This window comes from Erithacus rubecula (assembly GCF_903797595.1).
Source record: "Erithacus rubecula genome assembly, chromosome: 26".
NCBI lineage: Eukaryota > Metazoa > Chordata > Aves > Passeriformes > Muscicapidae > Erithacus > Erithacus rubecula.
The window spans coordinates 443,958-512,699 of record NC_136678.1 but is presented as its reverse complement, the minus strand read 5'-3'; the positions used below and the strand labels follow the sequence as shown (position 1 = coordinate 512,699).

General features: G+C 50.1%; 2 protein-coding genes across 13 annotated transcripts; one reads left to right on the top strand and one right to left on the bottom strand.

Annotated features, from left to right (window-relative positions):
- The first annotated feature begins 33,106 nt into the window (after positions 1 to 33,106).
- On the top strand, positions 33,107 to 40,267 carry TMEM9 (transmembrane protein 9). 3 transcript variants are annotated; one of them, XM_079327207.1, is made up of 6 exons: positions 33,107 to 33,129; positions 35,893 to 35,994; positions 36,092 to 36,183; positions 36,602 to 36,710; positions 37,805 to 37,933; positions 39,191 to 40,267. In XM_079327207.1, exons 2-6 carry the CDS (start codon positions 35,902 to 35,904, stop codon positions 39,338 to 39,340), a joined length of 573 nt encoding a protein of 190 aa, XP_079183333.1. In that variant the 5' UTR covers positions 33,107 to 33,129; positions 35,893 to 35,901; the 3' UTR covers positions 39,341 to 40,267. The 3 variants fall into 3 exon arrangements, with proteins under 3 accessions (XP_079183333.1, XP_079183334.1, XP_079183332.1); XM_079327208.1 differs by lacking the exon at positions 33,107 to 33,129 and adding an exon at positions 33,596 to 33,625; XM_079327206.1 differs by lacking the exon at positions 33,107 to 33,129 and adding an exon at positions 33,680 to 33,931.
- Positions 40,268 to 41,015: 748 nt separating this feature from the next.
- Positions 41,016 to 65,733, bottom strand: TMEM183A (transmembrane protein 183A). Of its 10 annotated transcripts, none has more exons than XM_079327151.1 (8): positions 65,565 to 65,733; positions 64,737 to 64,826; positions 61,698 to 61,853; positions 59,408 to 59,567; positions 57,849 to 58,029; positions 54,610 to 54,690; positions 53,814 to 53,969; positions 52,589 to 52,878 (listed from the first exon to the last, which is right to left on the bottom strand). In XM_079327151.1, the coding sequence occupies exons 1-8, from the start codon at positions 65,659 to 65,661 to the stop codon at positions 52,693 to 52,695; spliced, it is 1,107 nt and encodes a 368-aa protein (XP_079183277.1). In that variant the 5' UTR covers positions 65,662 to 65,733; the 3' UTR covers positions 52,589 to 52,692. The 10 variants fall into 10 exon arrangements, with proteins under 10 accessions (XP_079183274.1, XP_079183275.1, XP_079183276.1 ...); XM_079327143.1 differs by having other exon boundaries at positions 59,408 to 59,564; XM_079327144.1 differs by lacking the exons at positions 52,589 to 52,878; positions 53,814 to 53,969; positions 54,610 to 54,690; positions 57,849 to 58,029 and adding exons at positions 41,023 to 42,694; positions 44,384 to 44,525; positions 44,823 to 44,949 and having other exon boundaries at positions 59,408 to 59,564.
- Between the last annotated feature and the right edge of the window lie 3,009 nt (positions 65,734 to 68,742).

Below are 68,742 nucleotides of genomic sequence, written 5' to 3'. Positions count from 1 at the left end.
CAGATTGAAAAAAAAACCCTCTGTTTTAACTGGAAATAAGACTCTTCCACCATTCTGTTTTCCCTGTAATTGCCTTCTTGGAATATTGGTGTCAAGTCTTCCTGTTTCAAGCAGTGACAACTGGCACAGCTTCCTACAGACTTTGGCACCCACATGGCTCAGAAAGGGCAAGAACTCAAGAAAGCAAGATCTGGTAGGTCCAAAACCCTGTCTGGATTTTCAGTCCATAAAGAAATGACCAAGATCAAGAACCAGGCCAAGACACCCCATTTCCCTGCAGCTTGGTGGACAGTCCAGGCTGCACTAAGGGTGGAGGTGGTGGTAGGGAGGCTTCTTTGGGGCAGAAATATTCACATATGGAATGGGTAGGATGTGCAAAGCTCAGTGGTCGTGTTCCAAGTCCATCTTGACATAACAGCAATAAGAATCCCATGAACACTATACAAGAAAATGGGTGTGGAATATGATATAAAGACCAAAATTCAGTGAAGATTAGAAGCACCTGCAGCCCTCCAACCACCCAACACACTACACCAAACCAGGTGAGTCTGGTCATGCTGGCCATGTGTGAGTACATGGACATTGTCTGTTCAGAGCAGGCCAGGGGCCAGCTGGGTGACAGAAGAGCATTTTGGTTTTCCCAGGAGAATGCCCTGCATCAGGGTGAATGTCCCAGTGAGTCCTCCACACTCACAACATTTGAATTCAAGTAAATGTGACATTCCAATTACTGAGTACTTGCTGCTCTTCTCAGTGAGAGATGCCCATTCCCATTCCAGTCACTCAACACCAGTTCATCCACGTTGTAGAGTCCAGAAGAAACTGAAGGGACTTGTTTCAGGCTCCAACCTGTGCTTATTTTCCCTCCCCACCTGAGTGCCAGCGTGTCCCTCTGTCACTTGCAAGCTGAGGGCTGCTGTCACTGTGCACACAGAGCCAGGGCCAGACCCACTGCAGTTCATTGGACTTTCACACAACACAAAGAGATCAGAACCAAGGGAATGAATGCAACAGGCACCAGTGCTTTGGTTTCATAGTGCAAATCAGCTTCCTCATTCCCACACTACAGAGAATTCCTTCTGTTCTCTTGCTCAGTTCTCACTGGTTTAGTATTTGCATCCACGACTGACTGAAGGAGTTTGCTAGCACAATCTAGGATTTAGTTGAAGCCTGGCTGCCTATTAACCAAACATTCCCCCTTTTTCTGGTAATAGCTGCTCCCATGACTATCTTCCTTGCATGTTCCAATCCTGGTGCTGGGATTTACTTACCATTTTCCATCCACAAAACAAAATAGTGGGCAACAGACATTTCATAAAGACTCACAAAAGATGTGATTAAACATCAACTTATTACCAGACCACTTATTATCCCTCCACCAGGACTTTCCACCCCCTTGAGACACTGAAGGGAACAAGGGTTTAAGCCGCTCTGGGCTTTAAAGAATGCAGGGAACAAGGGGTGCTTGTACCACTTCCATTTGACCCTGCATGGCCATCGGGCTTTGCTAAATGTCCCTCCCAGCTAAAATTAATTGTGTGTTGGGAGCACTTCACAGACACCACCTCTCAGGCATGCAGAGGGTTAATAAAGTTCACTGCATGCAGCATATTAGACAATAAAATGCAACTAAGGATTGAAGGCTTTATCTCAATCCCCCCTCTCTGCCTCAAGCCAGAGGCACAGTAAACCCCCCAGTTCTGATTTCTTTATATTAGTACAGGATTTATTGTGCCTCAACCTGCAAGTGGCAACAGATGAAACAAGCCCCATCCTGGCCTGACCAGCTGTTTTAATGTTTCATTCCCTGATGTGCTGGGAAGTCTGACACGGAAATAAATGATAAGAAATTCTCTCTGGAACCTCAAGAGGCCACAGCATGTGTCACCTTTCTTCTGTGTGTGGTACACCAGAATTAATCTCAACACTGTCCTTGTAGTGCCGGACCTGAGCTGGCACCAGTGAATGTCTGGCACCAACAGAGGTGACAGAGGATTCCCATTTCTGGAAATGCTGCCCCATTCCTTCTGAAATTTGTTCACTGTCACACCCTCTCTTTATCCAGCACTACAATATCAGAATAAATTAGGTGTCATCTTGAGACAGAAAATTATGCCAGCATCCAATGGAGAAATAATCAAAACCATAGAATTATAAAATCATAGAATGTTTGGGTTGGAAGGGACCTTAAAATTCAGCTTGTTCCACTCCCCACCAAGGCAGGGAACATCAGGTTGCTTAGATCCCCCTCCAGAAAACAGAAATATAGAAAAAAACAGAAATACAGAAAAACATGGAAATAGAGAAGAACAGAGAAAGAGAGTCTCTCTCTCTACTTTCACCCCCACTTGTTCTGTGAATCCTGTGGTTTCACAGAAGGGTCACTGAGCTCCCCTTTCTGCAGGAATGAAGCTCCATGGTGAGGATCTATCCTGCTACAGGATCTGTCCCTTTCCAGGGTCTGTCCCTCTATGGCGTCTGTTCTTTTACAGGGTATGTCCCTTTACGGGATCTGTACCTCTATGGGGTCTGTCCCTCCGCAGGGTCTGTCCCTCCGCAGGGTCTGTCCCTCCATGGGGTCTGTCCCTCCATGGGGTCTGTCCCTCCGCAGGGTCTGTCCCTCCATGGGGTCTGTCTCTCTATGGGGTCTGTCCCTCCATGGGGTCTGTCCCTCCGCAGGGTCTGTCCCTCCATGGGGTCTGTCCCTCTATGGGGTCTGTCCCTCCATGGGGTCTGTCCCTCCGCAGGGTCTGTCCCTCTATGGGGTCTGTCCCTCCATGGGGTCTGTCCCTCCATGGTGTCTGTCCCTCCGCAGGGTCTGTCCCTCTATGGGGTCTGTCCCTCCATGGGGTCTGTCCCTACGCAGGGTCTGTCCCTCCATGGGGTCTGTCCCTCTATGGGGTCTGTCCCTCCATGGGGTCTGTCCCTCCATGGGGTCTGTCCCTCCGCGGGGTGTCCCCCCAGCTCTCCTGCCTGGTGCGGGTGATCACACGGAGCTCACACTCAGCGGAGCTCGCAGGGTCGCGGCTGCAGGTGCGCAGCAGGTACGCAGCACTCACCTGCGCTCTCCCCCGCTGTCTCTCAGGCCGAGTGCCGCAGCCGCAGCCGGGCTGGGCTGGGGTCAGTGCCGGTCCCTCCGCCCCGGGCCGGGCTGGAGCCGCCCCGGGCTCTCCCTCCGCCCCGCCGCTGTCCGGAGAGTGTCACCCGCGGGCGGGGCCGCCTGTCACAGGGCTGTTAGCCTGCGAGACATCCAGAGGATTGGGATTTTTATGGGCGCCCGGGCACCTGCCTCCTATTCGTTATTATTTCAGTCCATTCCAGTAATGGTGCTGAGCAAATTTGAGATGAACATAATTCTTCAACATTTCACAAGTCAGTGGGATGGTGCTTTGTCTGTGGATTGGGTTTCCTCTTCGCAGCAACTTGTTACAAACTTTGACGTAACTGAAGGGCTCTCCATGTTTTAAAGGAAACTGGAGTTCAAGTGGTCTGAATTCCATCCAGGAATAACTATGGTCCCTAAAAGAATAGATAAACTGAACTTCAGATAAAAGTGTTTGCCTAAGCATGCTTAAAGATGAGTCTTCTTCACATACTCCTTTTATAAAATAACTCCTTGAAAATGAGTTATGTAAGGGATGGACAGAGCCCTACAGAGCAGCAGTGCACAGTGTTCATGTGAATTTATCTCAGAGTGTTAATGTGAGTGTGTAGTGTACACTGAGCAGTCTGAGCCAGCACTCCTGTTGCACAGCCAAGAGCAGCTGCTGTTACCTACAGTCCTTTGTACATCTTTGGAAAAAACAGTTTTAACAGGGAATTAGGAACAAAAAGGTCAGGGTGGAAAAGATAAGACACTTCAGCAGAGTTGTATTATGTAAGGGCTTCCTCTGCTGTGAGAATTTATCTAGAGTCACCTGGAGTGATGGAGATAAGTCTTGAGAAAAACAAGACAGAGGCTCAAAGTAAAAGACCCCAGGCAGGGAATAAAGAGGTTATAGACACATTTCATCAGCTTGCAGAGGGCAGTGGGCACCCAAGGGTCACCCAAAGGGCTGCAGGTTGCAGACATTTCAGGTGTTTCCTTGCCCCCACTGCCCATCTCAGGGACAGTCATATGTTGGGGGAATGCCAGTCACAGACATTTCAGAGGCTGATACTTCCAGGTAGAGTAGACATGAACACATCAGTGGTTCTAAAAAGCAGATCAGGATAAAGTTCAGCTTTCTCTGTCTTGTCCTCTTCAAGGAAGCCAATGTGCCTGTGGGAGAGGCTGTACCTGGAGCTCTTCCAGCCTGGAAGATGGGCAAGCCCCCTGTCCCAGCATGAGCCCTGCCTGGAACCACAGCAGCCTCAGCCCAAATGAGAGGCAAGGACTAAAGCAAACACGATTTCCAAAGGTTTTGCTTCTATTCAGTGAAAGCAATCCCCCCACACTAGGCAGTGGACCTGTTGTGCCCTGAATAAAACTGTCTCAGGTGTACCACACCTTCAAAAGCATTCATTGCACAAAGGCAGGAAGGTGAACCTGCAGGAGGACAGTGGGTTTGCCTGTCTGGATAAATTCTCACAGGTACTTTTGAAATGGGAAGGAATATAATTCCCTAATTTTTACTTTAGATTACCCAGATTTTTGAGTTCAGCTTCTCAGTCCCTTGATACCACAGAAGCCAGCTGAAATCTGCCCAGGGTTTCCTGCCTTGCCCCTCCAAAGCTAATATCCTTCCTGTGGAGAAGAGAACTGGGGCACAAATTGCTGAGCTTGTACTGTAAAGATTTAAGCCAGAAAAATGCAGGTGACACATCCCAAAGGATCATATTTACACACCTTTATACACCTTTACAGTCAGCAAAACACAGAAGGTCCCATTTAATGCTGTAGAAGAGAAAAAAAGTCTGCTTCAAAAAACACAGAAGTACTGGCAACTCGGGAGATGCTGAAATCATTTTGATAGACTTGAAAATATGTCTCAGTTATGAGACCTTAGCACCCCAAAGGGCAGCCTTATGTAATGTGCTTTACTTAGCAAGCCTCTGACATGGCCCTTCCCAATAAAACAGTGCAAGGATTTGTAAGCCTGGGCATTCCCTTGCCTCTGACAGCCTCATAAAGATTATTTCCTATCAGACATGTGAGAGACTCCACTGGAAAGCCACCAAACACTGCATCTGAGCTGACATGAGCATTCCAATTCTAATTTCATCCCAAATCAGCAGATGGTTATTGGTTGTCTCCAAATGGCATTTGTCAGTAATGAAAATTGTTTGCCAAAATCATTCAGCATTATTTACAACATAGATTCTATTACTGTCCCATGGGGAATTATACTCAAACACTGTTGACGCAGCCTTTCCCCTTTTATGTTTGAATGCAGCCATTAAATTGTCTTTTAGAAGCTGTACTGAGGGCACAAAACCCCCTCACTTCTCCACCAAATGAGGACAAAACACAGAAATGACCCACTAGTGCATGAAGTCTGAGAACTCTGAGTGTTTGCTGTGAGACTAAACACAAATCCCTTCTGTGCTCTTCTCAAGCTTTGTGCTCAATATGGAATCCCAAAGAAGTGGCCGTGGACACCAGAGGCAGTTGTACACGTTTTCAAAATTGTCACATCCCAGACAGCTGCTGAAGCCCAGCAAACTCTGGTGACAGGAGTGTCCTACCCTCAGACACCACAGCATTGTTTGAGATCCAAGCACAAGCTCCACACCAGCCCAAGACACAGCTGGTGGCAGAGCACCTCTCTGAGGGAACAAAGATCTATTTTTGATGACATTTGCTGTGGGAATACAGCTAGAGAGAAGGACTGAGAGCACTGCTCAGCTTGTCACAACACATGGATGTGTTAGCCAGAGCAGGCTGCAGGCCTTGGCGAGAGTAAACGAGGTTTTGAAGAAGGAATGTAAGAGATAAGAAAGTACTTGGTACGGAGAGCTTACCCTGCAGTTTCATGGGGATTTATGTGAAATACTATGTGTACCTGGTTAGCTTAAAGGAGGCATCGATGGAGCAATGTTACTTAGTTGCAAGGAAGCAATATAGCTTGGTAATGTGAACATGATTGGTGCGCTATTTTTAGCAATAGGTGAAAAAGTCTATAACCTTTGCTTTGTGTATCAATAAATGGCTTCATGGCTGCATGGCTTAATGCAAGCATATGGTGAAGAGCCCGTGTCTCCATTAGCACTGCTGTCAAATGCCCCGGGTGAGGGCTGCAGCTGCTGGATGGTGCAGTCCCCGTGGGACGAGACTCCGCTGGCAGGAGCAGGAGGGAGGATCCGCTCGGAGAAGCAGGAGATGCTGGCCAGGGACGAGCTTTCCACCCCTCTGGAGAGAGGTGAGACACAGGGGCTCGCTCCCCTGAATTCTAATTTACTACGGGGAAACATGGGACAGCCAATGTCCAGAGAGGAGAGAGACGTTTTTGAACTTATGCAAAAGCTGTTGTAACAGCACGGCAAAACTTTGCCTTCAAATCAGTTAAAAATCTTGTTGAAATGGACATCACTAAAACTGCCGGGGGTTTCCCAAACCATAATCTTTACAACACATTTGTGGGATGAAGTGGGAGTGAAACTCTGGAATGCTGTAACTAAGGGAGACAAGACACCTGCAAATATGTTTCCCTTTTGGAGGGTTGTCTTTGAAACTTTAAAAGCCCAAGAAAAATCACAGGCGAAGGATAAGGGGGATGCTCCCTGCCCCCTCGCCACAGAGGCTCCCAGCTCTTCACAATCTGCAGAGACAGGTGAGACTGTTCCATCTCTCTCTGCGCAACCCACGGCATCCCCTCCACCAAATATTAGAGTGAGAGGCTTTTCAAAATCCATAGGGGCTTTCACTGCTGGCTACTGTCCAGAGGACAGCGAAGGAGAGGAGGATCCCTTTGATCCTAGGATTGTTGATCCTAATGATGAGCCAAATTTATTTCCTCCTGACCCTCATGACAACTGGGTCATTTAAAGCAACAAGCGTTAATAGAGGGAGATCTGGACATTGCTGAAAATATTGTTGCTCCAGTAATTTATTCGGGATCCCAAAAACGAACAGCCCAATGGGAGCTGCTCACTTTCCAAGAAATTAAGGAGCTCCAACAGGCAATTACTGACCATGGCATTGTCTCTCTGTTCTTTACAACCATTCTGGAGTCAGTGTTTGCTGCCCACACAATGACCCCACTTGATTTAAGAATGCTTGCTCAGTTACTGCTAACACCTGCTCAACTCCCTTTGTGGGAAAAAGAGTGGGAAAAAGGTGTGCAAAATTTGATGGTTACTTATGTGGGTCATGCTAATGCAGCTCTGGCAAACCTCACAATTAGACAACTCATGGGGATGGGGCTACATACAGATCCTGCTGCCCAAGCATGAGACTGCCCAAGAGAAGCCTTAGACAGAATCCAGGAGGCAGGTCAGCAGGTGTTTCTTAAGGTGCCTGATACTCAAAAACCCCAGAAAGATTTTACATCCATCACTCAGGAGTCACAAGAGCACTACATGTATTTTGTTCACTGCCTTAAGCAAGCGCTCAAATGCCAAGTTTATAATTCAGATGCTCGTGAAATGTTACTCTTGAAACTTGCTGTTGAAAATGCTAACACAGGCTGCAAAAAACTTCTTAAATCTTTGCCAAATCAAAATCCAACTTTAACAGAAATGATTGAAGCATGTAATCATATTGGGACATTAGAACATCAATATGAAACTATGGCCAAAGCTCTTGCTGCCCTAAAGGGTCCCTCTGAGTCTGCAGAAGTCTGTTATGGGTGTGGCAAACCTGGCCACTTTAAGAAAGACTGCCTTGCTCTGAAAGGAGACAAGTCAAAAGCACCTACTTTGTGCCCACGGTGCCACCAGGGATGGCACTTTGCTAACAAAGTGCCACCAGTGATGGCACTTTGTTCTAGTATGACTCCGAAGGTCGCCTGATCCAGGGAAGGCGGTTCCAGAGCGCGGGACAGCGGGACAGCTCCGGGCGCCTCCGCAGGTGCCACTACAAGTGCCACCACTGCAGGTGTCCCAGCTGCATCTCCTCAAGTCCTCACCCAGCAACTACAGGCAGTGCCAGAATGGACTTGGCAAGCTCATCACAGTAAAGTTACTTGATTCTTCTATTCATTCACTCCCTACAGGAATCTTCAGATCACCGGGACTGCAAAAAGGCGCTTTGCTAATAGGGACATCCTCAAATAACCTTGTAGGACCTTTTGTTCTCCCTGCAGTAATAGACTCTGACTTTTTTGGGGAATAAAAATCATGGTGTGGACACCCCTTCCTCTCTGTACTGTCCCTAAGGGAACCTGTATTGCACAGTTAATTCCTTTCCCACAAGATTCAGTGTCTGTTACAACAAGTGTCTGGGAGCAACATGAAAGGGTGGGAGAATTTGATCCTACAGGAACCCCATAAATATTATGGGTACAGACAATTTCTTATAAGCGTCCCACTTGCAAATGCACCCTGTCACTACAGGGACAAGAAGTAACACTCACTGGTATCATAGATATTGGGCCTGATGTGACTGTCATTTCTCAAGATAAATGGCCCCCTAATTGGGCCCTCACTGAGGTACCCTAAGCTCTCACTGGAATTGGGGGGAGCAGTCAAAGCTATCAAAGCCAAAATCTCATTCATATCACAGGACCAGAAGGCCTCATAGCTTCTGTTAAGCCAATTGTTTTGTCTCTACCTATGGTATTATGTGGACGAGATGTACTTTCTCAATAGGGTTTCAAAATTCAATCTGATTTTTAGAGGGGGCCATTGAGGTGCACAACACCCTGAAACTAATCTGGAAAACCACAACACCTGTCTGGGTGGATCAACAGCCCCTGCCACTGGTTAAATTGTGCGCACTCACTGATCTTGTCCAAGAACAACTTCAAAAGGGTCACATAGTCCCCTCCACCAGTCCCTGGAATTCTCCTGTGTTTTTGTAATTAAAAAACAATCCAGTAAGTGGTGTTTGCTCCAAGACCTCTGCAAAATTAATTCTATAATGGAGGACATGGGGGCTTTACAGCTTGGCCTCCCATCTCCTGCCATGATCCCTTGAAATTGGCATTTAACAGTCATTGATTTAAAAGATTGCTTTTTTGACATTACTTTGCATCCTGATGATGCTCCTAAATTTGCCTTTTCTGTACCTAGTACTAACATGCAAGATCCCTTGCAGCAATACCACTGGGTTGTGCTTCCGCAAGGAATGAAAAACAGCCCCACTATTTGACAGTGGTTTGTTGCAAAGGTCCTCAGTCCCATTTGTCAAAAAATGCCTGCTGCTTTGCTGTGTCATAGTATGGATGACATCCTAATTGCAGCACACCATCAGGAAGTGATGGAGGAAACCTTAGCCCTTGTCATTGCTGTTGTTATTCAGGCAGGACTCAGCCTTGCCTCAGAAAAAATACAACAACTGCCTCCTTGGAAATAACTCAGTTGGTGCATTAGGACCCAGTCCATTTCTCCTCAGCCTTTGCAAATTCACACAAGCATTTGGACTGTGCATGATGCTCAAAAACTTTTGGGGACAGTTAATTAAATTCATTCCTTATTAGGAATTTCAAATGCAGACCTAAGCCCCTTGTTTAATCTGTAGAAAGGGGATCCAAATCTCCTGTCCCCTCATCAGCTCACACCAGATGCTTGCCAAGCACTGCAAAAAGTAGCTGATGCTATTTCAAACAGGCAAGCTGCCTTATGGGCCCCTGAGCTACCTTTCTCTTTAATTATCCTAAATCCAGCTAAGCAACATCATGCTTTGATTTTTCAATGGGATCCTAAAGCGCCAGACCCACTGTTGATCGAGTGAATTTTTCTGTCACACCAAATGTCTAAAACTATTAGTACTCAACATGAAATGACGGCATTGCTTATTATCAAAGCTTGAGACAGGCTCACCACACTTGCAGGTGTGGATTTCAGTCTGATCTGTCTACCTGTTACTACTGTCTATTTGCAGTGGCTACTGCAACAGTCTGATGTGTTTCAAATGGCTAATTTTTCTGGACAGCTTTCTTCACATCCTCCAAAGCACAGGTTCGTAGCAACAGCTTTAATCTCCTAATGCAGCCCAAAAGGAGCAAAGTCCCGCTGCAAGGCTTAGCTGTCTTCACAGATGGATCTGGCTGCACCCACATATCAGCGTTACTCTGGTGGGATGCAGACCTCAACCCATGGAATTCAGATGTTACTACTGTTTCAGGCTCTCCCCAGATCGCTGAATTGGCAGCTGTGGGGCGGGCCTTTCAATGCTTTGCTACTCCTTTTAACTTAGTAACTGACTCTGCTTATGTTACAGGAATCGCAGGAGCTGAAGCTGCAGTACTCAAGAAAATACCTAATGCAGAATTCTTTCAATGGTTACAACAGCTTGTTTTTCTTTTAGATACCAGATGACATCCCTATTTTGTAATGCATGTTTGTTCTCACACAACATTACCTGCTTTTATTACAGAAGGGAATCGTCAAGCAGATTTACTTACTTTACTAGTTCAAACAACTCAGCCTGTGCTACCAGACCACTTTGCTCAAGCAAAACTCAGTAATTCTTTTTTTTTTTTCTGCTGCAAACAGAGATATTGTCACCAGAGCTTCTTTATCAACTATTGCCCCTGTCCCCCACCCCTCAGCCATTTACTCCCACCAGATCAATAATCACATCTTCTGAATAGCAGCAGAGCACATGGGAATGCTCCAAGAATTCAGTCACTTTAAGATGAGTCAATACCTAAACAGCAAGGATAATCAAACTAGGAGAACCAAACTGGGTTTCTGATTCCCTTCTTCCAGGGTCCTCCAGGTGGAATTAGTTTGTGCCAAAGATGTCCTAAGCTCAGCTGAGCCAGACCCAGAGCCAGAGAGGAGCCTACCCTATCTTGGGAGCCCTGACTGCTCCTGTAGTAACCTGAGCTCCCACCCCAGCACAAACTAGCCCAGATGACACCCAGCCGTGCTGGGGTGGGACAGGGAAAGTCTGGCATCACCCTGTCACTCTGGTTTGGCTGGCACTTGCAGAGTCCCTGCTGGTCTTGGGAGGGCTTTGGCACGTCATGAAGGCAGCTGAGCATTGTGTCCCCACACATCCCGTGGCAGCCAGGTGTGACATGTTGTGCCATATGACAGGGACCCAATGTGAGCACTTACTGCTCACTGTCAGCACAGGGTCAGGAGCCCCAGCAGGGAAGAGCCTGTAAGAGCTGGGTGTTGGGGAGCTGTTCTGCTGGAAGGGGCAGCCCCAGCAGAGGCAGGACAGGAACCTTACTGGCCAGGTAAACTCAACCCCCAGCACCTTAAGTGGGTGACCAGAAAGGCGGTGGTGGCAGGCTCCATCAACTGTCCCCACCAACAGTCCTGTGATCATCAAAGGCCAGGGAAGAAGTCAGGTCCAAGGCCAACCTGGGAAGGCCAAACAACAATTCAGGAAAACCTGAAAACTAGTGCAACTGCAGCAAAGCACGGGAAGGGGGTGAAGGGGTGAAGGGGTGAAGTTTAAGCAGAGCCACTTGGCCACAGGCAGAGGTGTAGGAAGGAATCACAAGTGGGGTTGCTCAGAGCAATTAGGCTCTAATTAGTGTCCTCACAGCCCTACTCCTGGATTCCAGGAGAACAAATCAGCTCATCCAAGTCTTGAAGAACTGGGACTCTCAGCACCACACTTCAAACTCAGCTCCTTCCCCTCCACTCTCTATAAACTCAGCTGCCCCTGTGGTGGTTCTGCTCTCCTGCTGGTTTCCAGGCCTGGATGGTCTCTCTATCCCCTCTGCCAGTCTGTGCCCTCAGGAACACTGGTGTGCCCATGTCCTGTCCATGGCTGAAGGGAAGGGCAGGAGCAGGCAGGGAAAGCACCCAGCAATGGACAGTCAAGCAAACAGGGATTTACTTCCCTCTTCTCTCACTCCCCAGCATGTGACAGGTAAACTGCACCATTCCATCAATGTGCCACTCCCTATCAACAACTGAGAGAGAAACGGGGACTACTGACTGGTGAATCCCAATTTTCTGTCAGCTACATATGCTCATACACCATTTTTAGGAAGGCTAGTAATTTTTTACTACATTCATGGGGTTATCCATCACACTGACAAACTTTACATTTCTACTTAGTTCTGTCTTGTTTCCTGTCACCAGTCTTGATCCAATCTTCTTGTAATCTTCAGAGCTCTCTTTGCTCTTGCCAAGGTATCTTGGTTATCAAACTGCATATGCTAATTAAATCCACAGCACTCTCTGTCTCAGCTCCTACAGCTCCCTACTTTGGAAGTGAAGAGGAAAGTCCTTTTTTGGGGGAGTTTCTGTTGTTCTGATATGTCCAAACTGAGATGCTGTTCCCTTTCATCCTCTCTCAGTTTCTAGAAAGACTGCGTGAGATACGTTTTAACTTTTAAAACCATTGCAAGACTTTTCCCAAGGAATTTAATTTGATTCCTGTGCATATGCAGTGAATTGATCAATGATCTTCAGCACAAAAGTCCTCATTCAGGACTGCAGATGCAGCTGCTGCCCTGCTTTCACACTGACTTTCTAAAATATCACAGGGAGCAATCCTTCTGTTTTAGGATGAAAATTCCAGCAAGGAAGATCTCAGAAGTCTCTGCCAAAGTAGCTCCTTGCTAGAGCTGTTCTGTGAAGCTGAACCAGCTCTGAAGCCAACCACAGAGTATCCTTTTGCCAGTTATTTCTCTGCCCCAGAGATGAGCCAAGCCCAGAACTGGAGATGCCCAGGAAGATCATGGTCAGATGGCCATTTGGGCTGGCCCAGGCAGTGGGAGAAAATTAAGCCACTTCAAGGCTCCTGAAGATGCAAAACTTCATTTTCCAAGGCATCTCAGTTTGAAGCATCCAGACCTAAGAGATGCTGAGTACCTGGAGCCTTTCCTGACATCTCTGGGATCATCTGGGTGCACATCTCTTGGTGTCTGCATGCTGGGAAAACCACTGGGATACATCCTGGTGCTAAGGGGTACCCATATTTGATCCTGAGTGAATGAAAACATTCTGTATTAAAATAAATCATCTTCCCCTCCTTTAACATTTCACACTGACCTTTGTCACCTCTTTGTAATGTTATTCCCTTCAACACAGCTGAGTTTGCAACTGCCTGGGAAAAGCAGAGCCTCTGAATAGGAACGGGCTGATGATCTGGTGTCTGCAGCCCAATTTACAAACTGTCTCTGGCAGTTTCCAGGAGCTGGTTTTCCTGGATTTATTTGGTGACCCACAGTCATACACAGTCCATGTTTTCCACCCTCAGGCACGTCCTGCTGTTCCCAGCCAGCCAGACAGGCAGGCTCTGGGCTGGGGAGGGACACAGTGAGCAGGTCACTTTTCAGGGAGATGGATGGTTGAGGATGGATGGATGGATGGATGGATGGATGGATGGATGGATGGATGGATGGATGGATGGAAGGAATGAGAAGGATAATGTCATGGGTGCTGATCCATTCTGGGAGAAGGGAGGAAAAGAGGGGTAGGTGTCAGAGAGGGATCCTCTGTCAGAACTGTGAAGGATGAGGGAGATCTGTATTCTGGGAAGTGTGGCTGGGGCAGACAATCCCAGTGCCAGGAGCTGAGCAGGAGGAAACCAGACCCAGGCAAAGGCCCTGATTAACCCTGAATTGAGATAGACCTGGGTTGCAGCTCTGGGGCAAACTGAAGGGCAAGCAAATTACTCATAGTTTGGGCATTTCCAAATCCAGCATGCCCTTGTCAATCTCTTGGACTGACAGACTGAGTGTTCCAGGTGGTTCAGGGCTGTGTGTGACCATGACAGAGAATGGGTCATGCTCTCATTCATGTGCTCTTCAGCTTAATTCAGCTTATTTTTCAGGCAGCTCTCATTTTACACCCATCACTCCCTCCTCTCTTTGCACCCAGCGAGTTCCAGTTTGAAGGTCTATCTAACCAGAGCAAAGTTTCTTTATCCACAGTGACTACAGATGGGCTGAGCTGTCTGTGCAGCCCCCAGTGGAGAGGAGAAGGGGAGAAGCCTCACGTTTACCACTCAAATCAGCTGACCTGTCCTCCTCCATTCCACCAGTCACTTTGGCTCCTCAGGCCAGCTGGGTCACAATGACAGTTGCCCAATCCTTGCTGGAAGCAGGGGTGCACTGGTGAAATGCTCTCCTGGCCATCCTTCCCACCCCTTTCATGGCAATACTGAGGGACTTGGATCCCACTCCAAACAGGCAGCAGAGCAGAGTGTCAGCTGCTGATGCAGGACGGTCAAACCAACACAGAGAACAAGATTCTCAGCAGCCCAGAGAAAAACTCTAAGGAGTTCTAAAAAGCAGGGAGTAATTCAATAAACCATTAACTGCTGCTGCTCACCTTCTGCAAGAAGAAATATGAAGACAAAAGTTCTGGACTTTGTGCATGTTTGTTTTTCAAAGAACAATTTTAGCTCTCTGCCCCATACATCTACACTAAAAATCCTGAAGCTTTCTCTTCCTAGCGTAGTATTTTCCTGTCTATCCATCATCTTCTAAGTGGCTATCTGATATTCCAGGTGCCTTTCTTGTCTCTATTCTCCCTCTTTATTTATTCTGCTGGACAATTTGTGTCTCCTTTGTAGCTTATGAACATACACCTCATTGATAAGGGCATTGAGACCTGCAGTTTGTCTTCTCTGGAATGGTTCTGGCCCCCTTCCTGACTCTCTAGGTATGCCTGCAAAAATAGCACAAGTGCATCGCTCACTGCTGACCACAGCCTTGAGAAATAAACTTCCTTAAACAACAAGCCACAGCCGTCTGTGGCAGAAGCCAAGACTCCCTGGCCTTGCCACATGCCACAAAGGTCACCAGCCCCAAACTGCCTGGCAGACAGGATAGAATGCCAGAAGCAAAGGACATATAAATCTAATGACTGTCAGCTTAACTATGTCAGCTGATTGCTGAGCTCAACCAGAAGGGGAAAGGAGAAGATGGGCTCCAGTTTAACTTTAAAAGTCTCAGGGAATTGGGACCCCTTTCAATCCAAGTGCTTTTAGCAATTCCTAAACGTTTCTCCCAGGAAAAAAGGTTCTTTAACCCTCAGCTCTGTGGTGTATCAGACAAACCATCCATGGGTCCCAGAGCTGGTCAGAAGGTGACAGGAAAACTGGGAGTCTCCACAGAGCAGCTGAGGCCTGTAGGATGTATTTATCTGCTGTAATTCTTGAAAAGGGTTTATTATTTGCCACTTTACATTGCCCTAAGCATTGTTTTTAGAGATGCAAGGACAGAGCATTTCTACAAGGCTCAGGGTCAAGAAAAGTCACACAGTCACAGAATCATGGAGTCATTTAGGTTTGAAAAGTTCACAAAGATCATTGAGTCCAACATTCCCCAGCACTGCCATTCTCACCACTAGACCCTACCCCCAAGTGTCTACATGTTATTTTGGACACTTCCAGAGATGGTGACTCCATCACTACCCTGGCAGCCTGTTCAGGCCTAGTAAACCTGAAAGACACCTGGCCTGGCAGGTGACAGGGAAGTGCAGATGGGTCACAGGTGGTCACTGAACCATGGAGGAGGCAGTGAACAGGGGCTCTGGAGGTTCATCCTTCCACTCAGGGCAGCACTACCTGGAACACCAGACTGGAGCAGCCAAGGCTTTTCCACTGAGCCTCAGCAAATACCCCAAACTCTCACAAGGATATAGATTTCCCCTCTCTCATGACCTGTCCCAGTCTGCACCAGCTTCCTGAGAGGCCTTCTCCTAGTGCCCAACCTGAACCTCCTGAGACGCAACTTGTGGCCATTGACTGTTGTAATTTAGAAATACGAAGAAGAGTCTCTCCCTCTGTCCCCTCTGTCACCAAACTTGCTCTGCTGGCCACATGTCTATGGATTTAGCACAGGGTGCAGAGCTTTATGATGGACACACAGAGCTGTTTCATCTCCATGTAGGCACCCACTCAAGAACACCTCCTGTCCAGGTGGAATGGTTGTGCTAACTTTGAGCAGTGAACATGAGATGATAGTGAAGTTTCTGTGTACAAGTACCAGAACAAAACTGCAGAAACTTGCTTTGTTAAATGTGTGGAAATGGATAAAGAGCTAAAAGGAGGCAACAAAAATTAATACAAGAGAGCTCAAGGTGAAGGTTGGAGTGACAGTGCCTGTCAGCAAAGGCATGGCATGAAGAAAGGCAAGCACTGCAGAAAGAACTTCTGAGCTGAAAAGCATCCTGACAAATCATCTCCCATAAGGCACTTTGGAGGTGGAAGCTTCCAAACCTCAGAATGCCAAAGTCAGGGATTTAGAATTCCTGGCAACATTTCTCTTCTAATGATTTTGCTTACCAGAAAGTCTATCATAAAGGTGAGGAATTGCTGTCATGCTGTAGTCTGATATCAGCTATTATTAATAACTGGGTAGTCCTGGCTCATGAAAGGAATACATTTGGGTGTGCTCAGAGAAGACCCATGTTGTATCATCTGCGTTCAGTGGGGAGGAAATCATAAGTGATCAGGTTACTTTAACCTTGTACAGGTGCTCTGAAGATGCCATTCCTGCCAGGGAATTGAGTCTATTGCTATACTCAGGGGCCTGACTCTGACCCTCAAGATTTTTGTCACAGTGAGAAGTCAATTTTAAGACCACAGTTCAGCTGTTTCATCCCTGCACTGGGACAGCTTTTCATCTCTCTGGTCCATTTCCATCCCTCTGGTGAAATCTGCTGATTTCCTTCATTTCTGTGTTTCATAGCTTCCTGAGGCTTCAGTTGGAGACTGACTTAAGTGGAGACATTCACAAATGAGAGACCCAAGCATAGGGTCCTCCAGTCCAAGCAGATGGAAAAATAATAGGTTATTTTTATTTCTACTATGGCTTTGATTCTCCAAGGTACTCCCCTCACATCTTCCTCATACCTACAGATTCTGTCACATTTCTTGTTCTTATGAGTCTGAGAAGGGATGTTTTGCCAGCTTTTATGCCTCTTCCAACCTGGTCTGTTTGCAAAGCCTGGTTAGTGATTAAGTAAGAATTGACAAATATCAACCTAGGTAGGACAGTACAAATTCCTTAAGACAAGCAGTGAAAAAATTTGCACCAAAAAAAGAAGATTAAATGGGCTGACTCTGCAGCATAGAGAGGGTGAGAATACGTGAAGCCTAAGTTTTAAATCATAATGATGGCAAAAATGGTTTTGACAAAGATCTGGAGAACAGAGGACACAGGAACAGAAATCACCATGAGAGCGTGGATGGAAAACCCCATGTGCAATTCCATCAGGAGCTGGTAAGTACAGCTGGTAGGGAAATACCTGTGCCAGCTTTTGATCCGAATTTTTGAGACCTCCACCACAATCCAGAAAACACGGCTGTTTGTCCATGTTGAAAACCAAGTTTCTCAAGCAGGACAATGAGTGGAGGTGGCACCATTGGATGCTCAGGTAGTGGAGGGCAAGTTGTATTAAATAGAGTGGGTAAGGTTACTCTGTTCAGCCCAACAAAAGAGAGATGGGTGATAAAAAATATTAAATATCTTACAAAGGTAAATACCAAAAGGGGAGACAAGGTGAGAGAAGGACAAAGAAAATAACTGTCCATGAAGAGGAATATCAGGAGACTTTTAACCACCAGACATGGTTAGACCAGCCTCCTGTTTGGAATAACAAGGTGGAGTTTCTGACAGAGTTATCATAGATTTATTTTATAATGGGAACTCAGTGTCACAGCTTTCTGCAACTCAAGTTCAAAGGCCTTTTCTAAGGTCAGGAGATCTGGGAGGACAAATGGCCAGGAGACACTGAGCTCAGAAACTCTTGGCTACAGTAAATGCCACTTGAGGGTGACTTGCTATACAACTATTTTGGCAGTTTGTTGTCCTGACCCTTGGACATTCTCTTTCAATTGCCAGCCTACAGTGACCTGTGCACAGCACAGTGGCCCCCATGTCCCAGCCCAGCAGCAGGGCCATGGGGAGAGCTCTGGTTACCCCAGGACACTCATTTGGGTGAATAAGGCAGTGACACAGCAGGTTTACATGCTGCCAACACCCTGCCAGAAAAGCCCTTGGAAGGTCCCAATTCTTACCCACTGTAAGACCTCCACATCCTTTAGACAGAAATCCCAGATGGGTATTTCATTCAAACAGAAATGTTTCATATGTATTCTCTGTTGTGATGGTTCTTCCATTGTTGGTGTGTGGGTATCTCTGACAGCATTTCATGGGACTTGCTGGGGCCTCTGGGGCCTCAGAATCACCACGGTTTCCTGGGATTCATGACTCTGCTGACTTGTGATGGAGAGTGTGGGAAGCTGTGACCAAGGAATGTCCCCTCCTCCCTGCTGTGCACTCAGCTGACAGCAGAGCCAACAGCAGAGCTTCTGCCCCAGCACTCTGCACCCAGGGGCTGTCCCCCTGCTGCAGACCATAAATTACCCACAGCCAGCTTTAACACCTTCACAGAGTTATGGCCCAAAGCTTTTGGTCCCAGCAGCTCTGGAAGGGGTCAGTGCCTCTGCCTGTCCAAGCAGGTGTTGATAATATGGAAATGCCCCCCCGTGGTGAGAGGAATTTTAGAAGCTGTGAGGAGAAATGGAAGGCTCAGGGAGGGCTGTGAAAGTGGCTGCACCCACTAATTGCCCTGGGCACTTGGCCTCAAGGACAGAACTCTCCCTGCAAACAGATCCCTAGCAGAACCTGTGCCAAACACAACTGCTGCAACAGCCTTTGTGCCATGCCTTATGGTTAGGAATAGTCTGCTGCAGCAGAAATCCCCTGACTTTCCTGAGGAGGTGGGAAATGCAGAGCTCTTGCATCATTTCACTTGAGGAATGAGCATTCCTGAGGCAAAGGCTAGAAAAATCTTTCTCCAGATTTCAGAACAAAACACACAAGACACAATCATTCTACACTCCAGAGTCCCTTTTGGATGTGCAGAGAGCATGCAGAAGCTCTCAGTTGTTTCCCCATGTTTGGTGAGATGCACTGAATAATTTGGTTGTGAATCAAAGAACTCTCAGTGCCACCATTCAGAAAGGAAATTCAGCATGGAAACAGCAGAAAGCAAGCCAAATAAAAGTCTTTTCATACTCATAAAAGATGTTTTCTCACACTATCATTCCCCAGAGGTGAGGAATTTCCTTGCTTTGATTACTCTGGATGAAGTGAGTGAAGGGGACCCAGGATGAGGTGCTAAGACCAGGGCCATGCTAACACAGCTCTGGCAGAGTCCCATCACCACTTGGTTGGTTGTGCTGACTCCCTGTGAGTACTTGGGGTAACCCCAGAGTTCCCAGCACACACATTCCAAATGAAATGATCCAGCAGAGCCTCTATTCCCACCAGTGCCAGAATGCACCTTCCTTTCCTGCCCCATTCCCTTCAGAGGACTGCAGGAAGGGAGCTGGCCAGGGCCTGCTTAAATTGAATATTAGGAAAAATTTCTTCATTGAGAGGGTGATCAAGCCCTGACACAGCTGCTCAAGGCAATGGTAGAGCCACCATCCCTGCAAGTATCCAGAAAGTAAATGGATATGGAGTGTAGGGATGTGGATTAGTGGTGTCTTGTGCAGAGCTGAGTTAATGGTTGGACTGGATGATCTTGGAGATCTTTTTGAATGATTCTGTGATCCTGTGGCTCATGGTCAGGGCTGCTGGGAGCACAGGACCTTCAGCCTGAGTACTGCTGATCTGAGAAGATGCCACTCCTGCTCCTGGCTTTTTATTTGCAATGACGTGGCCACACTGTGCTCTCCAAGTCTCTTATTTCCAATGGTGCAAGATAATTAACTCCATATTAAAGCTAAGAATTGACCCTGTAGAGGAAACCCTGGAGCTGGGAAGGTGTGTTCCCATCCCATCCCAGTCTCCCAGAACAGGCCATGGAAGCAGGTCTCTGTTCCTCTGACCTACAGGCTGTGTGAGGAGGGCCTCCCCTGAACCATCAATTACAGCACACAATTCATTCCACTGAGCCAGAGTCTCCAAGCACAGTCCTGGCAAACTGCCCTTCCTCCCACTTCTCCCTCATTAGGCTGCTCCTCCCTTGCTTGGTCTTTAATTAGCTTGTCATCAGCAACTTGGCCTAGACTGAGTACCCTGCATTGTCCCAAATGAAACTGTATAAGACAGATGGGACACCAAAGCAGCAAGAGAGGAGGGCAAGAAGGCTTGCAAAGCCATCAATACACGTCTGACTGCAGAGACAGGCTTGCCAGGGGCAGCAGTAAGATTTTATCTGGCTTGGGCAAACTGGGGGTGTTCAGACTGTAGATGGGCTGAGACCCAGCAATCTCATTTCAGCAAAGCCTAGCAAAACAAGTTGCCTTGAGGAGAGAAGCTGTTTATTGTGGAATGGAAGTTGTCAGGAAAATTAATCCACAAACACCAGAAGTTCATGTTCAAAAAGGAGACAGAGGAGTCCTGTAACCTTATTTGAATAAAGGGAGAAGCCATGGGGCATTTTCTCTGAGGTCTCTCAAATGTTTAGAGGACACAGTCTCCTAATTTCCCAGCCGTATTTCCCTCTCTCTTTCCCCATTGGCTGAGGTACTTGAGAGGCACAGACTTCCTGAATGGCCTCATACAGACCCTGTTCTAAAGTATACCCCCTAGCCCTGCCATTTTTTTTTTCTATGGAATTTATGGTTCCCCCATTGCTTCTTTCATCTCTCGGTATCTAGCTTTACCCACAGTTTTTTTTGTAAAGACAGATCCCTCTCATTCCTTTCAAAGTGAACTGCTCCGCCTACCAGCTTGGCTTGGAGCAGCTTCACAAGAAGTGTCACCCCCTTGACTTCCTTTTTCCCTAGTTCAGAAGGCAGCCCCAGATCCCCTTTTCCCTGTGCTCTGCAGGGGTTTATGCTGTGTGCACACACGGAGCTCCCAGACTCTGTACCCGGGACAGGACAGGGCAGCAGTGCTGGAGGGGAGGCCAGCCCAGCAAACTGGCACCTGTTGCCAGCCAGAAGCCAAGGCTTGTGTCAGCCTGCTGGAAATGTTTCCCCTTCGACCTTGGTGACCTTTCCCATCACACTTTATGAGGCAGTATGCTCCCATTAAGTGCCACTTGATCCTCTGCTAATGCAGCAGTTATGAAAGGCCCATAGCACTTGTCACTAGGATAAACACCTTCTGAGTGGGAGAAGCTGCAGAGAAGGGGCACAGACACCCCCCCCTGCTCCCTCATGCCCCCTCCCTGTCTGTCCATCATCACTGTCACAGCCTCTGCTTTGGAGCAGGAAAGCTGAGCCTGGCTACAGCACTGCCCTGACTCTGCTGCCAGGGTCTGAATGATTACAGAGAGGGGCTGCTTGGGTTAGTCAAACATTGCCCTGCTAGAGAGGGATGCAGGACAACACTGTGTGTGTACTGTCCCTTCAATCCTGCAGATCACACAAGCTCAACCAGCTGCAATGGGGACAGGTCCTGCTGCAGTCACCCCAGTCCAGCCAGGGCTCAGAGCCCTCTGCAGCTTCAATGTGTTCAGGAAAAAAGGTTCAGGGTGTGTCAGGAAAGGCTGGACATTAGGAGGAATTTCTCCACAGAAAGGGTTATTAAACATAGCAAGGGGCTACTGAGGGAGTTTGGAGTCCCCAGCCCTAGAGGTACCTAAGGAACAACTGGATGTGACACTCCATGCTCTGGGCTGGGTGACAAAGTGGGGTCAGGCATAGCTTGGACTGGATCTCAAAGGTCTTCTCAACCTAAATGATTCTGTGATTCAGTCTCAGGGGAAGCATAAACCCACCTTCCCTGCTGGAATGCTCCTCAGCACTGCCCTCAGCCTTCACAGGTGTGGCTTGGCTGTTTGGGTGCCCTGAGCAGGATCTCCAAGGAGTGGGCACTAATGGGGGGTAGGTGGGCACTACTGCCTTGCAGGACTTGCCCAAAGAAAAGAAGACCTTGAGGGCCAGGGCAACCTGCTCAGAGTACAAACAAGCTGCCATTAATGTCCTGCCAGCCAGCCCCTTCCAACTCCTCATCACACTCACAGGAGTGACCAGCACCAAGGGATTTTGTCCGCACTTTGAGAAGGATGACTACATTGATTCTTCTACCTCAGAACAGGACTGGACACACACAGAATGTGGCTCATCAGCCCTGTAGAGAGACCCCCAGAAAAGGGACTGAGTTTGGAAGAAATAGCACACGGGCAGATTTTAGTGAATTGAAAGGTTTTCAGCATCTGCACTGAAATACTTGTCAAAGGAAAAGAAAAAGCAATCAAATGAAGTCCCTTTCTTTTCCAGGAGCTCTGGTGCTCCAGCCCTGGCCCTCTGAACTGTGTCAGAGGCCTCTTGGATCTCAGGAAGCAAGAGAACCATCAGCCAGCAGAAGTATTTGAGGTGTTTTCAGCAGCTGTGATGGATGGTGATGGTGGCAGCAGTATTTGGGCTGTGGGTTACCTGGGTGGGGAGTCCTCAAGGTGTGCAAATTTGCCTTGTCCCTGACTGACAAGGGCTGCATGGGCTGAGACTGCTTTGGGGCAGACAGGAGGTGAGTTGGCAGAGACACTTTAGTATTATCTGCCCTGTGTTTGAAATAAATCCCTTCTGGATCAGACATCTACAGAGGGGGGTTCTGCCAGTCACTGATCCCTGTGCAATGCCTTGAATCATGACTGTGTCACAAAACAGAAGCACAGAAGGGAAGGAACTTTTGAAGACTCTAATCCAAGCCCAAACTCTTCAGTAGCTCTACATACTCAGGCATTTTTGGCTCTTGTGGGAGCAAACATTAAAACCAGCAGTGGTTTGTAGGATCACAGCTCTCTGCACCAGTAAGAGCTGGGTATTGTGAACACAATGGTGATCCTTGCTCCTAGGACTTCCTGCAGAGCTGGGACCACTCCTAGGGACTATCTGGTCAATCCTGTATTACCCATCATGAGATTCCCCAACAAGGAAAGCCTGGGAAGAGGCTGTGAAATCTGCCTGTTGCAGCAAGATCTATTTTCAGGAGAATTTCCCCTATTATCCAGCAGGAATGGGGACAGTAAAAGAGACTCTCTCTCCAGTGTCTTTAAATCTTTCCACAGGAGATATTTCTGCCCATCCGACCTGTGGCTGAGTGGGTTCCCCCTCAGCTTTCCCTTGCATGGAAAAGACAAATCACACGGCTCTGGGAGATACTGTTGAAGTAAAAAGGGAGTGAAGCCATCTTAGCCCTCAAGAGAAATGTTCTGACATGTGACTGTCCCTCCATGTGGTGATAACAGGGTATAATTTATGTGGGTAGAAATCCCTCTTCCCACTCTAACAACATTTTGTTTGCTTTTTCCTGAATAATGAGCCCACTCATGCCCTGGAAATGATGGTTCAGAACACATGTGCAGAGTTCCTAACCCTGGGCAACGACAAGAAGTTTCATCAGCTCAAATAAATATCCCTGCCTCACCAGGATAGGCCCTCATGCTTCAAATGTCTCACTTCCCTACCTGCCAACATTGGATATCCATAAATAGGGCCAACTGGGAGGGGAGTTGGGATGTGCACTGCCACCCACGAGATACCTGTGAGGCCAAGACAGACGCTTGGAGGGAGCTCAGGGCACAGCAGCACAGCAGGCAGGAGAGGCCTGGCCCCCAATGCTGGGGCAGCCTGGTGGATCACTGAGAAATCCAGAGCTCCCTCTGGAGCAGGCTGGCTCTGGGCATTTCTCTGCTCTCACAGCACCTCTGCACTGCTCCAATACCTGAAGCAAGACATCCCTGCAGCAGCCTGTGGTTCAGGACATGCTTAGAACATCCAGTGCAGTGCTTGCTGATGCTGATGTCAGTCTTTCCATCCCTGCCAGTGCATTCTGAAGCAGGACATGACCACTTCCTGCCAGCACCTTCCCATAACCTACCAGTATCTTTCAGTGCTGCACCAGATGCCTGCTGGCACAGCAGCTCCTACCCCCTTTCCCAGCACAAAGGCTGCTCTCAAAGGTTTGTGACTCCCAGCACTGTTGGTCCCCCATGTTTTCACAAGAAGGGCAAGCAAAGCCCTCTACAGATGTTCTTCACTCTTAAAGCCATGGGCTGAATCTTGCTCTGCATTACACCCCTGTCCCAGCCCTCTGTCACTGAGACCTGAACAGCAGTGGAAGGAAATGGGACTTTTGGCTCACTCCCACTGCTCCTAAGCCCATCTGTTCCACAGAAGTCCAGAAACATTGGCACAGCGTCAGTGATGTGGAAACCCTCACTGGTGATCTGTCCCATTCTTACAGGTTATTCCCAGCAAAAAACACCACTTGGAACCCACTCTTGAAATAATCCTGCCCAAAGAGAAAGCCAGCACAGCAGAAATGTAGAGCAGGTTCTGTGTCCAGGCCCTCCTTTGTCTTCCTTTCCAAGGAGAGGGCTCTTTGACAAGTAGGGAATAACCTCTATTCAATCAGGGCCTGCATGCTGGAGAAGCTGTTAATTGCCTCTTGAGGTCTTCTGTCAGCAACATTATCCCATCCTGCCCTGCACAGACTGGCCAGGGATTGTTCTGGTCAGTGGCTGCAGTGGGACATGAGAAGGGGAAGGTGAAATATGATATGAGAAATAAAACCTACCATAGCCAGCAACGCTAATCAAAAAATCGTGAGGGAAGCAGCATTCCTAGGAGAGGGGAATGCTGAGGGAGAAAAAGCATGGACCTCTCTTGACAAAGATCCAGGTCATTTTAAAAAGACGCAAGAAATTATATTTTCATGTCTATTTTTAATACAACCTACATGTGTGCTGAGAGCATACTGCCTGCCACGCTGCTATCTTGTTACTTCCCAAATTAGCAGCAAAAAGATTAATTTAGACAGGAGGGAATAATTTTTAACAAAAGTGTCACTGCCTTCTGGGGAAGACGTCTGACCTGAAAATATCATGTCCAGGGAAACCCCACACCACAGAATCCCTCAGTGCTAGGAGACCCACAGATGAAAACAATGGTTTGGCGTAGTTCAGCACAGCTGGGTGACTGATGATGATGCCAGATGAGTGTAGCACATCACTTTAACATAAATATATGTTTGTCACTACAAAACAAAAGGTGACAACAAAAGGTGTGGAGATAAAAATGACCAGTGTATTACTGGGAGCCTTCGGCAGCTTCCCACCTGCATGTCCAGTTTACATTTTATTTCATCCAAGCAATACAGAAATGAAAGGCCTGTGCTCATTCCCTGTCCCTTTTCCAAGGGCTACAAAAGCCCCTGACCAGCCCTCTCTGGACTGAGCCATACAGGAGACCACCAGTTACTGTAGCTGGAGCTTCCCTGGCTCTCCTCCTCCCTGAGGTCAGCCCTGCAGGGAGAGGCAAAACTCCCACCCACACTGCTGGGTCCTGGGGGATGACCTGTCTGGGGCCCCCAAACTACAGACTGATGGCAGAGCTGAGAAAGCACAACATTTAGTTATACTGAGGGAATCTGCCCACCTATTAATATTTTGTGTTCTCTTTTGTGCCAGAGGAAATGACCACATACTTTACTTGCACTGAAATCACTTCTTTCAAACACAACTGAGTCACTTCTCCAAGTCTCCAAGGCTCCCAGTCCCACCAAACAGAGAAATTCCTCCTGCTCCAAGATGGGATCCTATAACCACAGTGTTCTCCCAGTGCCACCAAACAGAGAAATTCATCCTGCCCAGGGCTCTCCCCAGGAATTCTTTTATCCTGTCCGAAACAGACCAGCTGTTTAGCTCAGCAAGACAGTAACTCAGCAACCCAACACGGCAGGTCAGAAGTTTATGTATTCTGTATCCACTTAGGAATTTTTAGGGAAACAAAACACCAATTGTGCAGTCTGGAAAAAGGCTGAGAGATGTGGTCCAATACTGCACTGAGCAATCCTTCCAAACCTTAGGGTCCTGGCTACAAACTGTCCCGAAGGCAGTGACCTCTATTCACAAAGACTTCCTTGGGCTCACGTGTAGAATTTTCCCCCACTGTTCCTGCTGTTAGGACATGTGAATGAATCTCGTTTTACTTTGTTTGCATGTATGACATTTACTTTACTTATTAACTGATTTATCTCAACCACAAGATGTCTTGCTTTCCCTCCTGTGGCTCTCTGCCCATCACATTGAGGAAGAATGAGAGAATGTGGGGCTGAATTGGCAGCTGGGTAAAGCCAGGACCCCCACTGGAAGGCAGGAGGGGTCTCTGACCATCAGCTCTGCCCAACAGCTTCAAGCTGGCCAGGTTTAAGGGGCAGTCACAGCATGAGATGTACTGTGGTCACTGCAGCCCTCCTGCACTTTAGGAGGCAAAACCAAGGCCCAGAAGGCCTGATGGCAAAAATACACTTAGGCATAATTGTTCATGCAATTCCATAAAAAGTCTTGGAGAAACTTATTTTAGGTGAATCAGGTGTTACAGAAAAGGGTGCCAGTGGCAGTGATTCTCTGCCAAGAGAGGAGCCAGACTTCCCAGGACACCCACGCTGAACAGGAACGGGTGCAGAACAGAGCAGTCCTCAGAGGCTGCAGCCACTCAGCCTCACAAATAGGATCCATCACAGCCATCCTGATTCTATTTCTTCCCCTTGTCCCTCACGTCACCTGGCAGGAGAAGGACAGCAGGGAGGGTGGCACTGGAGCTTCACAGGTATCTCTACACCCAAGGAGCTGAAGTGCCCCCACTGTAGGCAGTGCTCTACACTCCTGGCTTGGAAGATGAAAGTATTTTAGGTCTGGCTTTGCCAAGTCTCCACCTGCCTCAGTTCCATCAGAACACAATTCCCTACCCTTTCCCATGGCAGCTCCCTCCCAGGATGCTCAAGCTCTTGTTTGGTTCACAGCAGGGCTGCACCACCACTCAGGATCCCAGACTCCAGGACAGAGCATTGGCTCTTGAAAAATACCTCAGGTCACAGATAATTCCCTTTTCCCCCCATTTCCTTGGGAATGCACAGTGAAATCAGGCATAGGGATACAGTGTGGGCCAGAGCACTGTTCTGGGATGCAGCCACTCTCTCCTTTAGTCTCAGCACTGCAAAGGGCTTGGCTGAATTCAGAGGAAGCCTTGCTCCTCAGCCATCCTGTTTTACAGAATCACAGAACCACAGAATCACCGAGGCTGGAAAAGACCCCTGAGATCATTGAATGTAACCTGTGACCAATGCCCACCATGTCAACCAGACCATGGCACTGAGTGTCACTCCAGGCTTTCCTGAAACACTTCCAGGCATGGTGAACTCCACCACCTCCCTGGCATCCCATTCCAATATCTAATCACCCTTTCTGTAAAGCAATTCTTCCTAATATCCAATCTGAGTCTTCCCTGGCACATGGTTTGTGACTGGCAGCGGTCTCCTGTCTAGGGGCAGGAATTATTAAACACAGCACAGGTGGAGAAGCAGGAGTGCCCCCACTGGGGGTCAGCCATGTGTGGATTGGTCCCCCCTCAGCACCCCAGAGCCATTCCATCACCAACACTGAGTGTCCTCCCCATCACACCTTCATGGCTGCACAGCTGTGACCCACAAGAACCAGCTCCAGATTCCATTGTTCAGAGTGATCCTTCATGGCTGGACATGAACGGCTGTTCTCTGCCCATCCATGCCATTGGAGGTGATGCTGGACAGAGGGCCCTGCACAGCCCCAGCCTGCATGTGCATGGCCCAAGGGCACACACTGACACTGGATCTCTGGACACTGGATATCAGAGCCCAGCCTGCTGGGCAGCCACATCTTCTGTCAGCTCCCACACACACAGCAGCTGCTCCTGCCTAGGACTGATACCATTTGTTCATTGATGTGTGCTTTCAAATTTCCATGAGGCTTCTGGAGACCATCAGGTCTTTCAGGGTGAGAGAAGCCCCCAGGAACTGACTATCACAAGCAGCTCTTGTGACCCTCACAAGCTCTTCAGCCATCCTCACAGAACCCCTCCCACTGCTGTGGTACCATTTGACTGAAGAAACTGAGTCATGGCACCAAAACCACTTCCTTGGAGCTGGAATGGAATTGACAACATAAAGGGAATGAGAATTGCCATTTTTTGGTCTAACCACCCATCCTAAATGAGGAAGGGAGACCTGGAGGTTGGCCCAATGCCCAGACACTCTGAAGTCTTCTCTTGTCAGCTTCCAATTCCCAAAGTGTTTCATTTCATAGGCAATAGAAGGACCAAATAATCTTGTTGCAGGTGAAAAATGAAATTTCTTCCCCTTGAATTACAGGATGCTGTTTTGGTTTGAAAGATAGGTGTATGTTAGGGAAGCCAGGGTTGTTTTTTTTAAATGGAGAAAGTAAATCTTCTTCTTCAGAATTATTATAATTTTGAAATTAAGGGGTTTTCAGGCAAAGCTGTGGGGTTAGGAATAAGAGTTCTTTACTAGTGTATATAACACGGTAAATAAAAGAACAGCTGTGTAAATAACAACACGCAGAGCAGGAATCTAGATGCAGCCCTCTCGGCCGCGGGCACTTTCCCTTCGGTGCAGTCACCGCCACAGCCGGCAGGCAGCGCCGCGGCTCCGGCGGGCAGGGCAGGAGCAGGATCCCTGCGCAGCTGAGCGGCGCTCGGCTGGTGGCGGCTGCGTCCCCGATGGGAAGGGTGGAGAGAGCTTTGCTTATGAACCCTGGGGCAGCGTCCGTCCCGGTGCTCCAACAGGACGCTTGGAAACAGCAAGCTGAAGCGGGAGGGCGTCCTAGCAGGGCAGAGGTGCAAGGTCAAGGAGCAGAAGAAGAGGCAGCTCCCAGCATTGGGACCACCCAGCAGCGACCTTCCTCCTCCGAAGCCAAGAGCAAGCGAGCAACAGCAACTGTCCCCACTCCCTTTTTACCTGCTTTAATCTTTCAGTGTTCCCCATCTCCACGAGAAAAACTCCTAAAAAAACCAGGGAGGTTCCCCCTCCCTCCATCTCAAGGACTTGGCCATCAGCGCTTCTTAGCATGTCAATGGGAAAAAAATCCACAGGCAAAGAGGAAAGGAAAAACCAAGACTCAACAGATGCTTTTTATAATGGCAGGTTGTATTTCTAGAATATTTACAAGTCAATGTGTCTGTTCACAATTCAAAATAAATTGCCCTTTAAATATGTGCCAGCTGCTGTGACCACAGCGCTGGGCCGGAAGGACGTTTGCAGTGTTGTCACCAACACCTGTGTCCAGAAAGAACAAGGACAAGCTGTGGACAAGCTGTTCCTGTGTGTTCTCAGCCACTGCTCTTGTTAACAAAAATGCCACCTGTCCTTCAGATTGACACCACGAGTGGCAACAAGGCCCAATTACTTTGGTAAGGAGACAGGAACAGGGTATTAACACCTGATGCATTTCCCCTCTTTTAACATTTGTGTTTCTTTGTTTCCCATCTCCTATTCCCTCTCCCTCCGTATGAATTGTGTTTGGCCTCTATTCCCAGGGCACTACACATAGAAAGCTCCTCTGAGGCACCTCTCACCTTTCAAAGTGAGAGGCAGAGATCAGGAATGAACAGCCTCACGGTGTCACTGCCAGTCCCAAGGTCTCCAAAGCCTCTTCCTGTGTGAGTCACAGATCCCTACAGGATGGTGTCAGTGGCTAAAATCAACCCAAATTACTAGGAATTCAGAGCAAGATCTCTACAGGGTTCAGAACCAATTCCTGGAGAAATTTTTGAAGGGACCTGCATTCAGCACACACAGAAGTTTAGGAAACATGACCACATCTGTTGGCTGTGTGCAGCGGTGCACTTACGAATGAGGACAAGGCTGAGCAACAGGTGGGAAGAAATAAAGCAGCAAATCCTGCTACTTCCAGGCAAAGTCTCACTTTTGCCACTGCTGCTGGGCTTTAAAGACAGCAACAGGGATGACATTCAGGAGGTAACTGAGCCTGCTGTATCCCAGTTATCTGGGACAGACAAAAAGGCAGCTTTGCCAGGGGGAACTCAGCAAGGAAGGAAACAGGAAACAGTCTCCTGGAAGTGTGTGTGAGATCTCCCACTCATCACTGCAGGAACTGCACATGCAACTCACTCTCCCCTCCAAGAATTCTGAAATCAGCCTCTTGGGAAAGGCAGTTGAACTGAAATGCAACTTTCAAATTCATTCTCTATTGGATCAGTCTGCTTTTGAGGCACTCACCCAAAAATCCTGACCCCTGGATGTGGGCTCTCAGATGGCTGGGCCATTCCTTTACTTCCTCCAAGGGCATTTCCAGTGTCTTGTCACCAGTCCAGGCTGCTTCCTCCATGTGTCAATCCAGACAATCCAAGAAGCAGTGGTATGGACCTTTGGGCTGCAAAAGACACAGAAGAACAGATTGCTGTGACAACAACCATGTCAGAGATAAAAACACCTCCTCATCAGCCTGAGGAAAGTCAGTCACTGTGGCCATGGTCTTTTAAACCTGAACAAACTCAGCTGTGTCACAGCACGGAGTGTGAGTAGAGCCCAGGGCTCTACTCTGATGGGAGAGCTCTGATTTAGAACCAAAGATCTTCTATTCAGCAATTTTATTCAGCAATAGAATTTTTATAGAATTTTATAGATTATTAGATTTTATAGATTATAGATTTTATAGATAATTTTATAGAATATTGCTGAATTCTATTCAGCAATAGATCTTCTATTCAGCAATTCTATTCCTGCTGGAGTAGGAGGAAGGAATTAGAAATCCTTTGTGCATCTAATACCCAGGATTATTCTCATGGAATATTTCCTTGGATCAGTCCAGCTGACTTAGACCACTATCCTATACAGACTCCAGGGAATGGGGGTAGAATGCAGCCATGACAGGGCTATGTACAAGAACATGCAACGACAGGACAAGGGTGAATGGCTTCAAACTGAAACAGAGTAGGTTTAGATGAAGTATTGGAAAAAAATTCTTCCATGTGAGAGTGGTGAGGCCATGGCACAGGCTCACCAGGGAAACTTTGGTTGCCCCATCCTTGGAGGTGTCCAAGGCCAGGCTGGATGGGGCTTGGAGTAACCTGAGATAGTGGAAGGTGTCCCTGCCCATGGCAGGGGGTGGAATGGGATGAGTTTTGGGGGCCCTCCCAACCCAAGCCACTCCATGACTTTATGACTCTATGAAAGCACTTTTACATCAGTAATTCCTATGCCAAGGGCATGGAGCAGTGTGGGACATTTTAAAACCTGGCAGTCTCCAGCCAGGTTTTATATACATTCTACAAGCCCTAAAAAAGAAGTCTCAATTATTTACTCATTTCTGGAAAGTTAAAACTATCAGAGAGACAGAACTATCTGCCAAGCAGTCTTTTCCCTTCTGATCTACACCTATTTCTGGCTGAATGTATCTCACCTTATTATTTTCATTTTTATTTTCATCAAAGTAGCAAACTCTGGAAGGAATGGAACCATGGCCGGTGGGTTCAGGAAGCACATTGAGGGGCTGGAGAGAGTCCAGAGCTGGGAATTGAGCTGTGGAAGTGGCTGGAGCACCAGGAGCAGCTGAGGGAGCTGGAGGGGCTCAGCCTGGAGAAAAGGAGGCTTGGGGAGACCTTTTGGCTTGCATGACTCCCTGACAGGAGGGGAGAGCCAGGGGAGGTTGTGTGCTGTTCCCAAGGAACAAAGGCCAGGACAAGAGGAAACAGCCTCAAGCTGTACCAGGAAAGGTTCAGATTGGACACCCAAAGGAATTTCTCCATGGAAAGGGTGGACAGGCATTGGAAGGGGCTGCCCAGGGACTCCAGGTGGTTCAGTCCCCATTCCTGGAGGTGTTCAAGGAACATCTGGACATGGCACTGAGTGCTCTGGACTGCATGACAAGGTGGGGGTCAGGTACAGGTCGGACTCGATGATCTCAGAGGTCTTTTCCAACATATTTGATTTTGTGTTTCTATTTCTAGAAGTTAAACCAGGGAGTTGGGTCTCTATTTTTTTCATCAAGGGATTTTTTTTACCTGAAAAAAATTAGGTCCTGACTTTATCCAGCAGCACAGACGAGATAAATCTGCATCAGGTCAAGAAGCAAAGTTCAAGAGAAGCAGGTAAGACCCTTGAGAGGAAAGCTACTGTCTTTACAATTTGATGGGTGAAGGTATGGGGGTTAACATCTTTGCAATGGGTCTTAATGTCACTACTAACTTCGGGCAGCAGGTTTGCAGCTTGGCTCCTGAAACAGGCAAGTTCTGCACAAGCCTGAACTTCGGGGTAAAATAAGGTTGAAGGGGGGACATGTGGTAGGTGGTTCGGGAAGGCTGTACCTTCCCAGAACCTCAGCCAAGGGGGAAAGGAAGAGAACAACGCGGGCCCAGGAGTTTGGGATCAAAGGAGGCTGTGCCCTTCCAAAGATAAAACCCTATGGGCATGTGCTCCCGTGGACTCTCTCCTGATATGCAAATAAAGTTGCAGGCCTCCTCTGTCTCCTTTTTGGACATAAATCTCTGGCGTTTGTGGACTTTTCTTGACATCTTCAATCTGTCCAGCTGTTAATGGAACGTCCTGGGAGCTGCCACTGGAGCAAAGCCGAGGTTTGGGGTATCTGCACACCTGAAGGGTGCAATACACAGAAATGGGGCAAACCCGAGGTACTGCAAGAACCACATCTCAGGAATGTTCTCTGGGCAAACACCAGACCCTGTGGCCTTGGAAAGACACAATGTTCCTCTTGAGAGGAATGTTATATTTGTCTTTACAAACAAGCTGTAGATCTGATGGTAGATAAAGTTAGCACCGAGAGATAAAAGAAACAATGATTGATGAATGGGAAAAGAGATTTGTCTTTACAAACAAACTGTAGGTTTGCTGGTAAATGAAATTGGGTATCAAAGGATGAAAGAAGTAACAGGGAAAACTATAAGAATTAAAAATTAAAAGGGAAGGTTATACATTAGAGGGGAATGTCAGGTGTCAGGCGTTCCAGCATGTCTGTGCCTCTCGAGTACCTCAGACAATGGGGAAAGAGAGAGGGAAAAACGGTCGGGAAAATAGGATAAAAAGGGAGGCTGTGTCCTCCAAAATTTGAGAGATCCCAGGGGAATGCCCCACGGCCTCTTCTTTTATTCGAATAAAGCAAAAAGAACTCCTCTGTCTCCTTTTTGGACATGGTGTTTGTGGATTAATTTTCCTTACACTCTTGGCATAAGGACAAGGCTTTTAAAATTAGTCACAAGTCTCAAATACAAGAGGTTCATGGCAAGACTGAAATACTGGAACCTGGAGGATCACTGACATAATCTATGACCATAAATCAGCCAAAAACAGAAGCAAGAGCACCGCTGCGGCCCGGGCTTTTCCCTCTGATAGACACAGGAGCACGGTCGGTGTGAGGGGAGAGCAGGGCCATGAGGGGAGAGCGGGTGTGAGAGGCCAACGGGGAAGAGAGGGGCCATTAGGGGGAGTGGGACCATGAGGAGAGAGCTAGGAATGAGGGGAGAAGGGGCTGTGAGGGGAGGAAGGGGATGTGAGGGAGGTGAGAAGGGGCTGAGAAGGAGCAGAGCTGTCCCGCGGCTCAGCCGCAGACGGGGCGGCGCTGCCCCGCGCGGGGAGCCAGGCGGGAGCTGCCCGGGCCCCGTCCGCCGCAGACACCTCCCGCCATGTCAACTCCCGGCGCCCCCCATCCGCCCACCGCGCTGCCGCCCCTCCGCTCTGAGGGCCGCGGGCCCACCCTCAGCGCCCGGCTGCGCTGCTCGCTCTCCGATTGGCCAGCGGCGGTGTCTGTCACTGGACGTCACGCTCCACAGCCAATGGGCGCGCGAGGAAGGCCGGGGCGGGGCCCGGGGGCGGGGCCGCGCTCGGGCTGCAGCGACGGGCAGGTAAGGGGCAGATGTGGGTAGGTATGGCCGGGTCCTGAGGGCCGTTGGGCCTTGGCCCTGCTCCGCTCCCCGCACCCGGAGCGGGACTGTGCGGGGCCTGCGCTCGGCGGCGGCCTGCGCTGCCGGAGGCATCCCGGGAGGCCGGGTGGGATGGGGCGGTGGGAGCCCCGGGAGGGCTGAGGGAGCATCGGGGCCTTCGGCGGGAATTGAGGGGTCCGGCCCTACCCTGGGTCCGGGTCCATGTCGGGGGTGGTTCGAGCACAGATCCTGGAGGGGAAATGGGCCGGAGTCTTAGAAAGGCTCCAGGTGGTGTTCACAGAATCAGTCCCAGAATGGTTTGGGTGGGAAGGGACCATAAAGCCCATATAGTCCCAACCCCTGCCATGGGCAAGGACTCCTTCCACGAGACCAGGCTGCTCCAAGCCCGTGCAGCCTGGCCCTGGACACTTGCAGGGATAGGGAGGTTAAAGGCGAGGTGATTACTGGGCACTCTCAGGGAGAAGGAGCATGGCGTGGTTGTGTCAGCGGTGCTCTGGACAGCTCCTCTGCGGGCTCATCCTGGGAGCTGCCACACTCACAGCCCCCTGAGAACTTCACCTCAAACTCTGTGCTGGGCTTACTGTACCGGTGGGTTTTGGTCCACATGCAGCTACCTTTCACCTGCGCTGATGCTCTAGAGAAAATAGCTCTAAGGCATATGTGCATGTGTCCCTTTGCTGTCAAACTTGGAGATAAATATGCCTTAATTATCCCTTGTGTGGCTGAGGGTGCTCTGCAGTTCACGGTGCAGGAACTCTGCCCAGGTTCCAAGTTTTTTTTATGGTATAATAGATCACTTGTTTTCCCCTACTATTATTAAAAGTGACATTTATGAGCTTTTCAGATATTTTGAACTCAGCTGAGAGGCTAAAACTGAATTGCAGGTATATGCCTCATTGTTGTGTTAAAAATTCAGACAAAAGTCCAGACCTACTTAAAATGGGGAACGTGCACTGGGCAGCTCACATGGGTCCTGTTCCCTGGATCCGTGATGATGATCTGAACCCCTGATGTACAGGGGGTCTCCCTGGAAAGGACCATTGCTGGAGGAGATTTTTGAAACAGCAGTGCCAAACCTGAATCATGGCATGAGGTGACAGGACTGAGATGCATTTTGTCGGTCTGGCAATTTGTTAGAAGCTTCTCATGCTTTGTTTAGATAAAGATGAAAGGAACTTGGTGTTCAGTTTAAGGTGTTGACATAAGATAAAGCAAAGGGTGATGGAATATTGCAGTGATTTAAATCCCAATGGACTCAGGTCAGGTCATGGAGTAGAAGGACCTGGAGTAAGATGTGGGATTACCTGAGAAGTGATTAATAAAGGTGTAAATTCCATTCCCCTTCTTCTGCTGAAACAGCTCTTCCATGTTGTCCCAAGGTCCCCAACACCTGCTCCACCTTTTCTCTCTAAGGCTGAACACCAACCTGTCCAAGGCCAACTTGTCTTTTGTGGCACGGGGTAAATTATATTCTTATGGATTTGTGGAAGCACACATCTCAGGAAGAACTTTATCCACACACAAGGGGGTTGGAAGGAGATGATCTTTAAAGTCCCTTCCAGCCCAGACTATTCTGTGATATGTAGCAAAAGGTGTTAATGGATTCACCAAGCTATCAGCTTGAAGTAATTTTAAAATCAGGATTTACTGAACAGGTGACTTGAGATAAAAGGAGGTTTAGGAATTGGTTTGGAATACTTAGGAATATTCCATCCCTTTCCCATAGCTCATGACAGAAAAAGGCATCATTCCCTTCACCAGCAAGACTTTGAATGTCAGAAGATGAATGATTTACCATTTGTACAGTGCAGCAGGGAGGCTCCAGTGTACTGCTTTAGGTCACTCTTGCTCCGTGGTTTTCCTAGTTCTGTGTCTTTTACTGAGCAAAACTGTCAGCACCAAAATACCTGCATCTGGGCTCCAGGATAGTAAGAGAGGAACAGGAGGTCTTTTGCAAGTCCAATTGTAAGAAAATCAGCAATATTTTTGTAGGGCTGGGGTAGTCTGGATGTGTTCTTGTACAGAATAGAAGCTCTTCTGAGAGAAGTGTTCTTGGGACCTGTGTTGCTTCCAAGAGTTTCTGGCTTGGCATCAGCTGTGATTTAGGAACAAATTTCTTCTTCCTGTGCAAAACAGAGGCAAGTGGGCCAAAAAAAATCACTGACTACCTTGTTGTGGCTGCTTTCAGCTGAGATGCTCTATCCTGTATGTGAGTTTTGTTCCCTCAGGCTCCCAGGATGTTTGCCCAGAGCTCTCGGAACTTTGCAATCCCTGTGCTGCTGCTGGTGCTGCTGGGCTGTGTCCTGTGTCCCCCAGCACAGGCCAGCAAGGTGAGTGACACTGAGCCATGTGTGGGCCACAGCAGAGGTGGGGTGTGAGGGGACAGAGCCGTGTCCCCTCCTTCACAATGGCTCCTGTGCCCTGCAGAGCTCTGAGGACATTCGCTGCAAGTGCATCTGCCCCCCATACCGCAACATCAGCGGGCACATCTACAACAAGAATGTATCCCAGAAGGACTGGTGAGTGAGTGGGAGCAGCCTCAGGGGTCAGTCCTTGACAGCCAAGCTCTGGAGTTCCCAGCTGGTGCTGAGGAAGGGATTCCCTGCCTGTATATCTGCAAGGGAGCTGCTTTGGTGGGTGATGTTCAACCCAGGCAAGGGGCATTTTTTAAACAGAAATTGAGGAATCCAGGATGATATGGGATGCCACTGGTCTTCACAGATATAGGGTGTGCCCTCCAATCCCTTCCACCTGGACTGGGTCCCTGCAAAAGGCACTGGGACAGTATCTGTGCTAGGCTGTGAGGGGAGCTCTTAACACCAGATCAGTGTTATCAGCCTGATAGGAAGGCTGGGACACAAAGTCACCTCAGTGTCCTTGCACAGAGCACTGGTTTCACCTTGTGCTGCTGCTGATTGTGGTTTGTTTGTGTTGCAGTAACTGTCTGCACGTGGTGGAGCCCATGCCAGTGCCCGGGAATGACGTGGAGGCCTATTGCCTGCTCTGCGAGTGCAAGTACGAGGAGCGCAGTACCACCACCATCAAGGTACCTGAGCTCAGTCCCCTGCCTGTGCCCTGCCACTGCCATGCCACAGCAGCCCAGGGTGCTGCAGTCACTGCCTGTGCCCTGCCACTGCCATGCCACAACAGCCCAGGGTGCTGCAGTCACTGCCTGTGCCCTGCCACTGCCATGCCACAACAGCCCAGGGTGCTGCAGTCACTGCCTGTGCCCTGCTCCTGCCATGCCACAGCAGCCTAGGGTGCTGCAGTCACTGCCTGTGCCCTGCCCCTGCTGACCCACAGCAGCCCAGGGTGCTGCAGTCACTGCCTGTGCCCTGCCCCTGCTGACCCACAGCAGCCCAGGGCATTGCCACACCTGGGTTCCTGGTGAAGAGCCCAGAAAGAGAAAACTGTCACAGCGAGTACATGGTGGCAGTGCCAGGGGCTCACTCTCTACAACTCTCTGAAAGGAGGCTGCAGCCAGGTGGGGGTTGGCCTCTTCTCCCAGACAGCCAGTAACAGGACAAGAAGACATGGTCTTAAGCTGCACCAGGGGAGGTTTAGGTTGGACATTAGGAAGGATTTCTTCACAAAAAGGGTGTTGGATACTGGAAGGGCCTGCTCAGGGAGGTGGTGGAGTCACTGTCCCTGGTGAACACCCTGGAGGTGTTCAGGGAACAACTGGATGTGGCACTGAGTGCTTTGGGCAGGGTGACAAGGTGGGGATTGGTGACAGGTTGGATTCCATGATCTCGGACATCTTCTCCAACCTCAGAAATTCAGGGGTTCTGTGACGTCTATGATTCTGTGTCCAAGCCATGAGCACTCCTGGTAGTGAGGAGCTGTGTGGGAGCCCAGTCTTCTTGCTGTGGATTGTGACAGTACCAAACATCTCTGACCAGGGCCCCATCTCATTGTCCCTCATGTGCAGAAGATGCCCTCTGTTGGCACAGTGAGAGCATCAGCACAGTTTGTGCAGTGATGACTCCACTATGGCTTCCAGGCAAGAGCAAGAGACTCTTGTGAGTAAAGTGAGAACAAGAGACCCTACATTAGAGGCAGCTGCAAAGGACCTTCCTGACCTCTGTGGTGCTTATCTGCACTGCTTATCCTTTCCCCCTGCACTGTCCTCAACTGCAGGTGATCATCATCATCTACCTGTCAGTGGTGGGGGCTCTGCTGCTCTACATGGCATTCCTGGTGCTCGTGGACCCCCTGATCCGCAAGCCAGACCCCTACACTCAGCCCCTGCACGAGGAGGACAGCGAGGTGAGGGGCAGAGGGTGAACACAAGGGGGCAGGAGAATGGGGGATAGGGAAACAGTGACCTCCTGCTTGTTTCCTGTGATCCAGTGAGGGACCAGCACTGTTGCTTTGGGGGCACTTACACAGGTGAACATTTAGACTCAGATCTCTGCTGGTCATGCACAAGCACAAGGAATATTCAAAGCTCAATGTAATGAGCCCAAGGCAAGCCGTGCCCTCAGAGGCAGAGGGGGCTTTGTAGCAACTGGCCTGAATTTGGTTCATCCACCTAGAGGGAACAAAACATCAGACAGATCCTGTTTGTGCAGTGTCCCAGGTGGAATTTTGTGGTGCTGAACTTCCAGGGAGGATGAGCTTAAGTGCTGGGTAAATATCTTTTAGACACTTAAAACACTGGCCTATGAGATGTTGTTTGATCCTGCTCTCAGGCTAGGCCCTGGCTGTTGTTCCTTGTGCTTGTCCCCAGAGCCAATTTCATTCAAACCCCATCGTTTTGAGGAATGCTGGCGTACAAATCATGGGCAAAATGATTAGGACCCAGTAACAAAGAAAGAGCCACTCTCTCCCTCTTTCTCTCTTTGTCACACACCAGTTCTGGGGAAGGACAAATTTCTTGCTGCATAAAATTCGTGCAGTTGCAGCAATGGGTTGGATTGTCATATTTGTACATTGTTGTAAGTATAAACTATTTGGCCCAATTCCTTCATACCCTAATGTAAGTGAGGAGCAGCTGCTCCAGTATTCACCTACCTCTCTCTCCTCAAAAAAAAGGTCCTGCAGGAGGAGATTGTATCCCAGTCATGGGTTTGCACCCTGCTCTGCAGCAGTAATTCAGATGTAGATGCAGGTGTGCATGGTAAATGCCTGGTGTTACATGAGGTTTATCTCACTCCAGCATACAAGTCCTCTGGGATAGGCCATGTTCCTGTGCATGAAGGATCTCCATCCATTGTCAGCCTGGTTTTAGTGAAGGGATTTTGTTCAGTTCAGCACTGTGGCTCCTTGCAGACTCCCAAAAGTGGATTCCAGCAGAGCTCTATGCTTTGTGTGGTTCCTCTCCTGGGTACTTTTATCTGGTGTTGTGGGTGATTCCCAAGAGCAAGGACTTGGGGGCTGGTGTTGAGGAGCTCTGAAAAGGTTTTTCATCAGAACAGCTCAGACCCTGAACTGCTCTTTCAGGTGCAGTTTCTCCCCAAGTGCCTCCTCCCTCTGTGCTTGGCTGAGCACTGCCTGTCTGCAGCCCCACTCCTTTCCTTGCAGGACGCTCGCTCCCTGGCCGGAGTGCCCTCCCTGGCTGGTGCCAGGGCCAACACGGTGCTGGAGCGGGTGGAAGGGGCGCAGCAGCGCTGGAAGCGGCAGGTGCAGGAGCAGAGGAAGACGGTGTTCGATCGGCACAAGATGCTGAGCTAGGTTCTGCTGGGCTCTGCCGTGTCAGGACAGCCCAGCGTTGGAATGGAACCTCCAACCCTCCCTGACTCACCATCTCCAGGGGGAGCAGCAGCCCCAAAGGCTTCTCTGATAGTGTCCCCTGTCCTTCCCCTGCCCGGCTGCGCTGGCCCCTGGGCTATAGATGCCACTTGGAGCTCGGCTGAACACAGAACTCCATCAGCCCACCCCAGCAGGGACAGGGGCTGGGAATGGAGTGCTGGGAGCTAGCTGAGTCTTCCTGGGATAAAAAACTGGAGAATTTTAATGTGAGATAAATTATGTAATGTTTCTCCAGGATGCAGCAACCACCTCCTCCTCCTCCAGTGTGCACTGATGGTCCCTGGACTTTGTGGCATTGAGCCATGTGTGCAGTAGAGGAACAAAGGGGAAGGGGTTTCTGCCAGTGGGCACTGCTGCTTCCACTTATCCTGATGCAAATGGAGAGATTTCCATACTTCTGGAGTCTGTCCAGGTTTACACCAGCATAACTGAGACTGCAGCTTGCTTCTGGGCAGGTGAATATCACAAAACCTGTCAGTACCTACATCAGTAAGAGTCCAGCAGGTAAAAAACTAGTTTATATATCTTTTGTGCTTTACCAGTAGATAAAAACCTCTTGGGCTGAAACCTCTCCATTTGGACCCACAATGGTGACCCTTGGTGTTCTCCCAGCGTGGGCAGCAGCATTTTTGTCCAAGAGAACTGGGGCAAAGGCTCTCCTGGAGCACTGGAAAGACCTGTCAGGGCTCTGGGAAGTGAACACTTGTGCCACTCAAAACACTCCAAGAGCTCTGACAGGACTTGGACTGTGTGGGGGAAGCAGCAGTGGTTCTGCCATGTGTTGATCCCACTGAGAACATTGGGAGTTTATGGTGTAGCACATCTGTATTAAATGCAGACAAATATCTACTACCTGAGTGGCTTTTTCTTCAGGGGAAAAACCCCAACATGCCTAGTCTGGGGCTCTCCATCTGCCTCCCAGTGCCCAGCAGGTGAGCTCTGATGCCTCCTCAAGCCAGAGCTGTGGTTATGGCACTGCAGGAGTGTCCCTGGCACTGCTCCCTGCTGACAGCGACTGTCCTGCTCCAGGAGAGCCAGGCTTGGAACATGGGCAGACCAGAGTCCTGCTTGGCACAGCTTAACTTCTCTGGCCTATCCCATAGGAAATCTGGGCAGACTGGAATTCTTCCCTTTGCAGGAAGCTGAGAAATTGCTACTAAAAGCCTAACTGGGAGAGCTGCCAGTCACTGCCCTGCATGCTGGGGCCAGCAGCTGCTAACGGAGCATCCAGCCCTCCAAGCTGGCCCAGCCAGACAAACCCAAACAGCAGCTTTTGGGAGTCTGTGTGTACCACAGTTCCCTTCAGCACCTCACTGAGCTAAAAAGAACCCAGAGCTTCACATTATACCAAGGTCATGTTTTCTTTGGATCATCTTTGTTACCTGGTGCTCAGTTCTGGGCCTTCCTCCCCTCTGTAGAAACCCTGTCTTGCCTGTCCTTCCCTCTTGGTGTGAATCCCGCCTGAACACGAGATGAAGTCCCTGGGAGCTGGTTTTTCCCTGGGAGGGCGGGAACAAGCAGCGCTGGTGGGAAGTGCTGCCGGGCCGAGCTGATGGGTCCATCTGGTGGCTGTCGCTCCCGATGGGCACTGGGAAAGGGCCGGGCACCACTGGGAGCTTGCTGCTGCCATCAGCCTGCTGAGCCTGCAGGGTGAGGGCTTTGGGGAGCAGCAGCCCTAGACCTTCCCCTGACCCCTCCAGGAGCAGCTAGGAAATGGGATCAGAGAGGAGGGAGATAGAAATCAAGAGTTTTGGAAAAAGTTAGAAAATTTAAGCAGGTAAAGTGTGGAGAGGCTGCCAAAAATACTACTGCCTGATTACTTGGTTAGTTAATTAGCTGATTAGGTTTGCCTTATATATCATCCTCCCCAAGAGGAAAGGTTTTCTACTACTCCCAAGCCCCTTCCCCTTCCTGTGTCCCATCTCTGGCTCACTAGGCCATTCCCCAGCAGGCACATCTTGATGGGCCCCGCTCCTAGACCCATCCACAGCCCACACCAGTGGTTCCTATCTCTACAGACACAGGGCAGTGGGAGTCAATAACTTAATTTCTTATCCAAAATAAGAAAGTGAAAAATAAAGGACCTCTGAGAACCAAATCCAGCTGCTTTGACATCCTCCCACAGGTGTTGTGCTCAAATGCCTGCTGTGGTCCAGATATCAATGCTCTGGATGATGAGCCACTCGCTCTGGTTCTGCGTCACGCGGATCCTCACACACTCCACGGGCCCAGGCAGGACCCTCTCCAGTCCCTGCTGCTCCAGGATGCCCTTGTTAAAGGAGCCCACGGGGACGTAGAAGGAGCAGTCCCAGCTGTGGCCTCGGCGCTGGCCCAGCTCCAGCAGCCCTGCGTGCAGGAAATCGCCTGGGCGCTCCGCGGAGCCCGTGCGCACCCGGACACGGCTGACTCGAGCTGGCTGCTGGAACACAATGGAAAAAGTACTGCCAGCTGCTGGGTCTTTGCCCCAAAAGTACCCCTCTGCCGAGCTGTAGGCCTTGAGGGGCTCATAGTTCTCAAAGATGGACATGCTGGTGTACAGGGATGCCGGCGGGTTGTCCGGGACATCCAAGGCATCGGCCTGGAAATCCTCGTCCTTTAGCCGGTTGAGAGTGCCCTGGAAGGACGAGTAGAGGCCCATGTGCTGGAAGAGGGATGGCTTGAAGCGGATCACGTCCTTCTGGGTGAGCAGTTGGCGGAAGTGGACCAGCAGCCAGTCACAGGGCATTTCCTGGTAGAAGAGGAGGAGGAAGCAAGCCAGGCGAGGAAGGTCACTGGAGCGGTAGAGCTTTCCAATGTAGCCCAGCTTGGAGAATTCGAGGGTGGCCCAGTTGGAGCCCTCCTGGGAAGCCAGTGCCTTGCGGATGGCGGTCAGGAATGACCTGGCGCTCCACACATCATCCTCGATCATCAGGTAGTAGGAGGAGAGGTTGGCAGCGAAGGCGAGCAGGAAGGCGTAGTCCACGTTCTGCTTCGAGCGGAACCTCACCCGCTTCTCTGCATCGTTGAAGTTCCTCTTCAGGCCTTCCAGGGTGGGGTAGAACTCAGGGGGAGCGTGGATCAGCAGGAGCTGGCCCAGGAGGATGCGGCGAGCGAAGTTCTGGGTGACGGTGGCAGCAACGCGCATGTTCCAGCCAGGATCGGTGTCAGCCAGGTGCACCACCACCACCATCTCCTGCAGCTCCTCCTCCGTGGACTGGCTGAAGAGGGACTGGAGTGTGGCCAGGAGGTAGAAACCACGTGGCCTCTGCACGGACGCCATTCCCACTGCCAGGAATTCTGCAAGGCACAGGAAAGGCATGAGCAGGCAGAGGGGTGACCTGGGATCGCCACATGATGTTCTTCCCTGCAAGATGTAATGAAAGGGCTCCAAAAACCTTTTTCCATGGCCAACCTGCAGGGGCACTGCTGTCTGTAACCCGTATCTAAGGCAGGTGGATCCTTCCTGAAGCTGAAGCCTTCAGTGTCTCAGGAGGAGCCCAAAATTGGCCCAAATGTCAGCAAGAGGCAGGCTGAGGAGGTAGGGGCTCCTCTGAAGAAATATTCCTGAAAATCACCTTAAGAAAGTCAAACCCAGGCAAGTAACAGTGAAGAGAGTCTATAATGCAGGAATGGCTTATTGGTATGGCTGCATGTCTTAGGTTGCAATGCAAGAAGTAATCAGAAGTATGTATTCTATCACCATCTGTTGAAACCAGATGGAGCAGTGTTATTTATCTCTTCCATGACCTATCCCCCATAACTCTGGGGGGGATATCCTCTTTTAATGGGCCAGCTGTTAAAACCAGTGCTCTTTATCTTTTCCACAACCCATCCTCCCTCCAGGAGATATCTCCTGTTAATGGCCATTGAGTCCCACTGCATGACTGAGAAAATTACATCACCCCACTGTGAGATGCTCCAGCCAGGGAGAGGAGCCAAGCATTTCCTACCTAGATAAAATCTGAGATTTGGAACATCAGAGCAGCCATTTTCCACTGGAGTCCCAGAGGAATACCAGGCCCATCTGCACCACCTCTGGACCTTCAGAAGAAAACTATACCCTTCTACAGGACCACTGCAACAACAGAACCACATCTGTCACTCCAGGAAGATGCAGCCACCATTTAATCAGACTGCTACCAACACCCTGACTGACTGATGGGGTGTCAAGTTGCGTTCTGACTCAGTGGGTTTTTTTTTTTGTATTGCTGTATTTTAATTTTCCTAGTAAAGAACTGTTATTCCTATTCCCATATCTTTGCCTGAGAGCCCCTTAATTTCAAAATTGTAATAATTCAGAGGGAGGGGGTTTACGTTTTCCATTACAAAAGAGGCTCCTGACTTCCTTAGCAGATGCCTGTCTTTTCAGACCAAGACACTGCACATCCTGGAAGTGTTCCCCACTCCACACCTCATGAAGATGCACCCATACTGGGATCAGGCACCTTCTGTCCCCCCCATAGCCCAGCAGTGGCTGCCTTGGTTCAGCTTCTTTTGCTGCTGGTCGGGACAGCACCATTCCTGTGCTAGTTCCAGCACAGCCTCAGAGGTTGCCCTAAGCTTCCTCCCAGAGGATTTGCATGGGAATTGCTTCTTGTGCACCTGTCCAAGAGCTTGGCCCACTTCTCCCACACTATGGGCCTGTCCCAGTGGTCCAGCTCACCATCTCCCCTAGAAGCTCAACTCTGGGGAGATGGGATCTCTGCAATCCTCCCCAGAGAGGTCTGAGAAGCCCAAAACACCCATGGTCACTCCAGTGCAGAAACCTGAACCTTGCATGGAGCATGTGGAGTTTCCCCAACTCCTCCATCCCCAGAGTGAGCAGTGAAGGCTGTGGAGGTTTTGGAGGACGTAGTGGGCAGGTCCCCACCCAAAAAGGCTGGACACAGCTCCCTGCCCCAGCAGCAGTGAGGGGGCAAGTCCATGCTGGGACATGCAGCTGTGCACACCCAGCTGTGCAGACCCAGAGGGTCCAGGAGCACTCACTTTTTCGGGAGGCCGGGGAGCCAGCGAGGAGCTGGTAGGAGACGTTGTGGAGTGCAGAGAGCTCTGCTGTGTCCCTGAGGATGCGCTGGGCTGCCTCTGGCTGCAGCAGGATCCTGTCAGGAGCCAGGCCCCTGAACTCCACCTGCATGGGAGCCAAAGGCAACCAGGTCACATCCCAGAGCACCATGCAGCAAGCAGGGAAGACAACAGGGAGACCCAGAAGCAATGGGGAGCCCCTGTCCTGCCCTCCCAACTCCAGGATTCAGGGGGGTCCAGCTGCCCAGGGCAACCCCAGGGAGAGGAGAAGGCAGAACTGGGGGTTGGGGGTGACATGGGGCAGGGAAGAGAGCAGAGCTGAGGTTGGGGTCTGTGTGGGGTAGGAAGGGATAGAGGATGTTCCAGTGGTCTCTCCAGTGGGACATCACTGGCAGGGACTTACCTCCAGGGGATCCTGTTCCTGCTGGCTGTCCCCATAAAGCAGCAGGAGGAGGACAAGGAAGGAGGCAGTGAGCAGAGCTGTGAGGGAGCGTTTCAGGGAGCATCGCATGGCCCCTGCTGCCTGAGGCCTGGGGAGAAGGGACATGTCAGGGCACAGCCTGGGCAAAGCCACCACCCCCTGGATGGGACAGCGCCTGGATACACCCCGGGGACTGCCCCCTGCCCTGCACACCCACATCACATCTGAGGGCAGCCATGGGGCATCAGGGGACACTTGTGCACTGTCCCCACTGGATAGGCAGGGACATGGACACCCCAACCTGACCACAAGAAAATTAACCAGGTATAAAATCCCTCCAAACCAGCCCCAGGACACCTCAGCTGTCCTGGGGCACCTCAAGCAGCACCCCAGACCTGGAGGCAGAAGAAATGCACATGACAGTGATGAAAAACTTTCAGGTTGTGGGGACACCCCAGGACCAGTTACCAACACCCCAGGACTTGTGACCAAGCCCTGGGAAACACTCAGGTGTCAAATGGGCCCAGCTGCTCTTCCAGCAGTGTGAGGAGGAAGCAGCTTCTCACCTTCCTCCAGGCAGGCACCAGCTCACACTGTCCCAGCTTCATCCCCCGCTTGGTATGACATGAAAGATGTCCCTGAAGGGACAGTGGCACCTTCGAGGAAGTTGCAGTGACCTTGAGATATTTTACCTTGTAGAAGAGGTGTGGCAGGAAGCTAAAAGGCTCCTGTGTTTTTTCCATTTTAAATATGACAGTGCTGCCCTGGAAGAGAGGCAGCTGAGCCCAGGTGAGTGCCCAGCTTGACAGGGCAAACATCCTCAGCCCCATCTAAACTGCTCACAGTGCCTTGGCTGGGCTTGGTAAAAGCAGCTTTGAATGCAAATGTGGAGGAAAAGTCCTCCTAAGCCTTCCCAAACTAAGGCTGAGCTTCCCAGAACTGTGCTCTAAACAATTTCCTGCCCCAACCACCGCTGTGCAGAGGATGCTCTGAGCCCACCCTCGGGCCCCACAGATTGGAGCACCTGCTGGGCTTATTTTAAGGAGAAAAATCCAGTTTCTGTGCCCAGGAGTCCTTTGGTGGGGGCTGTCAGCTCCTCAGGAGGCTGGTGCCGAGCAGGTGCCCTGGATCTGCTCGGCAGCCACTCCGTCCTTGGAGCACTGACCCCGCCCAGAGACACGGCTCGTTCTGTGGAGATAAACACTTGGAGCCACAGAGCCGTGCTGCCAGGCGGGGCAGGACTGACTGCTGGCAGAGACAACAAGCTCCTGGAGCTGCTCAAAGTCTGTCTAGGTCCCTGCAGAGAGTGGGGCTTCACCATCCCTTACAGCTCTGGAGACATTGGGGACCTCACCAGCTCAGGGGGGAGCAGTATTAGGGATCTGCCTTGAGACACAGAGACATCACTCTGATGCCACTCTGGATTTGCAAGCCTGGACATCTGGGATCAACAGCCAGGACCACGAGGCGAGCTGGGAATGGCGAGGCTTGGCCTCATGTCCGGCCAGGCATTTGACCACTCTGGGTGGCCAATGGTTTTTCTGGCTGCTGGGGAATGTCTGGCTGCCAATGGCCCATCCTGCATAGAAAACAAGATCCTGCTAAGCACCCCCCCTCTCACAGGCAGCAGCTTCACCCAAGGAGCAGGCAGCCCATAGGGTACAGGGGTCACAGGCACAAAACAGAAGGTATCGAGCGCAACCCCATCATTAGCTCACTGATTGGACTTTCAACTTCTGTCTCCATGGAGGAATGAAGCAGCCCAGGTAAGTGGGCACAACCAGGGGTGCAGCATTCTCCTGCTCCAGCTCAAAGTGCCTCCACAGAGTATCCCTGTCCCCACTCTCTGCTCCTCATGCACCTTCCCCACAGCTCAGCACCCCACTGCAGATGTCCCCAAAAGCCACATCCCTGTGGGGACATTGGCCAGGAGTTGCTGAGAGCCACTTCCTTAGAACCAAACTCCTCCCCAGCCACAGTCCAGGGCAGGGGAAGAACACTCCATTCCCAGCCTCAGTCCCACGAGGTTTGGAGGAAGCTCCCGGTGTGCAGGCAGCTCCAGCTGCTTCCGCCGGCACTGGGGACAGCAGGGCTAGTTGCACAAGGAGAAGGGAACAGCCAGGGCTACCCTCCCACTGCCAGGAAAGCCATTCCATGCTGGGGGAAATGGAGGCACAGACTCAGCTGCATCACCCACGAGGGTAAACACCACCTCTCCTGCAGTACAGCTCAGTGCCCCGCCCTGCGGGTGCCCGGGATGGAAAAGGGTGGGATGGAACCTAGCACAGAAATAGGTGGGGGACACTACCAATTGTGGCACCACAGCGTCCCCCATGGGCAAATTGTGGCCATTAGGGGCTGTGTGGGATGGGGGCTCCTGGGCCAGGGAGTCAGGCCAGGGTCTGGCCCCACTGTCCGTGGGTGTCTGCTCCAGGGGTTGCCCTGTTCCAGTAGCACACGGCTCCGGTGGCCGAAGCTTTCGGACAACTCAGGTGTCCCACAGAACAGGGGGATCCCTGCAGGGAGGGACACCTACACCGATCCTGTCTCCACCACTGACAGCTGGGGAAGCCCCAGCCCAGCCCCCTGCCCTCAGCCCCGGCTCCCCAGGCACCCTCTCCCATGGCAGCAGGAGATGGCTCCCGGCCAGCTCTGCTCTGGACGCACCGCCGAAGGCACAGACTCACGGGTGGGCGGCAGCCTCGCCTCTCCGGGGTGCTCGGCCCTGGCAACTTCCCGGGGCTGGCCGGACTCTGGCTTCTCGCTCGGCAAAGCCCCACCCCGAGTCCTTGCCTGCCTCCCGCAGAGGAGGAGCGTTCGCCGGCGGCCTCTGCCCCAGGAGCTTCGGAGCAACGGCCAGGCCCGCGGGAACACACCTGGGACGAGCCAAGGGCCCCCAGCCCACCGTGGGAACTGCGGCAGCCCCACGGACGGGCATCCTAGGATGGCATCAGCTGTGTCCCACCCACTGACCCCATCCTCACAGGCAGCTCCAGTCCCCCGGGCAGCACCACACCCCTCTGGGGATTCTTGTGCAGCCTCAGCATCCCAAACTCGGGCACGAACCCGCCACTTCACTGAGCCAGGAGCTAGTGACATGGACCTGGCACAGCTTTTTGCCCATTTGTTTTCCAGGTCCTGTGCTGAGGTGGCTAAAACCTCTAGGGCTGCAGAGCCAGAACTGTACACCTGGCACCCTGGATCCTACCCCGGATGTAGCCCCAGGACAGCACAGCTTCCCCACACACTCCAGCTCCTCACTGAAGCTTTGGGCATCGCAGCTGGGCTGGGAATGAAGCCCTTTCTGATCCCAGTGAACCAACGTGGGCCACATAGGGCTCTTCCAGGGCTCGCTTTGTTCCCAGCCCCTCCACCCTCCAAACCTTTTCTCCCATTGCTTCCCTCCTCCAGACCTAGAGCAGGAACATGGCTCTGGAGCATCCACGAGTCACCAATCGCATTGCTTGTTCCCAGCTCCCAACCAGATCAGCTCCTTCCCACACAGCAACTCACCCATAGCATCCTAATGAAGAGGAAGCTTCTTCCCTTCCATTCCACCCACAGAAGCGTGGATCCCACTCCTTCTCTCCTTGCTGGCCTAGACCTCTCTTACCTTCAGGGAGGCCTCACGTCTCTTGCCAAGCTCCATCTTCTACAAATCCCCCATGACGACTTCCAGCCCCAGCTGCTCCTCATGGGAGCACATGGAGCCTGGGACACCTCTGCGAGAGAGGTCCAGTAGGGCAGGAAGCAGCTGATGGTGCTGGGAAGGCAGAACAGACATGCCCAGGCTCCTGCATCTGCTGGCTTTCACTTTTCCTACATCATTTGAGTTTAAATCCTTACATTCCTATGGTGGGATGGCAGTGGCTCTGCCCCAGAGAGGTCCCAGGGGCTCAGTGGGGACACCCCACCTGCAGTGGAGCAGGGGCAGTGTGGGATTCCCACAGGGACAGGGGCTGGAGGACTCCAGGAGGCCAAGGGAGCCAAGGTGGTGCAGCCCAGCAGAGCTTTGCTGCTCAGTGGCCCAAGGTAGAAAGGACTGTGGGGTTTGGAGGCAGCTGCAGGAGGGGGAGGACTTTTCTCACCACAGCTGCCCCTGACCCCCACCCTGCACAGGAAGGAAACCTGGTCCTTCCTGCCCCCACAGAAAGGAAGAGGAGGAGGAGGGCTGTAACAGCCAGCACAGCCCTGTGTCTCCAATGCTCAGGGTGCAGCAGCCCTGCCATAGGAATAGCCAGCACTGCCAAGGGCAGCAGCAGAACCACCAAACTCCCTGTTGGTTCCCATGGGCTAGGGCAGGATTTGACTCTCTCCAGACACATCCACGAGCCTGCCAGGAGCAGGAAAGGAATCCACAGCTAGGACACAGCTTCTGGTGTCCAGACAAGCATCCTGGGTCCTCTTACCACCAGAGCAGGTGCCACAAACCCAGGCTGAGCCAGTGCATCCAGCCATCCCTTTACACTGTGGAGCAAGTGTCAAATGGTGTTTGGGTGCTGAAAAAGGGTCCCTCCACCTGCCCCTCTGTGAGGGCCACAGCACAGCCCCAGTGCCCAGGAAACCAACCAGAGCACAGCAGCTTTGGGTGCCAGGCTCAAACCTCCCTCTGGCCCCCAAACCCAAACACACTCTGCTCACCAAAATATTTCACCAGGGGTAACAGGGAGGTGGCTGAAATGAGGGTTTTTTGCATATTTTTGTTTGCTTTCAAAATAAGCTGAAGAAGCCAGGTGCAAAGGCTGCTCTGAGAGTGCCCTGTGGCTGCACAGGCACACTCAGCTCAGGGGTCAGGGAGGATCAGTTCCCCCAGCTGGGACCAGAGGGGAGGGGCTGGGATGGGACAGGCACAAGGGGACGCACAGCAGGGCTCAGCCCCTTTTCCCAAGCCCCCCGGCCTCGCCTTACCTAGCTTAGCTCCTGTTGGACACCGGATCCCTGACAAGGACAGGAGCAGGGTGAGGGTAGTGGCCAAGTCTTCCTGTCTCCCCTAGGAAACCAGAGAGCCAGGCAGGATCTGTTTACAGCCCTTCCATTATTCAGGAGCATGACAAAGCAAAGGTAGAACGGGGCCTCACGCAGCAGGAAGAGCACAGGGAGAGCCACTGTGATGCTGATCTGGGGCTTCACTTCCACACCCCCAAGGACCCCTCTGAGCCATGTCCTACAGAAATGAGTGAGACCAAACCACTGCCACTCCTGCTGGTGCACTCACTGCATCCCACCCTGGAGGACAATGAAGAAGATGCTTTTTTGCAATCAAGCTTCATGAGAGGCTGGCTCAGGGGCCAGGGTGTAAATACCCTGCTCGGGGCTGAGCTTCAGTGTCACTCCCTCACTGAGTAAATCTCAGCCCACGGTTCAGCATCTGTAAGGACCAAGGGGAACACCTGCACCCTTCTGCACCTCTACACAGAGGCAGAATCCGCCTCCACAGCATCCCGGCCACCCCCAGCCTCTCAACATGGATCAGACCAGGTTCCCAATCCCTGCCAGCACTGCTGATCAGCACAGCTCCAGCTGTGGACCACCAGAAGCTCTGTAAAGGAAAAAACTGAGAATTGTTCTTGTACATTTATACATTGCAGCCTAGAAAAAGCTTGGCTGGGGAGGGGCACCTCTGGCTTAGGGGCATCTGTCTGTATCTAAATACCCATATTTGAAGCCAGTAAGTCTGTTGGTAGCAGGAAACATCCCATCTACCTGCTTCCTGCTGCCACAGCCTGTGCCACCCACTCCAGCTGCACTGCCTGCGATCAGCCGGGGAATTCTGGGAGTTGCCAAGCACCTCTGCCCCCTGCATTTGCCATATGCCTGATCAGAAGGTATTCCTGCTTTGCCAGATGGCAGGAACACACAGCCCTAGGAGCTGTCCTGTAGCTCTGCACAGGAGCCAGGGCAGGGCCCAGGCTGCTGTTCCCAGCCCCTCTCAGCTGGAACGGCTCCCCACAGGTAAGGGCACAGCCTCACACACACACCAGCCTGCTCCACACTCCTGCCATCAGCCTGAGCCAGGAACCAAACCCCTCTGCTCCCACCCTCCAAACCCTGCAAAAACAGCAACCATCAGCCACATAGCCCTGGCATCATCATGTGGGAATTTTCAGGAAAACAGCCTGAACCACAGTCAGAACCAGGCTCTGAGTAAGCAGCACCTCCCTCCAAGACAACTGGAAACTGCAGCCTGACCACATCTCACTGCCTGAGCTTCACCACCTGTCCCTGAGTTCAGTGGTGTTTAATCCCATAGCAAAAGCAAGATTGTTGTCCCCCACTGCCCTGTAGCAGCCTCCTTGGGGATGGAGCCCCTGCAGCCCTTACACACAGCTCCAGCCCCAACCCTGTCCTGTCACTCCTGCACCACAACCACAGCATAGCCCAGCTCTGCTGTCATGGCAGCACCACAAGCATAGGGACAGCACATTTTTAACTTCAAAACTTACCTGGTGGCATCAAAAGACATTCAGCAGTGGTGGAAAGGGGAACTGTGAGGCAGGGGCTGTCCCAAATGTGTTTGAAGTCAACGTGAAGAGCCTCCAATACAGGTCCAAGGTTGGGGCAGATGGTCCTTAGTGGTGATTTACAGAGTGGCAGAGGCACATGCAAGAAACTTCTCCTGGTCAGCTACACCAGGGTCATGTGGGTTCACAGAATCACTGGATATTCTGACTGGAAGGGACCCACGAAGACCACAGAGTCCAAACCGAGATGGCAGAACTCCCTCTCCTTCAGGAGCTTCACTGAACATTTTACATGGGTAAGTGCTGTTCCTCCTGCTTGGGACCAGATGTGATGTGCAGTAGGACTGAGGAGCTGGTATCTGATAGGCAGCAAAGCTCAGTCCAGGGTCTGTATCTGCACAGCTGCTCCGCTGCCCTGCAGTACTCCTCTGCACCTCCCCAGGGAGCCATGTGTTCAAGTAAACCTCCAGCCAGGTCCATTCTGGTCAGACCACACTCCTGAGAGGCCCAGCCCCTGCACCCCTCACTTCTCAGTCAGCCCAGAGCCAAAGGAAGTTTCAGGGTTGCTTCTTCCTCACAGAAATCAACTTGTTTAGTCAAAAACCAGATCAGTGGCTGCTTGGGGGTTTTCAACAGGAAAGATTTCCACACTGCTCTTTGAAAAGAGTTGAGTCCTCCATCACTGCTCTAGCCATTTTTGTTTATCCCCTCCTCTCCCTCCCTGTTTATGGTCTCTGAAAATCAGCTTCTGGTTTTAAAAGTTTAAATCTTCTTTTTAAAGAAACACCAGTGTGAGAACTTGAGTACCTTTACATTCAAATGAGACTTTTGCCTCACAACTCCTCTTTGAAGTAATTCCTTTGTTTGATCATTTATGCCTTTTTCTTTCCTTTAAACTCAGATTGGCTGGGCTGGCAATTAAGGTTATTGTTGATCACTACTGTCTTGCTCACTGCTTCTCAGACACTGAAATATCACACTCTGCATGAACACAATCCTCCTACAGTAAAACAAACATGGATTTTTGTTTGTAAATTGTTCCCGGAAAGCAAAAGAGAAAGTTCTTGGAAAGCAAAACCTGCTTCTTCCCGAACAAGAGAACACAGGACCACTTTGATTAGCACCAAAAGGATTTTAAATGAACAGTTTCAGGGAACTTCTTCCAAATCATAAAATGTCAATTTTACATAAAAGTGTGTTTACAAATAGTTTCTGCTTTACACTCAGCTCTGCTCATTACTGACCAGAAGTTATATACATACAAACTAGCTCAGCAGCTTCAACCACTTGCAAGGAGACTGCAGAATTTATTTCAGAAATAAAAATACGATTTCCTGGTTCCTAGAAATTCTCTTCAGCCAGATTCAGGCTCCTCCAGCCTCAGGTGAGCACTAAGCCTTTGGGGAGAAGGGGTACTGTGGGTGCCACCAATCCAGGAGCCTGACACTGTGCACAGGGTCCAGTACCACCTGCACCCCCTGCTCCACACGCGGCTTCTTCCCGTTGCGCACGGGCGTGTCCTGGAACATCAGGCGCACGCGGTGGTGCCGCATGTCCGTGCTCACCGAGATGGAGAACTGCAAGAGAGGAGACCAGAGCTGCTTCACAAGTCACAGTGGCCAAGAGAGCTCCCAACACAACACTTCTAGACTTTATAAATTCCTCTGAACTGTCTAAGATGTTTCACAGTCACACTCTCAAAGCTACAGCACTGGATCCAAACGGGGTCTCTGGCTGGAAGCCCCAAATAATCACTAAGGGTTATAAAAGAACACTGGAACTGTCTGGGCAGTGGTGGAGACACACCCCTTGCAGTGTTCAAAAGGCAAGATGTGGCTAGGGGTGAACACAGCACTGCTGGGACTCCTAAAGGTCTTTTCCAATTTAAGTAATTTTATGAGTCTGATTCTAAGTTAACCTGGAAACAAGTGGTTGTCAGAAGTCTGGAACTCACTACCCAGCTTCTAAGTGAGGCAAGACTGAACCTCTCCTGAGTACTTGCCACTTCTGAAACCCCGACTCCCAATCAGGGACCAAACACACATTCACATTTGCTCATGTGGGATTTTCCTGTCAGAAATTATTGTCATAAAGAGATATTTTGCTGTGAGGGGCACTCTTCCACTTGTGCTGCTGTTTCCTGTACCTGCTGCAGTTGTGGTAACTGACACTGCACAACCACAGCTCCTGGCAGATTCTCTACATCCTTTCTATTCACTGCAGCAAACAGGGAAGAGCTAACGGAAATGGAGAAGTTAAACTGAGATTCTGAGCATTTCCTCTCTTTGTTAACCATATGATTCCCAGGACTGGTCTGCTGATAGAGCAGTAAGATTTATACAGCCCAAAAGAGGCACTAGGTGGGATTCTTGGGATTGTCCTGTGCAGAGCCAGGAGCTGGGCTTGATGATCCCTGTGGGTCCCTTCCAACACAGGAGACTTCAGGTGCCCTCTTCATATCCTTACAGGAACCTCATCTGCAAAGCCTGGAAGCTTTCTTCCTTCCACTCACCAAAGTGAAGGTCATGCCCATGACAATTGGCACGAAGATGAAGTTGAAGGTGGTGATCTGCAGCAGGCAGCAATCCTGATCAGGGTTTGTGTGCACTTCCTCATACTGGATTGGGGGCTGGAGACCTTTGCAACACTTGCTCTTTAATCTGGGAGACTTGAAAGAAAGAGAGGCTGATTTAGCAAAGCAGGAGCCTCTGCTGGGTTTGGCTGCTCCTCCCCAGTGCAGCCTGCCAGGGTGTCTCCTCCTCCCCAGGTGTTTGGGCAAAGTGTCACATTAACAACAAAATGCCATCACTCAGGGTGGGAAATTTTCAGGACCATTCCTTTGGAGGGGAAAGCTGCACAATTCCCATGGTTGCCTGAAATTACTGGCTTCTCTTCTCCCAAGACTCACTACTGGAGGCTTTCCCTGGCAGTGCTGGAAGTCTTCACTTTTCTGAGAAATCTTGGCAATGGCATAACAAGAAGTTTCAGATTTTGGTCAACATTTTGACCACTGCAGGCAGGCAGCCTGGATTTTGGTAACAATCAGTAGTGACCCTAAGGTGAGATTAATTGGTGTAAAAAAATGATCCACATCCTATAGCAGGGAAAGGATACCAAAAGAGGAAATAAAAATGTGGGATTCTAAATGTCTTGGTACCACAGACTGAAAACTGAGTGTAGTTCCACAGCGTGCTTTAGTTTACCATGGGAATCAGTTTGCATTTATTGACTTAATGGACAAAAAGTTTCCTTCCCTATCTCTCCTTCTACTTCAAACAAAAGTCACAGCTGATCTGGTTCTTTCATACCTGCTTTTTGAACTTGAAGTTGAATTCCCACATTGCTTCTTGTCTGTTCCCTACAATCTTTTTGCACCAGAAAAGCAGACACTGAGGTGGAAAAAAAGAAACACAAAATTATGAAACCCTTAGAAGCACCACTTTAAGTAAGTTTTAACAGATTATAAAGGCTTCCAATTGCAAACACAATTACATAGGAGCTATTAGGAGCCACTTATTCAAATTAATTATGTTCAAAGAATCTCTCAGCAGTGCAGATCTCCCAGTTTCAAGCTGGCCAACTCCTCATGCAACACGTAGTCCTGATGTGCCAAACAGCAAAATCCTGTTGTGCCATTTGTCCCTTTCCTAGGGCAGGAATGAGTAGTGCAGATTCACTCATTCCCTCCAACCACCAGCAACTCCCATTAAACTGGGTTCCAAAGAAGGTTAAAATGAGGAACAACAGAGAACAAACAGAGTAAGGATTGAGAAGGAAAGGATCCAAAGGGAAATACAAAGACCACAATATGAGCTATGAGGTGATGGATGAAGAAGTTCCTAAGCCACTGTGGTGTCAAATGGAGACCTTAGCCTTGCCATCACCAGCACTGACTGTCATTGTTTCAATTCCAGAACTACTGCCAGGACAGCACAGTCTGACTAACCATCTATGTCTTTTCAAAAGAAAAAGAGAAACCAGCCTCAAACAGCCTCAGAAGTCACCAACACTGCCCTCCCACACAGACATACACCAGGACATAACCAATTTCACTTGGTTATCACTGTGTGAGCCACAGGCTCCTGCCCAGGAGCTCACTAGAGCAAGAGGCTCAGAAGAACTCCTGTAGGAGGGAAATCCCTGCCTACCAGTCACAATACAAGCAACCAGCCTTCAACAGCCAATGAAAGTACCTGGCAAGTCACTCCCTCCATTCCTCAAAGCTTTTCCACACTACAGATGCCAGCCCACCACAGCTGGCCTCATCTTTCATCAGTGTCAGCAGGAAAAGAAGAAATAATGTGGGTAAAGAGAACTCCCTGTCATCCATACACAGTCTCTCCTGAAGAGAGGCCTGACTGGGTTGTGGGCAAAGCACACATTTAACTTCATTCCAGAATGGAGTGATCTTAATAAAATGAAGCCAGAGGCAGTCTCTACCACAGGGACTCTGAAGAAGCCAAAGGAGATACAAGATCCTCTACTTCAACTCTGAGTCATACCAATAAACAAGAGCCCTTAAAGGACTTTTTTTCTCCACAATCTTCATGAGGTGAACAACAAAGCTCTGTGGAGTAAAGCTCAGAAACATGCATGGAATAACCTCCACATAGGAGGAAGCAGCCCTCAGGTTTTTTCCAGTAAAAACATTCTCCAGATCTTCTAACTCAGATAAGCAGCAGATGCTGCTGAGTTGAACTCCACCTTCAGTGGCATTTGTAGTTCACCTGCAGACAGCCTGGTCTAGCAACCTGTTTGGTCATGGCAAGTAGTGAAGCACAAAAGGTCAGTACCTCCTAAGGGGCAGAGGATGTCGTCCTCGGGTCAGCCGTCCTGCCCTTCACACGCGCCGTGCGGCTGCCGCTCCGCCCAAAATAATGGGGTGTCTTTAAAGGGCAAACACCTCTGCTGACACCATAACGGCTCCAGTGTCCCACACAAGCTAGGCTAGGGAAAGAAAAAAGGAAATTAAAGAGGAAAAGCTAGGTTGGATCACACCCGGGGCTGGGCTCTCCTCTAGCCACATGCAGTTAAGGTAGGTGTTGCTGTTACTGTCAGCAACCTACAAATGTACAACCAAAGCCCAGAAAAGCCAGAACAGGGGGAGGCAGTGCCAGGTCCTCCTCCAAACCCTCTGTGCTGAGGACTTTCTGTGCACAGTCACACAAGTGGAGCTCAGAGTCCTGCAGTGCAGTAGTACAGCAAGACCAGACTCAGGATGGCTCTCTCATGCTGCAAGGGGTTAGGTCAAACCTCTAATGCTCTGACAAAGACTCATTCCCATTTAATTTCCTTTTTTAAAAGCTGAACAATGAAAGACTGCATTTAAAGGATGCTCCTCCAACATTTTATACAGGAGAAGCACTAGCAGTGGGCACCAAAGCCGTTATGATGTCACCAGGAATCCTCCCAAAATGCCGACCCTGCCAGCACCACCTCGGGGTTCCAGCTGCTACAGCCATGAGCAGTGGGAGCTTGGGCTCAGGACTACTGGAATTTCCTCAAAGTGTCTTGCTTTTTCGGTTGGTAAGAATGAAGATCCCCAGCCTGGGGACTCAGGAAGAGAACGAGGAGCTCTGGATGCAGAGCCATGTGCTTTTCCCTGTGCTGCAGCACCATCTCCTGTGTGCTGCTGGATGCTCCCCGAGCCTATGACAGCCTGTGACAGGGAGAGGAAGGAAGAAAGGTGGGATGTCATGTACAGATAGATGAGGCTCCTCTATTTTGAATAGAAAAGAAAGAATAACTCCTCAATTAAACCCACTTCAGTTTGGTTCCAAAGACCTCATTTAATCTCATTTGAGGTTTTTGACCTTGGATTTGGAGGGTGCAGAATTCACATTGTTGCTTAAGCTGCTCTCAGAGTATTGGCCAGTTGCAAGTTAAAACCAAACAAAAGACACAAAGGCATTTCAGAGTTAATGGTCAACAGCAATTAAAGAGGAAGGATATGCAAGTGCTCCAAGCTGGGACAGCCCAAACCACAGACAAACACCTCACAACCAAACACAAGTGCAGCCCAGTCCTAAAGCAGACACTGGCTCTGCACTTTTGCCATGCTCACACCAGTGTCACCACCCTCCCTCACCCATGCACCAGACCACGGGTCGTGAGAGGAAAGCAGGGTGACACAACTCCTGGCATCAGTGTCACTCCTGAGCTCTCCAGAGGCCTGTTACAGAGAGAAGATGTACTCTGGCAGACAGTGTCAGAATAAAGCAAAACAGATGAAAGCTCATCCTATGGAGCCTTGTTCAGAGAAGGGGAGAGCTGCAAACATCCCTGGCAGTTCTGACATCCAGTGAAACCAGGGCCCTTTTGCTGGTTAAAATGGGGTAGTGTAGGATTAGGCAGAGCAACTCTACAGATAAAAGTAAGCAAAAAACTTTTACAAATCCCACTGAGAATAACCAGTTAGCGATCATTCTACACCCCAGCTTCACTGGTGACCATCTCTATATCTGTTTTTCTTCTAGAAAGAAAAAACAAACCAAACAGGAACAGCAACACCTCATACAAATCCCAGTTGCTGAGGGATGCCACTTACTCTGGAATTCTTTAAAGTGCTGGGAGTACTGTCGGGGATGGCGGGGTTCCTGGAGAGGCGGGCGGCAAAGGGCTCGTACATGTGGAACAGGGAGCGGATGACGCAGGCGCGCAGGCAGTGCAGCTTCTCCATGGACTCGGGGCGCAGGCGCAGCGGCAGGTACACGTCCAGGCTGTAGTGCCTGCAGAACCACAGCCGTGCTGTCAGCTGCGGGGCACAGCCAGGGACACAGCCGTGCCAGCAGAAATGCCACATCTCAACGGCCACAGGACTCGGGCAGCCAAGGGCTGCCAGGGGCTCTGCTGCCCACAGGACACCACACGCAGCCTCAAAGCCCTGACCCGCACCAGCAGGCTCCCAGCCCGCACACCCTGCCACGATTTCCAACCATTCCTAGTCTGTCCAGAGACCAGCTGGGGATGTAGCTGCAGGCTGCACAAAGGCTGCACGTTGCTTCAGGTTCTCAGGGACTCCCAGCTGAGCTGACTACAGCTCTCAGCACTGCCTGAGCAGCCTGAATGCCTGCACTCAAGGGCTATTCCTTGATCACTTTCCAATGGAGCCTTTGCTAGGGAATGTCACACTAAAAACCACGGGTGAGGATGACCACAGCTACTCTCTACTCTGTGTCCCTGTTGCTTGTGCCTCCTGAGCAACATGTAGAGCTGGGTAAAGAAAATGTTCTCTCCTGAAGGAATATCCCTGAAGGATTTATATCCTTTTTGTCCTCCTTGCTTTCACTTACTCCTGTCACTGTACAGGTGCAAAATGCCCCAATTACAGGGAGGTAGCTGTGGTCAGAGCTTGAGGCAGGACAAGTTGTTCATCAGTGATGCTTGTCTTTCAGCACTGACCATGTCATACACACTTGGAGAGATTGATATACACAAGTGTTGGACCATGGCAAGCAGAAAAGGACACAAAGCTCTGAGATTTTACAGGGAACATACAGGACTACACCACAAAGACCCATTTCCAGACCCAAAGCAGATGTAATACTAGAATCTTACAACGGTCTGGGTTGCAAGGGACCTTTAAGCTCAGCTCATTCCACTCCCTGTCATGGGCAGGGACATCTTCCACTATCCCAGGGTGCTCTAACCTTGCCTCGGACACTTCCAGGGATGGGACAGCCACAGTTTCTCTGGGCAATCTGTGCCAGGACCTCACTGCCTTCACAGCCAAGAATTTTTTCCTAACATTCAATCTAACTCTGCCCTCTGCCCTCAGTTTAAAACCATTGCTCCTTGCCCTGTCACCACCCACTCATATAAAAAGTCTCTCTGCCTCCCTTTTATAAGTCCCCTTAAGGTACTGGAAGGCCACAGGGAGGTCTTCTCCAAGCCTTCTCTTCTCCAGAATGAACAACCCCAGCTCTCCAAGCTTGTCTTTGAGGGAGCAGAATATTCCAGAGCCCCCTGCCAAGAGAGGCCCACATCACCATGTGCAAACACAGGGCCCAGGCCTACAGGGAATATATTCCCTTATTTCTAGCTCTGCAGAGAACTGCTGTCTACTGAAACTCCCACAACCAGTTTAAAAACCCTCTAGAGTCTCACCTTCTGTAGAGCCTGGTCCAAAAGGCAGCAGTGCAAGTGACAGTCCAGGCTTTCTTGCAGATGAGAGAGAACCGGACGATGTCCTCAGGGCGGATGTAGGAAGCCAGGAGCAGCCAGATGTCGATGGGATATTCCTCTCCTCCTCCCCCTTCGGCGTCTTCTAAAGGCAATGAGGGTGTATTAGCCAAGGACATCCCATCTGCACCAATTCCCACCATGAGACACGTGCTGCACACCTGGCAGCACAGCTGGGCCTCTTACTTGCACACACAGAGGCAGTCCAAGCCCCAGTCTGCACAACCTCAGTGGCTCCCCGTTCCCACCAGTGTCTGCACAGCCATGACACCTCCCCTGAGCTGGACACTGCCACTGTTATTCCTGCTGCACAAGTGGGCAAAGTGGCAGATTCATAAAGGAATTCAGGCTGAAAGGGTTCTCTGGAGGTTTCTAATCCAGCAGCTCAGCTGAAAGCACACAGAATTAGGTAATTTTGTTCAGCATCTTGTCCAAGTGAGTTCTGTGTGCAAGGATGGAAACCACAAAGCCTTTCTGGACCCCATTTCAGTGCCTGACCCTGTTACAGCTGAAATACCACACTGAAGTTCAGAAATAAAAATTGGATATCAAGAGACAACTTTGTATAAGGGAGGGCCAAGCTCCTGCATTTTTAATCAAAAGCACATATTCAACAGGTCACTGAAATTGCTTCACGCTTGAAGCAATGAAGACCTCGATCATTGATACTGTCAGACTTGTAAATTCTTTGTTCCAGTGGCCACAATATTTTGGTAGGAGCTCTGTTAAGGAAGGGAAATTTTGGTCTGTATCTGGCAATCAGTTGTTTTTCTTAAATCTCTTAATTTCATTAAAGTTTCTTGGATGGGAACTTTTAATGCAATTCAGACTGAGACAATGGCCTGTTTTTCCTCTCAGAGGTGTCAGAACTGCTCAGCCAGAACCGAGAGCTCACACTCCTTTCATTCCTGAAGTGTTTTGTAGAGTACACCATATGTTTTTCCACAGACACTGCTCCAATTTTAGGAGTAAAATATAATTTTAAAGAATGTAAGTAGATGAACAATACTGAACATTAGGAAGGTTAATAACAGAGAAGGAAAACACAGCAGAAAAGCTGCTGTGAGTTCTCTGGCATAGAAGAGGTGTTTGGGAACTTGAGGGTGCCAGAACTAACCCTGAGACAGCAGATTAATACAAAGGGCAGTTCTTTATCCTCATGTGATACCTGCTAAAGAAAGCTCTGGATCACTTCCCCATAGCACTTCAGATTTATGGCAGGCACACCCACTCTGCTGCTACACTCACTCTGCTGGTTCAGCTCTGGCTCAAGAAGCCATCAAACTCCACACTGCTGAACTCAGAGGACAGCCAGAAGCATCACTGTTCTATCACCATTTTTCCCCCCATAAACATGTAGCAGATACAAGACAAGGCTGTGGTAGAACAGGATATTGTCTTCCCAGAATCATAGCTCCAGCCACTCAGATATTATTTTGCCAGGATTCTGAAGGATGCCTTAATAAGAGAGTAAACTCTTAACTCCCCAGAGGAAGTGCTGCCCCCTTCAGTCTGTGGTGGATGATCATGTGCTACATAAATTGCTATTAAGCTCAAGAAAACTGGTTAAAATTTTCTTCTCAACCTGAAACCAGCCTGTTACTAGAAACTTCTGCAGGGTTCCCCAGTCCAGCAGAGCTGTTTGCTGCTTACTGTGTTGTTAATGGATTTCTATGGAGTTGCACAAAGTGTAAATGCTGAAGGATACATCTCCCTTGAATTAATGTACTATGATGCACTCAGGATTAAATGCACTTCCTTCCTGGAAAAAGAGCCCTTTAAACCCATTTGTAACAAAGCACAGCCTTGGAAACACTGAAAACAGAAGTTGTGTTTTGCCATCAACTGCATCATGGACACCAGCACTTCAACCCGAAAGCAAACCTGCTGCCACCACCCCACATTCAGTGAAGCAACACAGCTTGCACAACTCTGGAATAGCAGTGTTTGTTTTCCAAGGCTGAGGGATATTTGCTAAAAACAAGGAGTTCTCAGGTTCTGATTTCATGCCCCAGGCTCTGCCTTTATGCAAATACAGTGACCAAGTGCCAGCACATTTACAAGGGACTAAACCCTTGGTGTTTCTTTGTGCACACACAAATTCCAGAACCCTCCAAGTGCCCCATGACCATCCTGTAAATCCCCAGCATGAGCATCCCCCATGCAGGACTTGCAGCAGGAGCCCACAGAGCCCCAGGAGGGCAGGTGACCACACCTTTGTGCCTTTTGCTCTTCTTTTTCCTTGAGGCAGCCCTCCCGTTGATGCTCTCCTTGGTATCCATCTCATCACTGCTGTCACAGGACTCTCCTGACACGGAGAGAACTTCCTCAGTAGGGACACAGGACGCTTCCAAACCACACAGGGATTTTACTGAAATGAAAAACAGCAGTAAGTACAGCAGCAGAGAGGAAAAGGTGATCCAAGTTCAGGAGATGCTACAGTCGAACCACTGCCTTAAAGCTTTCTGGTGAGTGACACAAGCAAGTAAATCCTGAGCTCAAGGATTACCTTGTCAGGGAAAGATTAGCAGGGGTGAGTGAATGGGAAACATAATCATTCAGCTGCTTGTTTTAAAGAATGAACAACAAGGATGATTACCAGCACATTATGCAGATCCCACTGGTTTAGCTGAAGCTATTTACAACTCTAAATAAAACAACAGGCTCTTTCTAAGGGGTAACTGGTTTCCCTGAATAGCAGAGCTGCCTTGCATGGCCATGTTCAGCCAGCACCTGCTCTGAAACTGTTTTATGAGTGTGAAGAAGACTCACTCCTTTTGCAGCAGGACAAACATCCTGTGGCTGATGATGCAATCCACAGGGGCTGGAACTCAGTGTCAAGTGCACAGGGGTTCCACTCACCCTGGAATTTAGTGAAAGGAAAGACTCTGGCCCAGTGAAGCAAACAGCCAGTTGAGTCAGCTGGGATTTGGGGTTGGTTTTTTTCTGCAACTGAGGACATGTTTAGACATATCCCTGTTCAGAAATACTGTTTTTAAAACTCAGTCTGTAAACTGAGGGCTCATTAGGGCAGAAAAAATCCACATGTGAGTCAGTAATGACAGTCTTGGAAAAAGAAAGGTGTGGTCCTACATTATAGCTCTGTGAGGAACTGCCACAGAGACAGCCCTGCCAGGGCAGCACAACGGCTTTGCAAACAGGCTGTGAAATTCATTTAAGAGCTGAATTTCAACCCAATACCCTGGGTGAAGAATAGAACATGACCATGAGGTCAGAGGAGGTTTACAGTGTTCAAGCTTTTCTACCCAGCACAAACTGAAGCCCAGGAAGGTTTTATACATTCCAGTTCCAGTCACTGCAATCATGAGAGCCACTGAAGAGCAAAATGTGCTGGTTGAATCACAGACAAGAGTAGCAGAAAAACAAACAACAACAAGAAGAAACTCAACGTAAATTCAGGTGAAAAATATTTTCATTTCTAGCCACCAAACAAGGATTTTAAATGAAAAGACAGATGGAAAGACTGTCTTCAGACAGGGGTTGACTCTACCCACTGACTAGACACACCTCAGTGCTTTGCTAAACCAGTTCTACCTCACTTTGCAGTTTGTTCTGTAAACTGGATGCTTTCCTGGCACCTGGATGTATTCACAGCAGTTGCTTCCCCTACTGCCAAATCCTACTGCACTCTCCACACAACCTTTTATGGGTAAAAAGAGAGTGAAATAGGTGGCAACACAAATGACAATGAGTTAAGACACCAAATACAGCCAAGTAAGAGAGGACAAAACTACAGGGACTCAAAGTGGGGTTGAGAAGAGTCCACTCCACCCTGCTAAGGAAAAGTCAAACTCTGAGTCAACAGTACGAGTGCACTGAATAGTGAATGGCTCCACTGCAGTCCTGCAGAGGCAACCTCTCTCCACCTCACTGCTGTAATCCTCCCATCCTGGGTATTAGAACGGGGAGGAAAAAAGCCCAGAAAAATTCCTCCTGGCTGCGGCTCCCCTGCCAGTGAAGCTCCCATGGGATGCTCGCTGTGGAAAGTGCCCTGCTCACTGCAGTCACACCCAGCATGGGTTTACTCTGAGCCAAGCTTCAGGAGGGCAGCAAGGCCAAAGGTTGGAGCTCCTGTCCCCATGTGTGGCACCCCATGATGCACAGATAAGGCTGGGCCAGATAAGGCTGCAGCAGGGTCATGGCTGGACCAGATAAGGTTGGAGCATAGCCCTGGGGCTGTGGAGGAGAGATCCCGAGGATCCCTGAATCTGGAGGGGAAACCCCTGACACTGCACTGCAAAGGCCTGGGAAAGGGGTGGGCAGGGAACTGCTGTGACCTGGAGTCACCAGGATGAGGTGGAGGTGAGCCAGAAACAGCAGGAAAGGGGACAAGCTGGATGAAGCAGGTGATGCTGGGGGCAGGGAGCACAGAACACCAGCAGTTTCCCAGTATGACGCTGAAGTGCCAGACTTTGCCTCAAGGAGACAGAACACAGATAGGTGAACAGGAACGGGAATGGCAGGAGGGGAAGCCCCAAACAAAGGAGGCCACAAAAGAGGGAAGTGCCCTGATCTTAAAAGCTTGAGAAGTAGCAGCTGAAGAGGATGTTCATGAACAGCACTGTCCCTGACAGGCACTCATACCAAGTGCATACTGTCTCCAACAATGCAGCAAACCGAGTTTCCCCTTTAAGAGAAGTTCAATCATGACTGTCAACACAGCAACATCCACCTCCAATATGTGTGACCCGCTACATTTAAAAGGCCTAAACATCACCACTTCTCAAACAAGTGGGGTGTGTTAGCTCAGAAAGCTTCCAGATGAGGAGGAAGTAGATAACAAAATACTGCACTACCTTTCCAGGAAAACTTGTTTACAGAGTTCACCAAAAAAACAGCAACAACCTCCCAAGACCTCCTTGCAACACATTTGGCAGAATTATCATAACCTTACTCCCCCTGCAAAGAACTTCAGCTGCTAATAAAGTTATCTACAGTTTTATATGTGGTAATAAAGTAATAAAGACTTTTATCATGTTATTTTCTGCTTCAAGCAGATGACGCCCAAGCCTTTCCATCTCAGGCATTAACAAAGACTCAGCAATTCTTGCAGCAGGCTTTCTGCAAAATCTCCAGTCTAAGCCCTTAACACCTGATTGTCTACAGAGTAGCACAGGCTCATTTTCAGTACTAAAGTACACACATTTTCCCAGTTTAGGGAAGAGGAGTTTCCCATGTCATGCAGAGGTCAGCAGGCAGTGTGGGGAAGGCTGGGCCCCCAGGGTAGACTCACCTTCCTGCTGCACTGCATTGGCCACAGCTTTCTTCACTCGACCAGACTTCACAACAGCTGGATCTGAGTTGGCATAATCTGCCACCGTCACTGCAGAGAGGGGGAAACAGGGCTCAGAGGGACTACAGATTATGGGGAGAAGGGCTAAGAGTCATCATGCCTAAAGGGAACAATCCTCAGAGGAGCAGAGGCTTGAGGAGATGCACAAGCAGGAAAATGAGCCTCAGCAGAGAGGTGCAGACCAGCAGTCCCCAGCAAGTCTCTACCCCAAACCATCGGCCTGCAAGGCTCAGGGGACCCAGGCCCCTGCCCAGCCCAGTACAATTCTCCTTCTCCCACCACTTCAGCTAATGATAATCCCATTCTCCCTCGAGCCTGGCTTATCCTTTGGTCCCAGGCTCCTCCTCCACAGGCAAAGAGGTCTCATTTCCACACATTCGTCCAGATCCCCACTGGGGGATCTCTCCTGGATGCAGCTCCCTGCCTGCACAAACCCGAGAGGGTCCAGCTCACTCCTAGGTCAGACTGGAGCCTCCCCCTTCCCCTCATCCCCCCTCACCCAGGCCAAGGCAAGCCCCTTCAACTACCTCCTCCCTCAGCCCCTAAAGTAGGCCCAGGCCTCCTCTCCGGCCTGCACCAGCAGGGCCGAGCTCGGCGCAGCTCACCTCAGGCTCGGCTCCTCAGGCCCGGCTCCCCTCGCAGTCCCCGCTCCCTTCATCAGCCCCGGCCCCCCTCATCAGCTCCGGCCCCCCTCATCAGCCCCGGCCCCCCTCAGCCGCGGCCCAGGCCCGGCCCCGCTCTCCCGGCTCAGCCCGGCCCCGCTCTCACCCCGCTCGGAGCACACGTCGTCGGCGCGAAACTTGAGGCGTTTTCGGGCGCCCCTGCGGGGCATGGCGGCGGCGGCGGGGCGGCCGCGCGGGGCCATGTCCGGCCGGGCCCCGCGGGGACAGCGGGGACAGCGCCACAGCGCCCGCCCCGCGCCGCGTCAGCGCCGCGACAGCGCGCCGCGCTGCCGTCAGCGGGGCTGCGGGAGGGGTGCGGAGCCGCCAGGCCTGGGGAGCCCCGCAGTGCGCACAGGAACCCCAGAGGTGGTTTTCACACCCAGTACTGAGGGTCCCTGAGGGTCTTCCCGTCCCCAACAGTCTTCTCAGTAACAGCGCTTCAGGAGATTGCCCCTGTTTAAGTCCTCCCAGTAACGGGGGTCCCTGGGGAGATCTCTCCTGGTAATGAAGATCTGCGAAGTAATTGCTGCCTCCCAGTAATGGGGGTGTTTGAGGGATTGCCACCTCCCAGTTCTCCCATTAACAGGGGCCCTGAGGGGCTTCATCCCTGCCCCAGTCCTCCCAGTAATGGGGGCTCCTAGGGGCATACCCTGCAGTACCAAAGGTCTGTGAGGCAACTGTCCCCTCCCAGTAACCGGGGCATTTGAGGGGATCCCCCTGCCCCACACACCAGTGCTCCCAGTGCTGAGGGTCCCTGAGGGGAACAGCAGCCCCGTCCCTGCAGTCACCGAGGCCTTTCAGGATGCTGCTCCCCAGTGCTCCCAGTAGTGAGGGCCGCTCAGTAAGTGGGTCCCCCGTGCTCCCAGGAGAGTGGGTCTCGGAGGGAATTGCACCCAAGTCCTGCCTGTAACAAGAGCCCTGAGGTAACTGTGCCCCCTTCACCCTCCAGTCCTGCCACTAATGAGGGGCTCTGGGACAATTGCCCTTCCCACTCATCCCAGCAGGGAGGGTCTCTGAGGTAACTGGACCCCCAGTGAAAAGGGTTCTGAGGTGATTGCAGGCCCCCCAGTGCTCCCAGTAAGGAGGAACTCTGAGATGATTGTCCTGAAGCATACCCTGTTGGAAACAATGGAACTTTTAAATAATAATTTTAGCTAATGGTTTTAACTAACTTTTAAATTAATTGCTTTAATTAATCATAACCTATATATAAAAATTATAAATAGTGTGTTATTTTTTAATTACTCTTTGCCAGCGTTTAGCAAAGTTTCCATGAGCCACTTCTGTAGGAACACAGAGTGGGAAAACTATTGAAATTAAAGTTTTGATAAACTTAGTCTGATATGCTTCAATGAACAAAGCCAGGGAGAGAAGAACCTATTGGTGAGGTTGGACATCTGGAATATTGAATTTGTGAACCATGAGGACATTTTGCAGAAACCTGAAGATGAAGAGATGAACAAAGACTCCACCTATGTGCCAAAAGTTCCTACTCTTCAAAGATACTAAAAAGACAAAAAGGACAGACTAGTTAACATAAGAAGTGAGAAATCAGTAACCAATAGAGGATAGAATAGTATTAAATGAGAGAGAGTTATAAGAGAATTATGGAACTTAGAACGAATGAACTTGGCTTTGCTTCTAAAATTGTGCAAGTTTTGTAGTTCTGTCTGTGAAAATGTTTTGTAGGTCTGTCTGTGTGGAGGTTGGAACTCTGTTGGCCACACACACTCTGGCCAAGACACTAAAAAGACAGGGTTGGAGGGGTTTTCCTGGTGATCAGAGGATTTGGAGCACTCCCAGGAGAACCCACTGAGCAGCGCCCAAGCACAGCCCACAGCACAGGCTCCCAGTGCCACCCACCCCTCTATGGTGGGAGCAGCGATGGGTGGCCACCAGCTGTAAACTGTATTTGCTATTTTTTAGGGCTGAAATGAGTGTTGAAGCTTGCTGAAGGAGTGGTGCCACCCCATGGGGGAGGAATTGGTTCCAGGGGATCTGCAAAGGGAAATCCTGAGTGGCAGCCCAGGGTCTGATGGTGATTTCAGGGCCTGTGTCCCCCTGCCATCACATGGGGATTTGGGCACTACCAGGAGCTGGCTGGGAGTCCTGCCCAGTCCCGGGGTAAACTGGACAGGCTGGTGGAAACCTGCTCCTTTCCTATGGGGTTTACACAGTGACCAAAGAGCTCAGCCCTGCCCCATTCTCCCTCAGTGGTTCTGAACACTCCAGAGTGCTGCATTCCCACTTGTGTCCCTTTGCTACAAAAATTATGGGGAGGAATGGAATGACAGGGAGATGTTTTCACAGCTGTGTTGTCAGCACTTGGGCCTCCCCAGAACAGGATAAAGCATGGAATATGGACAAATCCAAGAAATCCACATTCCTTCTGCTTCTCAGGCATGGCCAGGTGCTGGTCTGTCCATAACCTCCCTGCCTGACCCTATTTCTCTCAGCATTTCTTAAACACACAAAAAATTTTATCAGCAAGGAACACATTTGATTGAGAAAACTTCTGATCATCCCAGGCAGGAAAGGAGATTCCTTGACAGAAAGACTATTCCTAATCCATCTGTTTTTAAGGCAATGGATACAAATTAATGTGGATGGCAGTCAATAAACCAGATCCTGGTGCTGCTGGCTGCACCCACCTCTTTACTTGAAAATGTTTTCCTTGGATTATCCTATTCATCATTGTTATTTGAGAACTGTATCACAGTATTATTTTTTAAAAGTGAAGATTGTCTTGGCTTAGAAAACTCTGGCATGTGGAGAAGAGATGAAATGTTCTTGGGATTGAAGGCAGTTGTTCCTGAGTTTGGCTGGCGGGTGGATCCAGCACATTACCTCCTCCTGTGTGTTGGAGGCTTTTATTTGAGACCTCCCCAGGGTCATCCAGCAAAAATCCTGAGGATGAGCTCGATGATGAGCTCGATGATGAGCTCGATGTCCTTCCTGGAGAGGGGAAGGTGCTGCTCTGTGATGCTGCTAGTGATCCCAGTTGTTCCCAGTGTGGTCACAGAAAAGAGCTCCTCGTTGGTAGGCCGGGTGAACACCGCTGAGGGATCCCAAATGCTGTACCAGGGCTGTGCTTCCAAGGCTCCAAAATTAATTCTTTGTTAAGGATGGGCAGGATGATGGAGCAGGTTGGGCTTTTGGCTGCTCCCGCTGAAGTTCATGGGCGCCCTCTGTCTCAAATCCCATTTATGATACTGAAGACTATCCTTGAGGTGAGTCCCTTGAGGAGGTGACACATCTCATCCCCCCAGGGCTCAGAAGTGAGC

Coding starts and splice junctions, on each gene's coding strand:
- TMEM183A (XM_079327142.1), bottom strand. CDS start 65,661: ATGGCCCCGCGCGGCCGCCCCGCCGCCGCCGCCATGCCCCGCAGGGGC. Junction 44,950..59,407: donor TGGACCAGGCTCTACAGAAG/GTGAGACTCTAG, acceptor CCTTCTCCCCAG/GCCTCAGGCAGCAGGGGCCA. Junction 44,526..44,822: donor AGGAACAGGATCCCCTGGAG/GTAAGTCCCTGC, acceptor GCTCCCATGCAG/GTGGAGTTCAGGGGCCTGGC.
- TMEM9 (XM_079327206.1), top strand. CDS start 33,866: ATGTCGGGGGTGGTTCGAGCACAGATCCTGGAGGGGAAATGGGCCGGA. Junction 33,932..35,892: donor GAGTCTTAGAAAGGCTCCAG/GTGGTGTTCACA, acceptor TTGTTCCCTCAG/GCTCCCAGGATGTTTGCCCA. Junction 36,184..36,601: donor AATGTATCCCAGAAGGACTG/GTGAGTGAGTGG, acceptor TTTGTGTTGCAG/TAACTGTCTGCACGTGGTGG.